Below are 72089 nucleotides of genomic sequence, written 5' to 3' on the forward strand. Positions count from 1 at the left end.
AAGTGGATGATGCACTACAAACATCAATATACAGATTTCAATACGATCAGTTACTAATGTCGATTCAAATAGTTTTATTAAAGTAATAGTTACAAATAGTTACGCAATAATTACGGAAAAGTTAAATTGTCTTTAATTAACGAGGTAATCTAGTATCTACGAAAGACAGAAAGCCTACTGACGACTATCAAACAACCAACAATGTCTCTAATAAAGCTCAAATCAAAAATGCTGCACATACTGATTCTTAGATGACTTACAAGTATGGAACTTGTATGTCACTTTGCCTCATCCCTCGCGCTAAGAAATGATTAATAAATGAAAATATTTCTTGAACAAATTCACTTGAATCAGTTTGCTGCTTATAAAAATAATTTTTTTTTCATTATTGGAACCTTGTAATTATATCTATTTACTTTATTTCGCAAAATATTGATGAATTTTGGATTCTGAGTAGAACGACTGATTAGTTTCTCAAACTTGTTTTATCATCATTTTCGTTTTGAATTTTGGTATCACATCAGCAAGTTTTTATAGAGCGTGGTCATACGTACATACTAATTGAGGAGAAATATTTTTCATACCCAATCAACGATTCAGTATGTCACAAGTGGATTCATGAGAGAAGTAATTTCCAATTACTATTTTTCTCAGAGCTATTAGATATTCTTCTGAAGAGAATAGTTCTGGGGATAAAATTTGCTTTTCATCATATTTTCTTTTATATCCTACCCATTTAAGGATTCTACAATATTAACGTGAAGTGATTCAATCCATTATGATTACAATCATGAATTTTCGGAATTGTGAACACGTCCTTTAGTCTGTAGATTAATAAGGTATTCGTCAAGCAAGTTGACTAAAGTACACTAAATTTCTTTTATCGTCGGTGAGTATATTCTGAAATGTCCCGTTACAAATAATCACTTTCTTAATTACTATGATTTTATTTTATTCGATCAACTCGGAAAATTGATTGCACATTAATAAAAAGCTGTTAAATGAGCAGTTAATTGACACTAAATAATTCAACGATTTAAAGCTTTTAAATTAGTTAAAAATTAATCAACGTTTTGGGAAGAATCTACTTTTTAATTGACATTATGTTGAAAACTATAAGAAAAAATAACATTTCTTAGTATTTCAAATTATTGATGAAATTTGTTCACGCATTTATTCGAAAGTTTCCATTGACTTTGTCTGTTGGTCCAAAACAATTCCAACGTTCGCTACCACCCTAAACTAGGAAGCTTATTAATTCTTAAAAAAATAGTGAAATACCCCATGTAGGAGCCCCCAGAATTAAACGACGGGGCTTAGCTTGGTCCAACGCTGGGAAACCCGGCCTTAGCAAACCAATAATGGCCCAAGCCTGGTTGAAGTCTGGGTAACTTAGACCAGCCCATTCTATAGTCAGCCAAGGCTGGCTGAGCTCTATGCAATCTTACCTCAGCCATCTCATAGCCAGACTAGGCAGAAATTTGAAAAACTATATAAAGTTTTATTTTAATATCTTATCCATAATAGATTTCTTGACATTAAAAATAAAAATTTCTTAAGAATAAAATCTTTTATGCATAAAAGGCAATAAAAAATAGTATCTTTTCTTTATAAGTTTAATTATTTAACTAATATTTCTATGTACATTAATTAGTAGAGTGCATTCATAGAAATTTGTCATTAAACTATAATTTCATTAACAGTATATTAAAAATCTATTTTTACAAGCAACAAGCCTGACCTAGGGATGCAGACCAGGCTTGGTCCAGCCTTGCAAACCAAGCGAGGGACATTGTTATCATCATAGAGTCCCACCAAGTCTGGGCCAATAACGGCTTCCAAGCTAGAGCCAGAGCTGTATATACTTGGCCTAAGTCTGGGCCTATACAGAGCCCATCGTAAAATCCTATATGGGACGTAGATTTTGTTAATGAAGAAGACATGTTTCACTGTAGTACTTACATAGGTAACGTCATTCTTCTATCATATACAGATCTTTAAATTATCTTTCTTATCATTTATAATTTTTTAAATTTATAAGAGAGTTTATGAATATTAATAGTTTTCAATTTCAATAATGGCAAACCGAATTTACAAGTATAGTTTATTTTTTAACACATGATACTCAATGATACACCAACTGATAAGTAACTAATGTAGTAAAAGTTTCACACCAATTTCCTTTCCCTCTTTTTTTCATTTTTCTATCTCAGAATTTAAGGAGAAGAAAATTCTAATTTGATTTTTTTAAAATACTATCAATTATTAAATGCTTCCAGGTCATTTTTTAGCCTATCTGAAATCAATATATTGCATTCTTGAACGATTATTTCACGTAACACTCTAAAGTTTCCTGTTATGCTGCAATTAATTCCGATTTCGAATCAATCGAGAGGAATAAATCTGATTTGAATCGAGTGACTGGGGTGACTACTCCAATACTAGTTCTCTTCCAATCCATCGATCAGGAAAGTGACGGAATGTTACAGCAGAATGTGATGATGTGTCATTTTATCTAGAAAAAATCTTGCTCCAAAAGGTCGCAGTCGTATCTAAGAATTTGGTTAATGATTTGATTGGTGTGATTTTTCAGCAGATAGCTTGCGACCGAATCTATCCACTTCACTATTCAAATGAAAGATGATCGCATTGACTATTACTACAATTATTTTTGGGCGAATGAATTTTCCTTTTTCTTTATTTATCACCTACAAAACTAATTGAACAGTGATTTCCACAAACATATTAATATATTTTATGAAAAAGTTGAGGATGGATCTGATATATCTCTCAGAAGAGATACCACTCACATATTTGCAAGTTAAACTACTGTATTCTGGTTATTTATAGAATTGACTAACAATTTTTTCAACAATACTTATTTACGAACGGTTTGAGGCAAGTAGTATATTGGGCAAACTAAGAGATCTGATAATATCCGGTTTTAAGAGCATCTAGCCCATTTATGGTCATTGATTAAAACCAAATATGTCAAATTGTTTAAAAGTGTGTTCTAAAATTCATTGTTGTTTGCATTTTCATGTATTGAGATTATTAAATATAAAAATAGTTTAAATTTGGACAAAGTGCCTATTCCTCAACCAAGTGAGTGAGTTTCAGTTTAACTTAGGTCTCTGAAGACGTTAACACGTGTTATTGTTGTACTTGTGAATGTAGTGGCAACAGTAAAAAGTATTTTCAGTAAAATATCGCTGACCGCTCTAGAATCAACAACTTAATCATCTCCTCATGGTTCTACTACTATCTAATCGCTGCTAGTATAAAATTCTGAATTTTGTGGTGTTACAAGTTTATAAAATGGTTCCCTATGCCGGACCTGTTCATCGACTATAAAATTTTCAAAATTCGGCGAATTTACGCGGCGCTTTCACATTTTTTATAAATGCCGTTTGATATTTATTTGTATTTAATTTTTTTAGTAGCAGGCGGTTATAAATTAAGTGTATTGTAGTGCTTAAATAAATTACAAACTTAAGAGCCATTGTTTCTTAATGTACCCTACGAATAGAAAGAGTGTAAATCACTTTGAACCCACTATTTCTGTATAATATTTCTATTAACTGAAAACTCTCTTGATTTTTCAGCTTTTGAAATGGAAATTGTACTCAACATTAACAAATTTTCAGAAGTCAGTATCGTAATTAGCCCCACTTATTTGTTAAATAAATTATGAATATTGTGAAAATAAAAAACTAAATTCTGACTACAAGTGATGCTATTTCTATATTCATAAAATATCTCGAAGGCTACTGAAATTTTCTTGTATTCATATTCTGTCATCTTTCCTTAAAAACAACATCTACACTGACAGTAGAAGATTAATGAGTTTTAACATATTCATTGAAGATGACGGTGGGCATTCGAAATCTTAACTCATATCAAAATTCATAGGAGTAGACAGGCTGAAAGAAGAAACTGTTAAACTAGTATTTGTTTGAATCTCAACAATAATCATTCTAAATTCACTCAACAACTACAGATCTAGCTGATATCAACACAGTAGTAATCAGTTATTTTTTGATAGATTGACTAGCAATTTAACGAAATCAAAGATTTTTTATTGATGTTTTTCTTCAAAACAGCTTCCAAGATTCATTCTTAAAATCATTATGAGAAATTTTTTCAGCACAAGTACAAGATTAGAATATTAGCAAATATTGTACCAAATCAGGACCATTATTGATCCAACCTTTTCCAAACTTTATCATTAATTTATTCCGAAAAATTCAATTCTGAATGTAGCTGTTATTAAAAATTTACTCTATTATGAAACAAAAATAATTGTAGGTAGTTGGTAAAATATAATATGTTGAAAACAACGTGGATTGATCTAAATGTTGAGTCTTAGTGTTTCCATGGTAGGTAAGTATACGAGAAGTTAGTTTGAAAAAATTCTCATCGAAATAAAAATTGATACAAATAATCGAAACGCTCAACAATCTAATATCTGCAAACGAATTTATTGGAAGTGAGATTCACGTTTAGCCATAATGTGTGTTTTATCATAATAATAGATCAGAAAAGATTTTTATCTAATGAAGAATCTAATGAAGAACACTCCTTTGAGTCCCAACTTCATGTTGAGAAATAAAAAAGTGTCAAGGTGTAATATCAGATCAAAAACGGGAGTGTGATTTCATTGGAAAGTCTTGTTTTATCAGAAACAATAGCTAAATGAATGAGATATGATACGTTGTGTTTGTCTTGATGTATATTCAGCCTGTTTTGCGAAATTCGGTACACTCAGAGAAAAAACACTTGCATTCAGCTGTTTCAGAACGCCAGAATAGAAATATCTCATCACTGTTTGGCCATAGAGAGCATGTTAACATATAAAAAAATTACCAACATTGCGTATCTCGATCTCAACTACAAAGACTTCGGATGTCACTTTGAATACTACGAAACAAATCTTTCGAGGTGGTTTGTAACATTTATTTTTGTTCACGAAAAATTTCAAAATTTCAAATTAATGAAATATGACCCAGTGAAATATCAAGATGTCTATCAAAAAATTATCAAATTTTAAAATAATAGTAACTAGATTCTCTATGAACTTTTGATATTAAGAGATTATTCAATATACAAAAAGTCCTGACCTGTTTGCTAAGGTTTTTAAACGGAATGCTTGAATGTATTTAGCTGACATCAATCAGAAAACTATAGATCAGACAAATTTTTTGATGGATTACACCCGAAAGTAACAGCGCCACCGTTCTTAAACGGTTTAGCTGCTTTCAGTTGTAATAGAATTGACCACTCGTATCTTTTGTTCTAGGTTTTGGACAAATCAGGGTATTAATTATATGCGTCTTGATTGAAAAGTGGCAGAAGGAGGAGGCAAACTGATCGTATTTCAACTTGAAATGGGAGGTGAATGCTATTCAATCATTCTCGACTGACGGCCTAGGCAAAACAATTCATGTTTCTATGTCTCATTCATATGCATCGGAGGCGTTATGACTGAGAATGAACTCACTTCGTAGGATATTCACTAGCCGTAATTGCTATGAATTCTATCGGTTCACTTTTATTTCTTACGTTTTGGAAAATATTTCATATTTTCAAATATGATTAGATTCGGAAAGTTTTTTATAGTCGCGTAAGTTAGGTTGAGTGAGTGAGAATATAAATCAATATATTCTGATTGAAACCGAAATTGAGTCAAAATGTCAAAGGTAAAATATGTTAAAAAAGACCTAGAAATAAGAGAAAATTGTTTAGTGTGGTTAAAACAGATTTTTATTTTGATATAGAGATCGGAGACGATCTATTGATCAATATAATTATACAAATTGTAAATGTCAAATTATATTTTGATATAACAGTTTTTAATTAGAAGATACCTCAAATCAAAATGATTTATGAACAAAAATATGAATATATGATATCTACTTTTGTCTCTGAAAATAATTCGAGTTTTAATGATACGAAAATATGGTATTCAATTGCAAGGATATGGATACCGAAAAGTTCAATTAACATCACGATCTTCGAAGAAGATGTAATTCAATATTCGTCGCGTCGTTAGCCAGGTAAGTAGTTATTCTCTCCTTCGATCCCTGGAAGACTATATTTTCGAATGATTGAAACTCTACATAATTTCAAAGGTGAAAAGTAGATACAATTTTTATATAATGAAGGCAATCTAATATTTATTTATTTATATTTCATATATTATTATAAAATAGTACAGAAGAGTTCAGGATGGAAAGATTATTCAAAATAATACAAAATAGAGCATGTAACAGAAACGATTCAATAAAGGTTGGATTGCTGATTCTTCCCTCACTTTGTCATTTCTATTTTTGCTATCATCTCATCAATTTGGTCTATCTATTTTTTCCATTTATTCACGTATTCATGGCGATATAGCTGTTCCTTGTTTATTCAATCCATTATCGCTCTTTGTTCTTCTCTAAGGTATTAGTTCTTTATCATTTCTTAAAATTTAACTTTTGTTATATATTCCATTTCCATTGCATTCATTTTGAATCCTATTTTCTCATAATTCTTCAATTGTTTGCTGCTCATGGCATAGTGAATACTGTTAAACATTTCAATTTCCATATGTATGTATGTTTTTGTATCTACGTATTATTTTATTTACAGCATATTGAAATTCTGTGGATTCATTCATCCAATCTATGCTTCTATTTTCTATCTCCTGTGAATAAAATACCAAGTACTTCTGAGATATTATTATGCTGTTGCTTCTCATATGTATGCATGCATAGCTAAGAGTTCACTTCAAAGAGCTGAAGTCGAACGTTCAAGTTCATAATAGTCAGCTTTCAAACATGTAAAAAACGTTGAAGATTGTGATGCTACATTCAGTCATTTCAATCAAAACTACTGAAGCTATCAAGTAATATTCCAAAGCACATTATGACTCAAACAAAACACCTCTTGTCATTGATAGTCATTGAAAAACGGACTCTAAGTAATAAATAGTAAGTATATAATAATTGGATAATTCATTTGTATACTAGTTTCTTATTTTTAATAGAAAGTTGTGAGTTGTGAGTAGGACGGCAATTCCTACGAGTGAGAAAAAAATTACTCTATTCACGAGTTTCATACGAAATTTTTCTTCGTCCTTAGACTTAAAAAAATTCGGCAAAACTTTCATTAATTTTTATTTTGTAATAGTAAAATTAAAAGTACAACTGTGATCGTTATTAATTGGAAGTGAACAAGATGCTACATTACTATTGGTACTCGAATTGGCAAATTTTAACAAGTTCAAAGAAATAACATCGTATATTTATAGTTATATTAGTACTTATTGGATTGTTGGTAGGATCGTGAACATTTAGAATGTTGCTTGATGTCGAACTAGTTGTTCTCGTTAAAATTTTTACTGCGGAATCTATTTAGTTACTTATAGGCTCGTCTACGTAACCCTCCGCAACTGTGTTGGATTTTCACCCACAGGCTTCTTTAGTTGAATGATATCACCACCGGATTTCACTAATAGAGACGCCGAAGAGCGTCTAAATGTATGCCTAGTGTAGTATTTAGAGTAGGTACATTCAAATATGTATGAACTTTTGAAAAGGTATTGATACCTACAACTTGGTTTTGCATTTTCCATTTCTATACTGCAAAAAGAAATGATCTGTTTTGATATTTGGGGGTCGTTGGATTTTATATTTTTTATAAATGTTTACAAAGTTTAATCTATTAACAGATATTTCACCAATAACAGCAAATAGACGTTGAACATGACTTTTTGTTTGAGGTACTATGACAATTAAAACTTTCTGGTATTATTAATATCGTTACATTTCATTTTATATAATTCCTCCCTTCTCAGAGCTCCTGCGATTCCGAATATTAAAGCAACCTGAAAAATTAGAATTTTTTGCTATCATACCTTATGCATGAGATAATAATCGTCTGGAGCTTGCAACAGAAACTTAACTTAATTTTTTCACGGGAAAATTTTTTAGATTTTTTGGGTCTACAGCCAACTGAATCATTTTACAAATTTGCAATGACTTTCGAGTATTTACTGATGTCTACCTAGTTATTTACTATTAGGGTGCCTTTCAGTTTTGAATAAGTCGACCAAAGCGTTGAAGACTTCCACATTTTAGATTTATTTTCAAATTAAGCTAGCAACACTCCTTCTGTGAAGCTGTTTATGTCTTTTTTAGTATGCTACTCTATAAAATAATTATATTCCTTTAAATACTGTTCCCTGGACTTATCAGGAAGAAGATTCATAGTCGCTGCAGTTGCCGAATTAATAACATTTTCTGGTGTGCAGTTTAAACTTTCTTCTCTATTACTGTCCATCACTAATAATAATAATTGGACACAAAACGGATTTTCTTGAACGAATATAAATACATAAAAGTGACGAGAAAACGAATTGACATGAGAAAGGAAGAGTTCACAGACCAGTATTCTGATAAAACAATTTTGACCGATTCAGAAATTACATTCTTCAAGAATGCAAATGAATAAAAAAAAAAGGTAAATATTATAACGGACGTAGAAAAAGACATTTTTCAATATTATACGAACTGGATCAGAAGTATTACAATTTGTGTCACCGTACCACTTCAGTTTGTTTGTGTTCTCTATTTAAGAAATAATTCCGTAGTCACAGACTTCTGGTTTCAAGGACACGGTAATAAAAATTGCACCTGAACAGAGCACACGTCACGTTCTCGATACTTTTCAGTACTCACTGAAAAATCCATTATACTCTTAAAAAATTGCATAAAATGTGGGGATATCAATTTTCACATCCATACGTCTATGTAGGTCGCGTTTGCTATCAGGGCCGTATCTGCACATAGATTTCGCAATTCTGCTATTTGCACTTTCTTATCTCATCATGGATATAATTAGTAAACAATTAATTATTATGTAAGTCTCCTTTAACTTACGATCAAGGAAATCTTGAAATTGGAATGTTGCTATTTGTATAGAGCTATCTGGAAGCTCCTAAAACTGGTGGACTATAACATAATTAGAGTCACGTTGGATTTGATATTATCTTTATCATACAAGTTCCTTCGAAGTTATTCTCCTCACCAGAAACAAAGTTATGATATATGAACTTAATCATTTTTGTGTTAACTTCGTTCTTACTATGTTAAACATGAATTTGTTGTGTGAGAATTATGTGGATGTTTCATTTAGTGACATAAGAATTATGAGGAAAAGAGATTATTAGAATAGCTTCAGTTGAGATTCGACTGCTGTAGTTTCTTTGACTTGTGCCTAAATCGCCGGGCAATGTTTCAAGAGTAGGTTTCACTTATATTACAGGAATTCAGCTGCTCACTTAAGAGATATTATTATCCAATATTTCGTCTCTGTAATTAACTATTAATATTATCAATTTGATGCTGATCGCAGAAAACTACATTTTTCATTCTTCATCCAATATTATCTACTTTACTTTAGTAACTACGGACTTTCAACTAAGTCCGTTTCTGTTTAAAGTTCAATTACAAAAATATACATCTTGTACTTTGACTGTACCTAATCGTGCAACAACTTGATTTTGATGGTTGAACCGATTTACGTTCATTGTTCTGAGCACGAACTAATAAAAAACTAAAATGAATAAAATGAATATTTTGGTGAGTATTTTTTCTAGGTTAGCTTCGTCTACATCTAAGAACCTATTGAAACAAGTCCTGGTCAAGTTGAAGGTTTAAGCGTCGCATAAAATTGTAAGAGAATTACTTGACCACCCGCGAACAATATACAGAAGCCAATTTTAGATATACGTATATAACTGGATCAATGAATAAGTAAATTATAAATATACTGAAGTGTTTATAATCGATATTCATCATAAAGAATTCTTTCGATTCAAGAAATATTTGTTACTTGATTTGTGGTAGAGGAATATATTCTTCCTCACTACTTGTGGTACAATATACCTTTTTTTGAAGTCTTAGTATTCTGTTTGTGAAATTTTCTCATTCATTTATAAATAATCACTTTGTAAATTATGTGTGATACATCACAAATTCTGAGAAAAGCTTATGAATTTTGATTGTAATCGATGATAAGAAATTCAAATGTGACAACGCTGAGTAATATTTTCCAATAAAAAAAATATAAACATATAATTTTCTCGTTCATAAAAAATGCTGCTCTCACGGTAAATGGTATTAATTGCAAATAAATGAAGCTTAACTGGAATTTTAAATAATACTTATCGTAACAAATGAAAACGAACTTTTATTTAAACACATAAAAAATATCCCAACAGCCATCACTCAATGACAGAGAGAAACGGATCAAGACACTGCTAATAAACCTTCATTATAATTTGGCCCACGCCCCTTACGCATTTGATGATCAAAAAAATGGCAAAGTGTACAATTCGGTGAGATTAAAGCGACATTTAATTTTGGATTGTCTAGTCAGTATTGCCAAAACTGATAATTATTGTCTTCGAGAGTGGAATTAAAGAAGATTTTGAATTATACATTTGTGAGTTGTATCGAAGGGTTTGAACCCTGAGGTATTTGAAATGTTTCAAATGATAGGTATTTCTAATAAAAGCTATAAAAAATGGCTCACATCTTTAATAGAGCTTGGGTTAATGACCAAAGACGAGTAGTGTTAGTTTTGCGGAGAGACCTTTGAAAGATAAGTAATTTTTACTTTTTAATGAGTCGTGGGAAAAGTAACTGATATTTAGATAACGTTTTCGAAAAGCAATAGTAATTTCATGATGAACTTATTATTATATTTGTTCCAGTTACTCGATCGCAATTCAATTTTTTTAAAAAAACGGGATTTTCTATTAGTATTTCACCAAAAAAAGCAAGTTTCCATGTTTTATCAATTTCAAACTTCAAAGAATTGAAATGCAATACTTTTTTGATTATCTTTTGATTAGTTATATTTTTTCGCCTGCCAAATGACCTTAACGCGGATCTATGGTTTCTTCCTGCAGAACTTGAGTAACCGCCCGTCGGAATTCATTTATTTTCAAAAATTTGACCTGAATACTTTCCGTAAAAATCGTCAAACTTTTCCTAAGGCAATAATGAAGTTTCCAGAATTAATATACAAGAAGTTTTCTAAGCACATTTCAAGATTATCATCAAGAGAACCAATAGAAAAACTCTTCTTCTTTTTATGGTGCCGAGTCCGTTATTTGCGGTAATGTTATTTATTATAATTTTTTTCACTGCAGTTCTATCTTATGCACCCTATTCGCCAGAATTGGCTTCCTCGGAGACAGAAATATTTCGGTGGTCAAGGACTTCCCAGTAATGAAGAGGTGATGTCGATAGTTACTGGCTATTTTGAGGACTTAGACGAATCTTATCATAAAAAGGATATCGGGCTTATCGAAGATCGTTGGGAAAAGTGTCTGAAGCTAAGAGAAGATTACGTTGAAAAATAAAAATATTATTTTCCAAATGTTCTATTTGTTGTGCTAGGTACTTCTGGGAGTATCCTTGTATAATAGAATAATTTGAACCTTTTGGTTTCGACAGCTAAATTTGTAATTTCATATATTACAAGGCATACAAGTTATTTATATACTTTTGTATATTGGTACGTTTCAATTTGTTCTTTCGAGAAAAAATTTTGGTAATTATCTAGATTACACCTCTCCGATTTCGTTAAAATTTGAGTATATTATAGAGAAAATCATGCTGAAAAGTTTGATACATATATGTAGGACGCGGAAATCATCACTTCACATAGTTTTTCAGCTTTGAAGTTCAAGAAAAAGAAAAATAATTTATACGTCATAGTTTAGCTTCGCATGTATAACCTAACCTAACTTAATCTAACCTAATGATTTCCGCGCCCTACATATATGTATCAAATTTTTCAGCATAATTTTCTCTATAACATACTAAAATTTTAACGAAATCGGAGGGGTGTAACCTAATCTAGATAATTACCAAAATTTTATTTCTGTGATTTATTACGAATAAGCATGTAATTTATAATATCTTATAATCAAAGTATATCAGATCTTCAGATTTTTCCGTATTTTCATCAATATATTTTTCTTGAACTTTGACTATTGACTGTGCCGTTTTTAAATAAATTCACCGACTTATTTGTTATACAGTGCTTTTCAGATAAAAGTATCCACCTTTAATAACTTTTGTAATACTGGTATTTAGAAAAAATCCAAAAACACGTCAATTTATGTTGGAAGGGGCAAGCATTATGGCTTATTTAAACTTACTGGAAAAGCCACCCCCTCACCCCTAGCAGCATCCCCTTTATTTTTTTAAATGACTTTTCATATTTTTTATGTAAAATTTGGATACTCCTCTTTGAGCTGATTTCAAAAATGTATAATACTTGTAGGTTAAAGTGGTTAGTTTATGAGATAAACAATTTTTCTTTTAAGAGCACAAATTTTACTTATTATTTACTTTCACCTTATTTGCCTGTACTAAAATGGGTTGTACAACAGTTCAAACTCTTTAATCTTTTTAACTGTGCTATTTATTATGAAGTTACAATAAGTGTTCAAAATGAGTACCATTCACTTCCATACAATGGTATAATCTATTTTGAAATGCCTCTCTGACATTGCTTAATACGGCTGGATTTAATTGTCGACATTCATTTTCTATCCTCTCTCGTAAATCATCCAGAGATTCTGGTTGGGTAGTATAAACTTTTGTTTTTAAATACCCCCATAAAAAGAAGTCTAGGGGTGTTAAATCCGGTGACTTAGGTGGCCACTCCATCATCTGCCCCCTTCTACCTATCCAACGAGCGGGGAATGTTTCGTTTAAAAATTGTCGGTCAGGCATAGCATAGTGTGGGGGAGCTCCGTCTTGTTGAAATACCAGTAAATCTTCGGTAAGGTTATCATCATTTTCTATTATTGTTGTAATACGTGGGTCAACCCCTTCCCTGAGTAACTCAAGATATGATTCACCATTTAAATTTCCGTTGATGAAGAAAGGTCCGACAATGTGGTCACCTAGGATACCACACCAAACGTTTAACTTTTGGGGATGTTGTGTATGGAATTCACGCATAATATGTGGATCACTTTCAGCCCAATATCTACAATTATGCCTACTTACTAAGCCATTTAATGACCATGAGCATTCATCAGAAAAGCAAATATTGTTTAACAATTGTGGATTGTTATTGATAATTTGCGTCATTGATTCGCAAAACTCTAAACGACGATCAAAATCATCTTCATTCAACTCGTGCACCAACTTAACTTTGTATGGGTGGTACTTGAATTTATGTAGAACTCGGAAAACTGTAGAAGATGAAACACCGATCGCTCTACTTATTGTTGACAACGATTGGGGTTGTTGAGCCTCTAAGCTGACTTGCCCTAAAATTGCCACTTGGATTGCTTCGTTATTTACGAGTCCCTCTCGCTTATGCACTTTATTGCAAACAGTCCCTGTTGTGGTAAATTTCTCCATCAGTTGAATTACATACTTATGAGTTGCATGTCTTCCGTCATGTAATTCGTTAAATATTCTAGCAGCAGCTCTTGCACAATTATTGTTTTGGTAGTATAAACCTACAATTTCAATTCGTTCTTGCAAAGAGTAAACCATTTCAGAGAAACAAAATAAATAATGTATCAAATTACACTATCAATAGTGACTACAAATTCTAGTTGACAATGTCAAACTTTAATAAAAAGTAGAGTTTTTTGTTGTTTGGATTTTTTAAGTAGAATAAATAGCACAGTTAAAAATATTAAAGAGTTTGAACTGTTGTACAACCCATTTTAGTACAGGCAAATAAGGTGAAAGTAAATAATAAGTAAAATTTGTGCTCTTAAAAGAAAAATTGTTTATCTCATAAACTAACCACTTTAACCTACAAGTATTTAAAAATTTAAAAAAATAAAGGGGATGCTGCTAGGGGTGAGGGGTGGCTTTTCCAGTAAGTTTAAATGAGCCATAATGCTTGCCCCTTCCAACATAAATTGATGTGTTTTTGGATTTTTTCTAAATACCAGTATTACAAAAGTTATTAAAGGTGGATACTTTTATCTGAAAAGCACTGTATAAAAAGACATAATAACCATAACTATCATTATTGTATTGGAAAAAATTGATTGTAACTAGTTTTTGACATTTATTTTATAACTTACTACCCTAGACTAATTTATAACCATCTTACCTTTGGACTACCTGGACCGCTGTTTGATAATATATATGAGATAGAAATTTTCAAATTTCAAAAGGCTGAGGAATTATTTTACCTGTATCGTTTGGCACTTCATGTATAGATGGCAATGTTGTTGAAGAAAAATAAAAATCAATCCGATGTGGATTGTGATATACATGAATAACAAGTAAATAATTACAATGTATAATAATTATGTTGTTTTATATTTATTCATTGAATATTGTTCCCAAACAAAAATATAATAGTTACTAGCAATTTGCCATGAAATAATTTTTGAAAATTACATTTTTCGTTTGTTCATTTTTTAACAATAAATACCAATAACCTCTTAGCTTTCAAGACACTAGAAAATTATATTTAAAATTTTTTGCCAAAAGTTTTAGAAAAAGAAATAACAAATATATAATGTGTACATGAAGGAATCTTGTAATATCTGATTTACTAGAAATTCGCAAACAATGTCAATACGAAGATATATTGAAAAATTCTTAGCCTACTATAGAACCTATTGAAATATTTTATTACTCGACATATTCTCCTCTTAATTGGATACATTTATTACAGCGAACCTGCAATGCAAAAAATGTTTCTTCTTGCTTTGCAAACCAGACCTCCACAGCAGTTACCTCCTCGTTGAAAGAAAATTTACGACCATTTAAACTTTTTTTCAATTGAGGAAAGAAATGATAGTCGGACGGAGCCAAATCTTGTGAATAAGGGGGATGTTCTAGTAATTCAAACCCTAAATCACGAATTTTTTGCATGGGAATATGAGATTTTTGTGCAGGGGCGTTGTTCTGCAAAAACAAAACACCTTTCGATAGCTTTCCGCATCTTTCCTCTCTAATTTTTTCCGATAGAGTGGTCAGTAATGTCGAATAGTAATCTCCAGTTATTGTTCTATCCTTTTAAAGAAAATCGATCATGATTTCGCCGTGGTAATCCCAAAAAACTGAAACAAGAACTTTTCCAGCAGATTTTTGGACACAAAATTTCTTAGGTCTTGGAGAATCACATTGTCGCCATTCAATCGATTATTGCTTTGTTTCTGGTTCGTAGAAATGTACCCAAGTCTCATCCATAGTAATAATTCGGTTTAAAAAGTCTACACCGTTTTCAAATCGAACACAGATCGAACTGTGCGTCATTGGTTGGACCAAAAGTTACACAGCGCTAGATAGAAGGGAGCAACAATTCGTCGAGTACGCCCGACCAAACAAGGAGTAATTGAGAGATATTGCATTTATTTAGGTTTAATTATTTTGAAGTACTATTTTTCTTCTTACTTTTATAATTTCATGATATATCAATAATAATTCCTTTGCGAGTTTGAATACATTATCAAAATGTCAATTGGCCTAATAACTACTCTTCAAGAAAATATCAAATTAAAAACAAAAAATGTGAATTTGGCAGTGCAATTTATATTTTCTGATTAGCTTCACCGAATATTATTTTATATCTACACGAAAACATCGACAATTGGGCTTTTTCTCACCTCGTACAAAACTTGATATGACTATTTGACATATGCGCACGCACGCAGTTTGATCACGTGAGGGCCTGAAACTGCTGTCTGCACTGCACGTGTCGTCTCGAGTCGAGTAATTACTGTGTCTAGTACAGTATATCTTTAGTGTGTTTTGCTATGGAAAATGAAATGTTTGATGACGTGAGTGAAAGTGTTGACATAGGAAATGCTCCTTAGGAAGGCTCGTTTCTGGAAGAACTTGAACCTGAGCCTACGGAAAACAAAAGTAGGCCTAAAACCAAACAAAAAGAACTAGAATTGAAGAAGACAAGAAAGAGGAAGAGTTGATACGTATTGAAAAATATGTTGATAACAAATTGGACATAGAAAATTTAATATGTGAATTAAAAATACATCCTTGTATTTGAGATAGTAGGTTAGAAAGCTACGCTAACAAGATTGACAATCTGAATGCATGGAAATTAGTTTAGAAACTCTGTGCATATAGCCTACGCAAATATACAAAGAATCATTGTGGTGTATCTTACCTCAGAGTTATGACTAGTTTCTCTTCAGATTAAATTGGTCTGAGGAATCTTGTATCTTGTTTAGAGATGTCACTTTGGATGTAACCTAGAAGCTCTTTGAAAGAAGGAAGTGACATTCTAAAGTGATTAGAAAATCTTGTTTCACTATTGCACGGTTCATTAAACAATGTAAAATACAGGCTTTTAACACAACGGACAGCTAAAAAGGGGTCCACACTAAACTCCCTTTGTGCACGATGCCTTCTTTTCTTAATTACAACATCTCTTCATTCGTTGGGGCTATATTGACGACTGGCAAAAAATTAAAATAAAATAGCAGTCCGGGATGCAAGCATCTCAACACAAATTCGACTCAAAGTGGGAGCTAGCATCCCGGATGCTACAATCCTAGTATAATGGTAATTTTTACCGAATATTAAATAAAGTCACCTAACCAATAACATGTCTAATATAGTTTCCGTGGAGGCAATTTGCGCAAAGGGGATATATGATGCTTTGCACCACAAGTCTCATTGAAATATACATTTACTTATATAGCAAAATCGCGATAGAACATTCAATTATTTTGTTTGGTTTGTATTGTTTCATACTTTTGTTTTCTAAAAAATCCACTAACCTGTTCTAAATATAATTCTTTATAAATAAACTCACCCTTATCGTTCGACATTCCTTATCTAGAGCATTTTAGAAACTTCTGTTGATGAAAGTATATTAGTCTTTGTAGTTTTGGACATGTATACTGTTCTTCGAAAGAAATGGTGGAAGGAAAGTATTTGAGAAGAATATGACACAAAGTAAAAACAATACATGGTTTCGAAATTATATGAGCTACGAAATTTATTTCTTTTCATTTGATAAATTTGTAAAAACGAATTGATAATATGAATTGCAGAGTGAATGGAATAATTTGACAAAACCGAGTGTCGACTTTGGTTTGTAGAGATGACATTATTTGTCACCCTACTACTACTCATTTTGTTTAACATTAAAGTTGTGTACAAGATGAGTTCGTGAAACGAGCTGTATACTTACTTTTCAATGCGTAGATTATTTGAAAAAGAAACTTCGGTAAGAGTATCATCATGATCATCATCATGAAACTATGAAAATACCGGAAGTGACCATTTTCTCAAAAGGGTTTACAGATATCGAGCCATGGATAACTTCGTTCGATAGATATCTCATCAAGATCTATGTATGTGTGAAAAGTCATGAAAAACTTTTGTAAGGTTAGGTTAGGTTGTGTTAGGGACTGAAATAAAGGTCAACAAAAATAATTTTCTTCAATTCAATTTTTCTGTTCTCCCTATATTGCTAACAACGCAACACTATTTTGAAGGAAGTGAATAACAATTAACAAAAATATATGAATCGCCTTTGACGACGGATTGCAAGTTAATTTGGGTAGGTAATGATTTATCCTATATGAAAAGTTTATCTTATTTACTAAAGAAACACCCTGTATTCATTAAGTTTCAACTATTAACTTATAAAATAATTGTACTGATTTATTTCATCATCAACATTAAACAAAATTTAGTGATACACATCAACTCTAGTATTTGTTAATAAAGTGAACAACGAATTTCTAAGGGAATGAATTTCCGAAATTCAGAATTAAATGAAAGTTTTTCTTTACATCACTTCCCATTTGTTTGATAGTATTAATCATGACTTCATGCATTAATTTACCATTGTCAATTTTCCATTAATAGAGTTCACTAAAAAATTTCGCTACATCCATTCACGATTAAATAGATTTCATTGGAGACTTCGAACAGTAATTTATTCACATCTTCCTTGCCGAACACATAGGATTTTTTGGATTTACATCTTTTCGTCTTTTAATAATGGTTCCAAATTTATGATAATTGGAAATATCTTTGATTTTCCTCTATAAAAAGAGTGGACTTCATCATGGAATATTTACAACATAACCTACATGAAAACTCTAAAAGAGCAGGTTTTGCATTGTTTGTCTTTGTTTATCACAAATTCTTGAAATAATCATAAGAATATTTTCTACAAAATTTGCTGATGCTTCCATATCAATTTAACAGTTATGCAAATCAATAATTTCAATTTCTTAATGATGAACTATCAGTTTGACGTGCTCAACAAAATAAAATTGTTCATGATTGTATAGAAACTGGTCAAAGCTGTCGATCATTTCATGAGTTAAGTATGGAATTTTCTCAATGAAAATCCAAGAACAAATTCTATGGAAAGAATGCAAAATATTATAATCCTCATGAGATGTAAATATATTCACTATTGTCGATTTTTATTGCCACCCCTAGCTGTAGCTCGGGAGCAAAATCGTTCTCTATTAACAATTACTGACGTCTCATTTATGTTTAGTGATTTGGTTACTTTTTCTAACAAATTAATTTAATATTAGAGATAAATATATTGAATGAGTCTCTCCTAAATTTCTAATTATCTTTTGTTCTATAGTGTATGAGATGATAAGAATGAGATGTAAAGGAACGAAGCTACTCAATCAGAAATTACGGAATCGTTCATATATATGTCAATAAAACTCCCCCGTGTTATCAATATAAATACAAAAAAGGAACTATTTTAAACATGCATATATTATATATACAAAATGTTGAAATAAACACAGCTGTGATCACAGATTACACCAAGTGTGTTTATCGGTGTCAAAGGGTTTTATTGTTGTATTCCAAAATTACCGTATCCATAGCGTTATCTGAAATATGATGGAATATATTTAATTTCATCACCTGCGTTTAAATATTATTTATAAAATAACTCAAACGCGCAAAGAAAAGTAATTATGACAAATATGATAAGACATAATTGTAAAGAATTACCAAATTCGTATAACGTAGCAAATATCATATCAAAATTTTGGTATAGTTCTTCCAGTATCAATTGCAGAAGACAGATATGCAAGGAACATTCAATATTTCATAAATACACACTGCACAAACCGTCAGTCCACGTGGACTTATCATCTCTACTGTTTACCAATGAACACATCGAATCCTAAATATAAATGCATTTCTATTGGATGAAGATGTCGGAAGGCATGTGTAGACAATTTCTTCTAATTATTCCTGCCAGAGACAATTTGCGAAATCAGTGGCTTCGTTTTATGAGATTTATTTTGTTCTTTAGACCATAGGCGAATGAAGATAATGACATTGCGCAGTGTAGTGAGAATAAAGACAGATATGGATTTAATTATAAAGATTTAGATATACAAACACAGCAAGTTATTTTTAATATATTCGAATGTTTAAAAAAGGAAAATATTCAGCAATCTGATAATCCAATTCTAATAAGAATTACTGAATTAACTAGAGTAAATAAATTTTTCATTTATCGATTAATCACGTAAAGGGTTGCTCTGGATCATTCATAGAACCGAAAATCATGTAAAAAAAACTTAAATCAGTGAAATGGGGTACAAAAAGGAATCAGTTCACGTCAGGTATCCTGTTTAAACCAAACGCCCTTACAGGCAGGTACATAATGATTTTTTTATAAGTTCCAAGTAGGACTACAATTGAGTGCATCTGTGTAAATAGCGGTGTATAATACATATTTTTAAAAGTATTTATAAAAATAATCAATTTATAAAATGAGATTTCTACGCCAAACAATATTGTCGTCAAAGTTTTTATAATCTGCAATTGATATTGGAAGACCTATACCACTTTTGGTGTTTTTACCTATTCTACCCTCAAACCCTGCAATTGAAATATTTTTCACTGTGATCCATAATTCATGTGTATAGTTGCTAATGGTGGGGCTCGAAGCATCGGTCAACTAATAAAGAACGTCTGGGTGTTCTAGAATTTTTTTGAAAAAAATTCAATAATCGCCTACCTCAAGCAACTAATTCTCAAACATTTTCGTTTTAAGTATTTATCTACAATCTGGGATGAAGTAGGTGTGAAAAAAGCTACACAAACCGCCTTGATCTTTTCCAACTCGAAACATATTCCTCCTAAGTCGACCCCTAATTACATTACATTATCATCTGAAAGAATACCAGTGGCTCATTTTCATAGGAGCCGGGCTCCAGCGGCGTACCATTTAAGGGAATGTAACATTTTATTTTGATACAATCTAAGCACGACGACAACAAAATATGTTAAAAACTCATCGTATCGTATATTTATATGTAACTCCACAAACACGTCCCCGTTTTAGTAAATGAAGAACAAGTTTTTAAACTAAATTTCGATACTTTTGCAATATTCCTGAGTCATTGTTATGGAACGATCTTACTTTGGTTCAAAAATAAGCGATTATTTCAGTAATTACTTCTTTATTTGACTGATAAATATTAAGGTCTGACTAGTCTAGCCAGATATAAAAATATACTAGGTGCGGAAGTAATATGAATATTAATTTGGCCATCGGAATCATCGACTAGTGATATAGTGTCTTCATCATTCGATACCAAAATAACAGTAACTGAATATGCCGTGTATTTGAATGAAATAAATAAAATTTTTAGTAGTTAGGCACACAGTGTTTTCCTTCTTCTATACAAACAACTGTTCGATTTTCATATCCTCCATCATTCGCTACAACAATATGTTAGTCACCATTAATTGTTTCTTCCTTTTCCACAAAACCCATGAACATCCATGTATTTCATAAGATTCAGAAGCTATAATCAGCTGATTGTAGCGATTTTGCTCGCTGGGTGCAGTCCACTCAGATGACAACAATTTTTATTCAGGTTCGTAGTGGCTTCAATCGTGGTTACATGTCGACGCAAAAAATATACAGCTCTACATAATTCTCTTTGTTTCTTCGCGACGAAACACGGCACCCATTTGAAAATAAGCTTGGAACACAACTTCTAATGTAGAATTGCAAAAGCTACCAACTGAATTTAACTCTGGCACTCCATTTAAAATTTTCAGTAAGTAATTAGGAACACAGTGTTTTCCTTCTTTTATACAAAGAACGGTTTCATTTTGATATCCTCCATGATTGGCTACGATAATAGATAGATACAGATAGCTACAACAACATAATTGAACCGATTTTTCTAAATTCGAATGGTTTTATCTGGGTCCAGTTCACTCAGACAGCCATTTATTCTTCCCAAACATCTTCAAAAAACTATATATTAACTTTATGTTTTTGTATTTTGAAGTAAGATAAACTAAGCACCAATTTTGATAGAACCCTTGAGTTAAACTACTCATTTCTGATGTTATAACCTTTATCTAAAGTCCTAATTGGCATCGGTACTTATGCTTACCAGTTCACAATAATTGGTTTTCCTCGTGCTTCACTGTAATACTTTTTAAGTAAAGCGTTGTGGTTTATGACTGTAGTTTGGGCAATTTTAGCAGATCTATCTGAAGAAAATAACTCAAAATTTGACAGAAAGGTGATTTGTGTTGACTTCTACTGAGTATATTATCTATCTGATATTCCTGATATAATTTTATTACCCACGTTTTATACGATATAGATGATTATTAGGTGTTGTTTAGTATCATTGTTCTTGATTCAGATACTCAATTTTTCTTTGATAGTTTCCAAGGAAGTAGATCATTTTGCAAATGTTTCCTATCCTTCCAACTGATGGGATAGCTATGAAGTAGGCAACAGAATTTCAGATAAATTTATTGAAGATCCAGAAGAATTTGCACTAGAACGTCTACCTGTGGGAATCAAGTGTTTTTTCTCGGTAAATTCGAAACATAGACCTTCGGTGGACTTATTCTTAAAATAGATCTAAAAATTTCTTATTACTGTCATGAAAAAATAGGTTTCATTTTATGAAATATCATTATGTGTCGATTGTAGATTTGCTACAATCTTCTTAATTAGATACAGTGTTAATTGTAGATTTGCTACATTCTTCTTAATTAGATACAGTGTGATTGCAGATTTGCTACAATCCTCTTAATTAGATACAGTGTTGATTGTAGATTTGCTACATTTTTCTTAATTAGATACACTTTTGATTGTAGATTTGCTACATTCTTCTTAATTAGATACAGTGTTGATTGTAGATTTGCTACATTTTTCTTAATTAGATACACTTTTGATTGTAGATTTGCTACATTCTTCTTAATTAGATACAGTGTTGATTGTAGATTTGCTACAATCTTCTTAATTAGATACAGTGTTGATTGTAGATTTGCTACATTTTTCTTAATTAGATACACTTTTGATTGTAGATTTGCTACATTCTTCTTAATTAGATACAGTGTGATTGCAGATTTGCTACAATCCTCTTAATTAGATACAGTGTTGATTGTAGATTTGCTACATTTTTCTTAATTAGATACACTTTTGATTGTAGATTTGCTACATTCTTCTTAATTAGATACAGTGTTGATTGTAGATTTGCTACAATCTTCTTAATTAGATACAGTGTTGATTGTAGATTTGCTACATTTTTCTTAATTAGATACACTTTCGATTGTAGATTTGCTACATTCTTCTTAATTAGATACAGTGTGATTGTAGATTTGCTACAATCTTCTTAATTAGATACAGTGTTGATTGTAGATTTGCTACATTTTTCTTAATTAGATACACTTTTGATTGTAGATTTGCTACATTCTTCTTAATTAGATACAGTGTGATTGCAGATTTGCTACAATCCTCTTAATTAGATACAGTGTTGATTGTAGATTTGCTACATTTTTCTTAATTAGATACACTTTTGATTGTAGATTTGCTACATTCTTCTTAATTAGATACAGTGTTGATTGTAGATTTGCTACATTTTTCTTAATTAGATACACTTTTGATTGTAGATTTGCTACATTCTTCTTAATTAGATACAGTGTTGATTGTAGATTTGCTACAATCTTCTTAATTAGATACAGTGTTGATTGTAGATTTGCTACAATCTTCTTAATTAGATACAGTAAATTCGATTTTTAAGATCATTTCTCACTTGGATTTGAAATTTTGCCATTTTCACGGACTATTTCTAAATCTAGTTGTACAATTGGATCGGTAGAGAATTTGGTTTCTAACAGTTCACAAAAACTTCCAATATAATCGCTGCGCAGTAGCCAGTAATAACAATTTGTCAGTAGGACATAGGATATTTTTTACATGATAGAGGAAGTACATAAAACCAGTCCGAAGTAATAATTCTGATAAAAGAACAAAAACAAAGGAGATATAAAAATACGAAAATTGGTTGCTACGCCTATGCGAAGATCAAATCTTGCTAAATTATTATCTGAAGAGGGATTGCCAATTTAAGCAATTTTTTTAATAATTCTTTCAACATGTGCTTTATTAGATCTGCCCTGTCATCAACTCTCCCATTGTCCAATCTAATACACAAAAAAATCATTTCTGCCAATATTTTGATATATAGCGGTGGTCTATGATATCTGATCGAATTAATGGCTCCTAAATTGCTCCCAAAAAATTTGAATTCATCGAGATCATATCGTTTAAATACTTAATTACATCCGATGGCGATATAATAGATGAAGAGTTCGTTGAAACGATATTAGGACCCATACTTACCTATTATTTACAGTTAATATATCATTTAATCTAGAGTGGTTTTGTTATTTACTGCATGGTCATTGGGTTGGTGTAGTTTTTTATCATCTGTATGTAACTTGATTCAAATGATGAGAAAGGTAGCTGTAACGGTAGCAGAGGGTAACGCATATCACGTTGAGAACTTACTAGTAGAAAACAATGAAATGTAACACCTTCTGTTTCACTTTTTTTAAAGTAGTATGATAAAAAATCGATTGTAAATCTAGAGAGAACCATATAGCCATTGGAATATACCAGAGGGCAGGAAGAAAAGAGGTAGCGGGAGAGAAAAAGCAAGGAACAAGGTTATGTATATAAATAGATACAATTGAAAATATTACACCAATTGTGTGATATCTCGATTATTCTGTTCATCATAAAAATTGCTAGTGTAGAAAACAATACCTGGATATTTCAGCATCTTTGATGAAACGATTAGATCACTATTTTTAAGCGTTGTTTTATCTCCTCCATCCAATATTCTTATTGGTACATTTTGTTTTCTCCAGTTCCGGATTTTTCGTAACTAATTTTCTGTTAGGTTCTTTGTTAATTGTATTAGTCGGTCTCTTTTCCTTGTGCCTATTATTTCATAGCTTACTGGTTGTTTGTTGTCCACAACGTATTCGACAAGCAATTCCAATATCGTGGTATTGGAGTTATTGAAATATTTTACTACATTCACAGACTCCATGTATAACGACTGAAGTTTCATTATTTCAATACAAATGTTACTCTCTTTATAATGCGTCTACATCACGTCTTGGTTTTGTTTTTTTAGATACACATAGATTAGTAGATACAACTTTAACATTTGATGTTGCTATTTAAATAGAAAATTTCACTGACAAAACAAAAATAGATATTCAATAATGCCCTTATTCTAGAATCACAGAAAACATCGATTGCTTTTTACTAGCGTTCGCTATCAAAACGTACGCTCGTTTATATTTACATTTCCTGTATACCCTGAGATTGAAGGGATCTTGAATGAAAGGGTAACTGTTGTATTTAACACCTTGCTAAACTGAAATCAACAGGTCCTAAAGAAATAATTCTTCCACCCACGCTTTTAAACAAACAAGGGTCGCGTGGCACCTTCTAGAAGTCGGTAACTCGTGCTTTCACAAACATTTATTTTTCATTGCTTATCATTTACATGAACACGTTGCGTAGTATTCTCGAAATTTGTATAGGAATTATTTTTTGGGTTGCAATCTAATCTGGTGTGTTTGCTTTTTATTGGTTATCTGGGGCAATGTTGAGCCTAACAGGAAACGTAAGTGGATATGACGGTTTGTTTAATGGACGTATTTGACCTTTCAATCAATAATTTTTTCATTATTCATTCTGCACATTTCGCAATTTTTCTTGAATCATATTATTCGCACTTCATTAAAAAATGTAAATCGTGTTATTTTATTCAAGATATAAAATTGAATTCAGAAATTACTTATTTAATAATTTAAAGTTAATGCTTGAAGAAATTGCATCATCAAATAATGTGTAGAAACTTTTATCCTTCGTGAAGATGCACTTTTGTTCTAATATTGTGGTGGAAGAAAGATTTGAGATAATTTATATTGTAATTAGAGCAATTTTATAGTAGTTTTTTCTTTGGAAATTGCATATAAAATAGCAATTCTAGTTTATGAAATAACATAGGTAATGAGGTATGATAAAATTATTAGGTATTGATATTACTATTAGTAGAAATTCTCTGAATGCAAAAAATATTCATTTACTAATTATTTCTCATATTCTCCACACATTAAATCTCAGATAGGATTATAGTATCACAACTGATTGGATTCATATGATCCCCTTAACGAAGTTTAACTCAAATTTTCACAATACTGCGTTACAAGGGTCGAGACAGATAAATTGAAACAAATATTTATAGTTGGATATGGCTTTGTTGTTTTCCAAAATATTCTCTTTTAAAATCTATTGTCGTAACATTCTTTCCATTCCGATTGAGGTACTTCCATTGATTTCGCAATTTATTTTTGATCTGGGGAAATGAAAAGGAATTATTGGCTGCCAAACAATGCTTGTATGATGGATGACCCATCAATTCGATGTTTTGACTGTTCAAAACCGTTTTTGTTTGAAGTGATGTGTCGTGGTGGAGGAAGATTAGTCTTGTGCGATCGGTTTCCTTGAATTCTGGCAAACACATGTATATATACCATTATGGGATACCATTCAGAAATGGCCGTTCTACTTTGCTATAATGGAATGGTGACGACTCGTCCAGTTATCTTGAATAAACAGGCGACCATTTGCTTCGAAGTTCTTCGTGCGCGAACAAATTTTGTTAGATATGACTCGTCCTGAAACACCCGTATAGTCGATTGTTGTTTAATTTCGTGTTGCGATGTATCTTTTCATGATTCATGACCTGTCATGATCTTATAGATCTCCGATCTCAGATCTCACAGCGATTGAAATTTTCAGCAATTCCTTGCACCAATCGAATCTAACTTTTTATGAACGCTTGTAAAATTACGCGGTATCCAGCGCGAACAATTATTTTTCACGCCACACACACATAGTGAGGTGGGTCACCATCTTGTTACTGCCAAATATTGTTGTTTGGGATATAGATATTGCCACAAAATTTCTAATAATGAAGTTTTTTTAAATATAATTGAAAATACTCACTCGGATTTGAAAATATCTGAGCCAACTCAGGTATTATACTATTTTCCAATAATTCTAAATACGCCGGACCATTTAAGTCACCCTCAATGAAAAAAGGACCAATTATTTTGTCGCCTATTATTCCAACCCATATATTCATTTTTCCGGTATATCGGGTGTGGGATTCACGCATCCAATAAGGATTGTTACGTGACCAGTATCTACATTTTTTCCGATTTACGTTTAGATTAGTACAAAAAGTGACTTCATCGCAAAACATAACATTATTTGAAAAATTTTGATCGTTTTGATTGCAACATTTTCCATCATTAGGTCTGCAAACACATCTATCAAAATCGTGAACTGACAACTCTTGAACCAACGTTACTTTGTGTGGATGGAATTTATTACCGCGTAAAATTTCCATTAAAGATGTTTCGAAACATCAAGTTCCTTGGATCATCATCAACCACATCTAAAGATTTGTTTTCAGTTTATGCAGATTTTTTGCGCCCTGATTTGGACAAATCTTCTACTGAACCAGTTTCGTTTTAACTTTATCACAAATTTACTAACAGTAGATCTTGTTATGGTATTTCGGTTAGGATATAAATTATTAAAGATATCGTTTCTTTTCAGATAAACTATCTATTGTGACTTTCAATAAACTTCAACATTAATAATTTATTGAATCTTCAAATTTGTTATTGTAGCAATCATAGCCACCTAAATGTATTATTTTATCTTCGGCGGAGATAATGCTGTAACTCCGAATTAATCTATCTCAAGACTCTTGTTCACAAAAAATTATAAAAATCGAACAAATCCGAGATAATTGAGGGGTTCCATATGTAAAAATCACTCTGTTCGTCTCCTCCACTGCAAATAGTGTGAATAGTTTTTTGAAACCATTTTATTTTAGACTTTTTTATATAAAAAATCAGCTTATTATGTATATATCAAAATTTATGAGTTGTTAAACTATAGATCTATAGTTGTAATTCTAAGGTTTTCGCTATACAATTCCAAACAAAGATGCCGTATTACATTGTCGAATATCTAACAGGAAACAAGATAAGAGAAAAGTCGGCACAAGCCAAAATCTTAAAATACGAAAAGTAACAACTAGTAACAACAAATAAAGCCCCTAAACACAATTAAATTTGTGTTAGAACAGTTTTGGTGACACGAGTTAAGGTGTGAAATATGGTCCATTGTTATCGGTATACCTTAACTTATCTGTAATTATATGGACTTTTGTGTATTCTAGGAATACATAAAATGGGAGTTTCGTTTATTCTCAATTGAAATGGCAGAAGCCTTTTTTTCTTTCAATGAACAATGATGAACACTTGCTGTTCGACATACAATGAATGAATACTGAATTGTTGGGCGTGTGGGTTTACAAATTATACAATACTTGGCAATTTGGGTTATTCCGTCTTTGTAACTATTCCTTTGATAGAAAAAACAGTTGATGCATCTATCGTCGGTACAGATAATTCAAACATTGAAATTCCTCCCAATAACAAACATCTGATATTTTGATAAATGTAAGCAGAGGTTTGTACCCAAATAAGTTAATTCGTTTGTGAAGCTTTCTATGATTCCATTATTTTCTTTAGAATTATAATTTCTCTTTGTTTTGTGGACAATAAGCTTAATATTACCAACAGCGGCTTTATTTCACTAGCATTTAGTTAGATTCTGGAAACAATAAACTTTGATAAACAGCTTAGTTTCAGTCACCTACTACACTGGAGGAATGGCAGAAGGTGAGCAGAAACTTTAGGGCTATGGACGGCAAACATACCTATTGTAATCCAAGTGCCTCAAAACAGTAAATAGTTATTATTTTAATTATGAGTAATGCTTGAATGGCTGTTGTCAAAACTGACTATGAATTTCTAATTACTATAGTTGTATGTAATGGAAGAATTCCTGATGAAGAAGTTTCTGAAGTGAACAAAATTTCAGACTTCATAAGCACGGAAGCTGGAAAATTATAAAAAATCGCCACTTTTAGGAAGATATTTCGTGTACTGTTTTCTTTGCAATCTCATAAAGGGTAATCAGAATATTCAGAAAACCATTTCTTCTTGCTCCAGAACGGGTAGACTAAATAGTTTTGGCTGTCTGTTGTTTGCACAATTATTTATTGACACCAAAAAAGTTCATATTTTCCTAAGAGTACATTTGAAATAGAAAATACAGACATGGGTAAAGTAATACCAGGAACCTGGAGAAATGAAGATCAGCTTCAAAACATGTTACCGTTGATGCAAAAACGCCACTTTGAAATATAAAGTTCATCGTACTCTGCCCTGGTTTTTTGTCACTAGTTTTTTTAAGTCCACTGTTAAACTGATTTCGTAAATTACGGATTTTTCTTCTTGTTTCTTCTACTGTGGTTCCAAAATTTTTCCGCAATCACATTTATTGCACACTTGCTTTTAATATCCTACAGTTCAGGTTTATTGTGGTACATATTAATTAATTCATTCATTTCATTTCTTAACCATTCCTTTTTTCCCACCCATTTTCATAGTTTCTCAAAGTAAATTGCTCGACACTTCTTCAAAAGTAGACTAACGGAATTTATTTCAGGCGAGTCGGAACTACAGAAGCTGTAGTGTTCATATAATAATAAATCATAGATATTTAGAGACATATTACCCGACACAGACACATATACCTCAGAGATACATTTTTTTACTGTTCACATTAACAAAAATCACTCTCTTACACAAATATCATGCAATAGAGATGTAAACGTAACTCAAGTAACAATTTCAATATCTGGCGCTTTGCAAGATGATAATTTTTAACTAATTACTTTTAGAAGATAAGCTTCGGTTGTCCAGATATTATTAAGAGTAATGGAAATGAATATTTGACCAATTTTTTGACATAATTTTCAATTATCACATACGATCACATTAAATTGAGTTCTGGGAAGCTGGAACACTATCATCAACTTCTCTATCATCAATGGACAATGTGAATATGTATTATAAAGAGATAGACCTTGAGAATCACAAATATCGAGCTAGAAATATTCAATACGGTCATTAGAAGCCAAGAAAACGAAATACTATGAGGAATTTCCAGTTCGTGATTGATTTGTTAATTTATTAAATCAAATCTATGGATTAATAAATTTTTCCATTGTCATTTCATTGTGAGCTTAACAAATCATATTATATGCAGCTCCATACTTAAGAAAATTCAACAAAGACCAGTAATTAGAATATGCAGCGCATTTTGAACAATATCAACGGAATTAGTAATGTTACTAGCTTACCTGACACCGATAGAGACAGAGATAGACATAGTAAGTTAAGGAGAAAGAGATATACGTTGAAAACTACCAAAGATGATATGTTTGTAATTAGCTAGCTGGACAAAAAGATTAATTTCTAATATTCCTGTCCTAGCCCAGTGGAATACACTGCATAGCATAGCTTCTATACATTTGAAATATGGCAGAAGAAAAGTAGAATAACCATATAATAAGTCGGAAACATACTCACCAAAAAATATTGTTCATAAAATGAATATTAGCGGGAAAGTCTGATATGGCGACAAAGATAATAATCACAGACAAAAAAATTCCCATAGTGGTCAAGATGGATCACAACGGTTTCATGGGAGACTCGATGGGGGTCTATGTTGGGCGTGACCAAAAATGGGGGTCCATAATCGTAAGCAAGAGTCCATGAAAACTTATTTGGTTTTGATAGTGAAGAACTAAAATGTTGGCTTGACTCCACCAATCAATATAAGCAGATTATATTTTAAGAAGCTCAGTGACTGTTACTTGTAGAAATAATTGCATATTCTTGTGGTGCATATTCTCGCAATGTTGCATGAACTTTTGGATACTTACAAATACGAATGTCGAGGATAACCGTTACTCATTTGATTCCAGAGTATCGATATTAGTGTTGGCCATTGACTGAATTTGTTTCCAGACTTTTAAAAAGGAAAAATGAATCGATTTTTATGATTGTCAATGCCGTTACAAACTCAATAACAAAATTGATCACATTTAATATCACATAACGGGGAGATTTGCGATTATTCCTCACAAAACTCAAGCTAAATATTAATAATTTGCTGTCAATCCATCAAGTATACCCCCGTCTTCAAAATTATATTTTTTTGTAATTACTATGAAGTTATAACGATAAAAATTGATAATGTAATAATTTATATGTTTATATATAATACTTCTAAATGTTCTTGATTTTAGGTATCTTCTTTTTTTTAATAATTCAAGATAAAAAATTGACGTTTCGACTTAACTTCAGTCTTTAGCAAAATGTATAATATTAATTCGTAGTTTCCATAGATAAATCTAATATTCACTTTTCATCTAGATTTGGAAATTGGTAGTGATGTAGTTGCAAAATTTTGAAAGTAGACTATGAAAAAAAAAAAGTTTGGGAACCAATGATCTGGTAGATAAACCTAGATAAGTCCATGCAGTATGATGATGTTATACTTTATGTTCGTTCTATCATACACTCTACATAGTGAAGGGGAAGTGTCTATATGTGGATAAAAATAGTGATTCCAGCTAAATAACTTTCAAAGATTTTTCCCTCCGCTAAAGAAAATATATAAATTTGATGCAAAGATTCCAATGAGGACTAAAATATAGAGGATATGTGTAAATCTAAGAAATAACTAGCAGTTTCCATGTAATATTTTCATGTTATCAAGAAAATCGCATCTTCAACAATTTATTTTCTTAATTAGTGAATGATGATAATTGGTTATTGCTTAATATCCAAGTAAATAGTGAAAAACAGAATGTAGGTAAAGTACTCTTCGGTTTATTTTCTAAACTAGTTATATTAATGACCTGTCCCTACTTTTTTTAAAAACCTGATTCAATAATATATTTTTTGTTAATTTAAATCAATATTCATGACTCAGGATAATACAAAATTATTTAATCTAACTAATCACTCTAAATACCCTATAATGATCCAAACAACTTGTAAATGAATAATTACTTTAAAAAAGTTAGTTAATTATCTAAACGGCATTCTGAAGCAGAGAGACGATTATCGGCGTTCCAACCCTTTGAAAGGTCAAAATTTAATAAAAGATTTTTCAGCTTCCTCTTAATGAATACCTTTGAAAATTTAGGAACTCGATTAAGATTTTTTGGAACAATGGAAGGGTTGCTTTATAGAAAAAGGATGATCTGTACATCCTTTTAATTTTATTAGGGCCAGACAATGCTCCCATTACACGGCTATTTATAGGAGCTAATCATGAGGTAGGTTTTAATAAAAGCTCAAAAATAAGGGTTCCTTTTTCAAACAATATTTATACACAGGTGAATGGAATTTGTTTTAATCAACAATATTAAATTAAGAGTATTTCTCTCTATTAATGAAATTGAAATATATTTGGTCCATTCTCTATTAAACATATTGTATATTCACATAAATTAAGATTATGACATTTCTTGACAGTAACTCAATAAAGATACTTCAAAATATAAGAAGTAGGTTTCCAGAACAAAATGTTTTCAATCAATTATCTGAGTTTTAGGTTGAACTCCCTTGGATTCTATAATCCTTCACCAATTTGGATAAACCTGAAAATTTTATTTTTATTTCCAATGCCCAATTACTTCAGATATTTTTCTCAGTATGCTTCTTTCTTTTTCCGTTTCACACTTATACACCATAACAAGTCAGGATAATTGCTTATAATTTATTTATACTATTCACAGCTTTCATTATTTTCTGCGGGTTTTGTCAAAAACACTCAGAGATATTCGAAATGTTATTAATATTCAGTCACGCTTATGATTTTTTACCTCATATTCACGGCAGATGTACCAAATAACAGTGATGTATCAGCAGCTACATTTGCAGACGATATCGTTATACTAGCAAAAAATTACAATTTATAGTCATAAAACTAAAAAACAAACATAAAAACAACTTAATAAAGATACCAATAAAATAAAATGCGGAATGCGGGAAAATATGATATCGATTTGATTTCAATTGGCAAGTGATTGCGCATTTTTTTATATTGTAAAATATTGAACCCTTAACTAATTCTGATAGCTGTGCAATGATTTTTCTTAAATTGGAGAAGCAAGTATAAGAATTCAAAGATGAATAAGGAAGGAAGAGTCAGAATTTTTAATCTTTTAAAGAAGTCCCAGCAGTGATTTCTGCTATTTAGTCCAAGTAAATATCCAACAGTTCTCTTTTGAAGTTTGAAGATTCGCTCAAATTGAGTCACACTACACATACCCCAAAAGGGAAGGGCATATCGGAGATGCGACTCAATAATGGCATAATAGACTGTTAAGAAGGTGGATGACTCCTTATAACGTGTTTCCAGTTTTTCCTTATGTCTTCAATAAGGATAGTGGCCGTAAAAAGGCAATAGATATAAAATAACAATGAATTTATTCCTGAAAGTGAAGGTGTCGATTTAGTTTGGATGGATAAACACCAATGGTTCTATGAAGACTATTGTATCAAAAAGTATCATACGAAAAATACCCGTGAAGTGGTTCTGAAGATGTTTCTTTTGCTTTTTGCTGAGGGGGTTCCAAGTTAAATAGCTAATAATTTACTATTGAATAGTGAGATCAGGCTACAGTAACTTTGAATGCAAGCAAGCTCTGTAAAAATGTTGAGGAAGTGAATTAACAGTTAAAAAAGAGATCTACAAGGTCACTTAGTGGATTTCCAATGGAATCATTTGACGTCGTACTGAAGAGGCCTAAATACAATGGGATCAAGATGGAAACGGATGAGTTCAACAAATTGTGGAAGTTCCAATTGTGATGTACATTTATTCCGGGGAAATGATCCAAACAAGTGAAAAGTGTAACGAGGCTAATTAGATTATTCTTCTTTCCCCTGTAACTTAATGTTCATCTATATTATTACACAACGATAGAATATTCTGAAATGTACTTCACTGTTATAGAATATTTCGTGACTATTTTGAACAACTGGTGTTGCAACAGATTGGATCGAATAATCCACGACAAGGGAGTATAAGCGAGTACACGCGACTGCTGCCTGTTCACTGTTATGAAGAAAAAAAAGACAGTATTAGAAAATGGATAAGGAAGTTACCAAATGTTAGAAAGAAATGTAAAAATTTTTGTGATATTTTTAATTTTAACCACTTTTCATTTCGAAAATGATTAAAACCGTGTTCAATGGTGAAATCAGATACGAATTTGTTATCCATAGTGGCATCACCGAACGCGTAATAAGACAGCCTACCTGGTAAATATCGCACATCAATCTATAAAAACAAAGAAACAAAATTCTGTGGAGGATATAGTATTTTCAATTATAAGCTATCTCTCTGATATAAAAGGCCGCTATTTCAAAAATTAGATCAAAATTTCCGATTTTGCAGGTAGGCTTCGATCGTAATTTAGATTCAATATGTAATATATGTTATTTTGAAAAGTTAATTTACTTATTTTTATTTATGACTTCATACATAAGATTTGTAACAGATCGGCGATAAGTAATTTTTGATAATTTACGCAATGGGGTCAGTGATGATTAGTTAATTTATCCTTTTTTCGCGTTATCTTAACTTAATCTTTTCACACCTGTATATTCACAAAATTAAAACGCCCTAAAAATGATAAGTTATTACTAGTGCGTAATTTTAATACGCAATTTATTATTATAATATTTTTTACACACCTGCTGGTGATATTTTATTTTTTGTTAATCAATCAGTAATGCACCGATTTGGTCAACTTAATATCGAGTATCAAGCTGATCTTCATACATCCATGTAACCCACAAAGAGTAATGGCTATCCTGACAGAAAATGTGATTGAAAAGTAATAGCGCATTTCTATATGTTGATATACAAAGAAATAGTAAGATTATTCCATTCAAACATAGTAATAGACTGAAATACGTATCAAGATATAAGATGCATTTGAAAAATTTAATTGGGATCGTCTTTTAAAAGTACTTGTACGAAACAGCAATTGTTTCGAAATTCTTAGCGTCAATAATATTCTCTTCTTGAATTCCAATCAAAAATTCAAAGAAGGTGATGTAACAGAAGCTCAATTTGAGTCAAGCATGAATTACTGATGAAAATTGGTTCAAATGCAAGCAATATCGTTAAATACGTGTTTCTATAGACCCGTGGAGTTCAAATAGAGACATCTTATAAGTCCATTTCTAGTAATATGAACAGGTCTGGGACAAAGTAAACAAAAGTACTAGCTTCAAACTATTTGTAAACTAAGTTTGTTTTGATGTGAAATTATAATAAAATGTTTCTAAAATTTTCTTAGAATGTCATATTCGGTGACAGTAAATAGATTGGTGAATCCACCTACTTTTTCCATCCTCATCCCTAATAGGCAGTTAGTATTTTAAAAATAAAGATTATTCAAAATCCACTTTAAAAAATCCATAAACAGAATTTGGATTTTATTTTTCATCTTTTAACGTTTCGCTCGTCACTAGGAGCAGTGTCAAAAGTATTGCATGTAAAATTGTTTGAAAATAAGGTTTGAATCCGTTATTCACAAAATTGAAAAGCGAATATAGTTTCTTATAAAATTTTTAGCTTCGACCCAATATTATTCCTATCGTGTTATCCCATGTTGCTCGTGGCAATTAAATATTCAAGGTATTATCAATTATAATGGTATTTGGACATGTTAGTAAGCTCAACCTAGTACTCTACTATCAAGTCACTAGCATTCAAATAATATGTGTGAACTTTCTATAACTTTACATGAATGAGGAATGTTTTTGGAATGTAAACTGTGATGATTATACAAACCAGTTTTGTCCCAACAAAAATTGCATTTTTCGTGTGATTATCTTGTCGCGAATGTCGTTTGAAACTTTGAGAAGTAACTCATCGAATTTAACTGCTAACATTCGAAGATGATTCCTATAAGAGGAATTTTTTATATTCTCTTAGTTCCTGAAGAGAGGTGCTAGACGCTCCCAAAAATGAAGGCCGTGCGATCCAATTTTTGATCCATATTTCATTTCTTCTACCGTTTGGCTTCTGTTCACGTAGTATATCCTCCAATTAAAACCGTTAGTAAATTGTCTATATAACAATTAATAACCTTATTACCTATATCATTATTTTGTATTAGAATCAATCTATAGAACTCTATGCTACATTTGAAGAACCTCAACTGCTACTAGTTATGAAAAAGTAAATACTAAAAACTGAAGACTGAATTTTTCATTCTTTTACCTCAATCTTACATCACGAAACTCTTCGGATACCTAAATATAACGCTACAAATCGTCCTTATAAAATTTGAGTGTAAAGGCAGATGTTGTTTTTATCCATTACAATAAAAAATTCATATTTACTAACTTACTGCAAACGTACAACTTAATAGGCATCCTTCGAAGTACCTACCAGTCTGAGACGGTACTTCAATCGCTACTAGAGCAATACAATCGACAGGTGCCGGTTAGCGCGCGACACCCACCGCTAATAGGTGGGTCGTACATGATTGACCATTCTCATTGTGTAGAATAAAACTGTTTACCGACTGTAAAAAGGTTATTTAGAAGCACCTGAAGAAAAAGTTACTTTTTTCAATTTTTTGTTTATATATATAAGCGATTTCTTATTGGGAACGTGGCAATGAAACATCAAAATGGACTAACTATAATATATTTCCCAAGCTTTCGAATACTTACGTATTCTTGTAGAAATTTGCAAGTTCATTATTTCTATGATAGAAATATTTCATCAAAGTCAATTTGAATCCTATCAATTTGAAAATTTTTACAAGAATTAATACAATTCAAAACCACCTTAATCTTAATTAATTATTTCTCAGACGATGAATACATAAGTATTCGAAAAATCGGAAAATATATTAAAGTTAGTCCACTTTAGTGTTTCATTGTCAGGTTCCCAATAAGAAACCGCTCATAATATAGCTGGCAAAGACTTCGTTACAATTTACAATGAAATCGTCTAGATCTTAGGTCTCTTTTGTCTTGAAATTAGTTTTTTTATAATTTTTGAAAGACAAATTTGATTTATATTTTGATTGATTGAGCCAAAAGGGCTACAGATAATAGTAAATAGTGCAGTTTTTTGGATAAAACTGACCTCTTCTCCAAATTCATTATTTCAATCACCAGAAGACAAATATTATGAGTAGGAAAGTTTCATATGGTGCTTTTTGTTTTTCATCAAATTAATTGAGAGCACATACATTTAATCGACCAAACTAGATAGTATATCAATAAATTTCCAACTTTTATTCATATAAAAAAATTCACTAGTTTTGTTCTAAAGATGTAATTTCATATCAGTGTTTTATAGGTAACGAATGTTTTTAATCCAGTCTTCAAATATTGTGTTGTTTGTCTCATGTGAACAGCATGTTATAGATTTTAGACAATTCAATAATATCTTGAAATAAGTTATTAAATTTGTTGGATTATTCTTTTTTTTTCTGTGACATTTTGATATTTTTTGGTTCTTCAAATTTTATGGTTTTTACGAGGAGAATACATAACTTTCAACCTTGATTTCTTCAGTAAACTAAGCTATAAGCTTCCCCATGTTACATAAATAATTTAAAAAAATTATTTTATATACACAATTATTGTCTTCGGGTGTCCCTAATTTTATCAACAAAATTCGCAACTGAAAGTGTGATTGTAGTTGTAGTATTAGGAGTAGTAGTAGTGAATAGTGAATCCAAAAAACGGTTTCAAAACATTATAACATAAGGTAGATATATTTGATGATTGCTCATAGAGTTTATTTAATCCTTGTCCAAATTCTTTTACACGGCTCTCTATCAACCAAACAAACAATTAGTGATTGCTTGTTTTTGAGAGAATAATTATCATGGGAAATTGAAATGCCCGAATACAAGACGACGAAAATCGAGATGTCGTATGCATGGGAGGACAACGAAAAGAAATAACAAACAGAAATGGAAGAAAAATGCTTGAATTCCTTATTACCAATGAATTGATAAAAGGCAACTGAAATAGAGAGCAAAAACTACAGGATAAATACACATTTACACCAGAAGAAAGAGAAGCAAAAAGTATAATAGATTGCGTAACATACACAGGGAAGATAAAGGAAAGGATAAGTGAGGATATATGAATGAAAGCAATCGCAGAAAACGAATTTTCTACCACGATAATAAGAGTTCTCACACATCAGTTCAAACAATAACAATTTTGGACAGCCAAAACACCGAATTGAAGGGAGTCCTCGTTTGGCAGCCATTGATTTCTTCTTATTAGCGCAGATCAAAAATTAATTGTGAGTTTTCTACCCCTGAGGAAGCGGCTGATATGTTCAAATCACATGTTTAGGAGGTACCTCAATCGGAATGGAAACAATGCTTCGATAATTGGTCCATACATATGCAAAAGTGTATAATTCGTGAAGGAGAATATTTTTAAAAATGGAAAAGCCATATCGAATTATAAATATTCGTTTTATTTCTCTTAAGTAGCAACCTTGGTGGTAACAATACCAGAAGCAGGAATAAGCACGAAGTGAAAACAGTACTGAATATAAAGAGAGAAGAGAGGATGGAAGGGAACATACATAGGTTGAGAATAAAAGAAAATAGAAGGAAATACCAAGAAGCAACGGATAGAAAATTCGGTGAATTGGAACAAGAGGTGGCGCTAGAAGAAGCATGGAAGTTATTCAGAGAAATAACAATAAAAAGTAAAGACACACAACCAGATAATAGACGGAAAAAATAAGAAAAACGATTAAACAGAAAAAGTCAACATGGAAGAATTATATAAATACTAGAAACTACTAGAAACTAGATACTAGAATACTAAACCACAAGAAGCAAAGTAAAGAAAGAAATTAATGAAGCAAAAAAGAAAATATGGGAACAGCTCGCAGATTATCGAATAATTATAAAAATAATAACAGAAGGATTTGGAACAAAATAAGGGCAATGGGAGGAAAAAGAATAGAAGAAATAAGGAGAATAAGAGGTTAGACCAAAAATATAAACGTAAACACGGAAGACATATTAGAAACAATGAGGGAATTTTAAAAAAATTTCAGAAGTAGAAACTTGACAAGAGAAGAACTCGTGGATGGATGAAGGGGAATTATACAATTATATAAGGACAGGAGACGAAATCGCCAAAGAGAAAGTGGATAATCAAAATAGAAAAAGTGTGTGGAAAAGAAAACACCAAAGCGGAAATGATAAAATATTTAGGACATACAGGAAAAGGAAATATAGCATGGGACTCAAAGAAATACCTACAAACTGGTAAGAAAATTAACTGATACCACTTCATAAAAAAGGAGATGACGTAATGTGCGAATACTACAGAGAAATTTGCTTATCATTAATTTGCTTGAGAACATATATGAGATTATACTTTTCGATTGTTTGTATGGAAAAGAAAAAAATTTTGTTTATAATATCGATCAACTTTCGGACGCCTCAATTCCGAAATTTCATTTCATAATTTTGTCTATATGTCTGAGTTCGATGAAGTAGTTTAATATTAGTTTAGAAATACTGGAAAAATATATTAAATCACGTTTATAAATTGTATACGAATACTCATTGTATTCGAAAATCACTTACATTTTTTATCAAATGAAATACGAATTAATGAATATATTATTCCTTTTTAAACTTACACGTAGCTTTAGAGAGCCTAATTAATTGGAAGATCCCTTTGTTTCATTTATTTTTCCACAAAAGTGTGGGTCTCATACTTTTAGTTCTCTAGTTCCGGAATCAAACAGTGTATAATATTTTTACACAATTAGTTAATACAAGAGCCACAAAAATTAGTGAACCATTTAACTATAAAGGCCAAAAAACTGAAACAATCACTAAATCAGATTTTATTTATACAAGAAAAAAACAGACCTCAGGCGATATATATTTTTTTAAATTCGTTGAAGTAAAAAACCGCAACGGCACGAAAGACAGCTGAACTCAAAGATGACCGTCGTAAACTGAGTCTACTGGACCATGGACCATAGGATCAGTTGTTATAATACACAAAATAGTTTTGTGGATAATAATGTTGGGCAAGGAAGCGTATAGCTAACACTTAAATCTTCAAATCAATGTGAGGCGTTAGAGCGGAAATTTTCGCATGATACTTTAGTAAAATTACTTAAGATTATTTAATATCGATTTTCAGAAAAAAGTGACACAGGGTGTTTCAAAAAAAAAATTATGCCGTTTCTAGGATAGATAGAAAACTGAAAAATATTTGGGGTTTGTTCAGTAAAAATATTTCGTAACGTCAACAGTATTTGAGATAAAAGGCGTTGAAGATGAAAAGATTATACACATTTTTTTTTCTATAAGATTTTGACTGGCAATATTGTATTAAAATTTTATACAAATATGTTTTGAAAGCTGATACATCCAATGAATTTGTTTCTACGTCTGACTCTCATAGAATGCGCTAGTTAAACGGTTCGAACCACGTAGTATTGAACATAATTTTTCCAATTTTAGATTTATCAAGCAAAATTTCCAACGAGAAAGAAGAGGACATAAGAGCGCTTAATATAGAGGGCAAAATGCCAGAACCGAAATAAATGGAAAATAATAACAAAAGCAGCCAAGACAAACGATAAACTATAAAGAAAACAAAAACAGAAGAATGAATTTACCCCAAAAAAAGGATTTTATAGCGCTAATAGCTATAGTCATCATCCAAAGGATTGAAAGGCTTGATGATGATGATGATGATGATGATGATGATGATGATGATGATGCAAAGTTTCAAGTGCATTCAAACATCATTTAATCCTATTTCTGTTTTCAGAATTTTTTGATTCTAAAATCATCAAAAAATAACCAATGCTGCTATGAAGTAATGATAAATATAATAATTAAACAAAAAATCACCAGATTAAATTTTTAAAAAAGGTTAATAACTATTAAAGTGGACTAAAGGGCTGCGTGTGTCCAAAAATTTGGAATAATTAAAAAAGTTATATTAAAATTTCACGTAATGTTAGGACAGAAATTCAACGAACAATAAAAAATCGTATTAACTTGATACATCTGTTTCAAAGGTCGCAATTTACTCAGTATCGAATATACTAGTTTAGTATTTTTTTGGTAAGAGTGGTTGACACGGCAACCAACTTATCAATACTAGTAATTGTCAATGTCGATCTTTATTTGTATTTTCACTGTCAAATCCCAAATATTTGAGGTCTGAAATGCTCTTATTTGCATAGTGTCACAGTATACAGAAGAAAATACAACAGAACAACTTGGAATTCTGTAAGAATTTTTAGATTACTTATAACACCTGAATATAAAAAAATGTATCATTAGAGAGTACATCACAATTAACTACCAATTATGGGTGAAATCATCTACAATATCCCAATTAAAGTAACTATTAAGTAGTAAAATGTTCTTTTCACCTAAATGAGGCACAACATCGTTCAATAAAAAGGTCTCATTTAATTTGCCCATAAAATGAGAAAGTAACCACAGTCAGAAACGTAGGTGTGACAGGAGATAAACATCTTTGAAAATCTGAAAAAAGCTTCTTTTCTCCTTCGGAATTTTCGCAATTATCCATTATGGTTGTACTGTTATTATATCATAGATCTTTGACGTATCCGATATAACGCCAGCATCTAAAACAAGTCTTTCTTCTATGGCATTTACTGGAACTCGTTTTCATACTTTTTATAGCCAACAGTAACCCATTTTAGTATTCACTTGTCTAACAGTAGTCAACGTCCTTGTTGTGACACATATCATCAGTTCTTATTCTATCGTTTATTGTGAATTCCAAATATTGCTCCGTTCCCGTAAAATTCTCATTTTTATATCCTTTGAACAAGTACCATTCCGTTGAACAATTGAGCTTTAGAATCGACAGTTTCAGAAGTTGTATTTCCGTGATAGAAATAGTAAACTTGTAGACCTATCTTGAGAATCGAAACTCGCGCAACCAACTACGGTTTGTCACAAATTTTCACATTAAAAATATTTTATAATTGATAATGGATGTATCCCTTTCATTGGAAAAACTAAGCACGCTCCTTTATAGACTTTACAACGCCGAATGGTACCCAACCTTTTAAATTTTGTAATCAATTGGTGCCGCGCCTCTTTTGATTTAATGAAGACATCAAATTCGATCTTTGACAGACTTTAGGTACCAAAACTATTGTATAGTAGGCTTTTTATGAATAAACATGAATGTTAATAGGGAATTTAGGGGTTCTAAGTGGCGTAATAACCTTCTGCTAACGAGAAACTGACATGATTTACCCCCAATTCAGAAAATCATTCTATAATTCGGTTGTCCCTAATATATTCTCGAGCCAATTTCGATCGTATAAATTAACTATTTAGGAAGGTAGAAAATTAAGTTTTATGATGAAATAAAATTTTGGCAAATCAAATAAAACGGAATTGATATGTTTCTCAATTTTGTGAATTTGGGATACACTAAACACGTAAATGCTATTAATAATAATCTTGTATATAATTTATTGTTAAACCATAATTTCATGTGTAGGAGGGCGGAAGACTCAATCGCATGGTTATTTCTAATAGAAAATATTTCTGAGAATTTTGAAGTTCAATTGAGTCATTTGATACGCTAATCAACATTATTTATCGTAAAGTGACAGAGGTATAATACAAAAAAAAAACGAATTTCAAGTATATATCATTTTTATCAAAAAAACCTAGACTAACCTAACCTAACCCAACCGAACCTAACCTAACCGAACCTAACCTAAGCTAAGCTAAGCTAACCTAACCTTCCAAAAATTACTAAATTTTTATTTTATCTACTGATTTTTCGTTAAAATAATGCATTTACATACGTTTCCACAGAAACTCTTCTGCGCAAAATCCAAAATCCAAAATCCATGGATATCTGTTAGCATTCCTGAGATAATGGTCACTTCCGGTATCTCCGGAAATAAATGTTTCCGTATAAAATAGATGTGATAAATCGATTTCTCGTAATATCAGTAGTCTATGTATAGAGTTTCATGATGATCGTTTTGGGGTGGCTTATCATACTTGTGCCAAGACTTCTTTTTCCAATAATCTTGTTGATTTCCATTTCCTTCGATCAAGAGCATATCACAGGCCAATATTTCTACTAGGGCCAATAATCTTGTTCATAAATCCAGTTCTAGGAGACAACACAAAAATTTTAGTTATTCAGTTATTAATTTTCTCCAGACTCAACTTAAAGGTTAACCAAAAATCAACAATTCTTGGGAAACTCTACACTTTCTCAATTTTTCTTGGAATGTTGTCTATTGTCTAGTATTTACAATATAAATATCTGTATAATATAGTTTTGTAATGAACTTCTTTTATATCATATTAGTATTTGAAATTATATGTACACTACAGACCATCTAAAACCATTAATGAATTGCAACCCTCTTCAATAATGGCAACTTGACAAAATGATCAATTTATCGTTCTTATTGACTTTTCTTTCAACATTTATATTATCTAATTTCGTTTCCATTTTTCTCGTTAGCCAACGTAAAGTTTTTCACTTGACATCAGTAATGCTGATAGTTTTTAAATGTAAATTAGTTATTGAGCGACTCAGACGGAATAGTTACGATAGAAATGTTTACATAGATACATTTTTGAATGTGGTGCTCCAATTTTTTGACATAGATCGTTTTTTAATGATTATCTGTATCTGATTCAGTCCGACTTTTGAGCTTCCACAAAACGAATGCATAGTACATTATCGTAACTATATTTAAAACCAAGTTAACCAAATTATAGATATTGAAACTTAGTATCCATCTGTGAATAATTCATTGACACACATCATTTAAATAATGTGCTAGTTCAAACTAGAATAACGGAAATTCGGGCTATCAAGGTCATCAAGAACGTCAAAAAACGTGGAGGGTGAAACTAATTTCCTGCTAAAGATTCAAATTATTCAATTCGGAAACATGATAATGCTGCAAATATGAATTGACCATCATGTTGTATGAATATCTTCACTACGATACAAAATTAAATTGGTGCAAGAATTACAACCCCAAGTAATGGCGGTGGTGGCGTGAACGAAATAATTCAACATTTCTCGACGTTCAACAACATCTTGCTTTGTTCATTTTTAACCAATAGGTTCGAAATAAGCAAAATGCGCTGCATTCATTCAAAGTGACTCTTTAGGCTAAGATATCCATATGAGGGATTGTTGGTTCTTAGTTTCAGAATTAACCGTTCGGTTATAGTTTATGTTAGGATATCATTAACAATATCTTGATGCCAGATCTATGAAACTTCTTCGACTATTTAGTTATAGCAGAATGGAGCAACTTCCAATATGACTAATAAAACTTAAACATGAGTAGAGAAATTTTCCTTGTAAAATTAATCTTCAGGAAGAGTGACCAAAACTGATTTCCGCGCAGTCCTTATTTGTTTCCTATTGACTTTTTCGTGCGGGTATCTTATTTGTGCTTTTAATAACTTATAGAAGATAGGCTTTCTTTCGAGACAAACTGTATAATAAATCTCAACATTTCTAAGAAAGATGCACAGAATATTGACTTAAATACATTCATAAACAATTTTTATTAGTATAAAATGTTATTTATTGATTTCTATATCTGATTTATTTAGTTAATTACTCAGATAAGAGATAAAGCAAATCAAATTTGAATAATTTATCGTTCATAAATAGTTATTAAGTACAAAGGGTTTACGCGATAAAAAGATGGAATAAATTTTGATTCAATGGAAAGGAACTGCATGATTTTTTTCGATTTGACTTAAAAAAGATACATTTATAGGTCAGTATATGGTTTATGGTTTTGAAACTGCTGGGCGAATTTGTGGCGGCGTAATATCTTTAAAGATTGTGCTTTTCTACAAATTGGAAACATTATATCTGCTATTTATGAACGATTTACGAGTTTTGGGATCCCATTAAAAATGCATTAGTTTCATCACTAATTCTCTTCATTCACGTTCAGTTCAGAGAGATGAAATTGCCTCTTCGATATTTTGGAGGCACAATATGGAAAAATGTTATTTAAGATATTTAGTTATATGGAATTTATACCACAATAACAACTTCTATAGAAAACATATTTGTACAAATAAATAATCCATAATTGAGAGAAAAATGGTCAACTTAAATTGCTTTAGTTAAGTTGGAAGAGAAGCAATTAACGCATCAAAATAGAAGTTGTGTTGACGTTGGGTTCCAAATTTCTAACAAAAGTACATAACTACTCCACTATGAAGATCGAAATGATTTTTAAAACAGAGGATAAGATATAGATGGTCTACTTTATATAGAAATAAAACCAACGGTCCATGAAGAAGTGAAATTCAAAAACTGGCAATTCGAAAAATTGAAAAAACAAGAGGGTATAACTGATTTTTTTCTATAGTACCTGATCTTTTTCCCTACATTCCCAATCTAGCATACGAAACCTACCACATGTTTCTTCATTTGAAGAAACACCTGGTCAGTTAAAGTGGTTATCAAGTCAGGTGAAATCTCGGGTATATTTTCTTGTAGATCTTCTTATTTTTCAAATATCACTTTAGGATAATGAGGAAAGAGACGAAAATATTTCCTGTTATATTGGAGCAACAGGGAGTATTCAAAGCTGTATCTAAGTTCAAGTATCAAAAATCAACTAAACAGTGTATTTATGAATTGTTTTGTAAGTAATAGTCACCTATATAGGAATCTGTGTGAGTAGAGACATCTGCTAATTACGAAAACCTCCATAGTCACGTAAAAACTAAGCTATTCTATTCACTAAAGAAAAATACTAATGAAAACATAGCCCATTGAATTTGTTTCATCGCTGCAAGGCGATTCATTGATTGAATTGGACTATGAACCATATAGAAGCATTGGAAATGTGTTGTTACCGACTAATTTTCCGAATCCCTGATAATTATAGACACTTATTGAGAAAGAAAACAACATAACTAACCACATATTTTAATTCGATAAAAAAAGTGTATGGAGGTTAAATTCTCACGAGGAAATATATATATCGTAGATCAATAGACAAGTTGGGATTTTAGCTAATATCCCAGGACAATAGGAAGTTGGCTAATGCAGTGCCACGCATGCCTATTCTCCCGGAATATAAGCTAAATAGATTCATAGTCAAAAAATGACCAAGCGTTTGTCTATTCCCCTGGGACTTTAGCTAGAATTCGGATAATAGAATATCTATTGAAAAAGGCCAAATTGTTCAATAGTTAGAAAGGTAATCGCGGTATATAAGATAATGAACAGTTAGACAAAGTAAAGCAAATTTTACTCGCTGGTCCTCCAGACAGAGAAGCTGGACCCAAAGCTTACAATACTTACTATCATTATGTGAATAGCTATGAACTATTGCAAATCAAAAATAAATGAAAAGAAAAAAACAAACAGATGCTGTTATTTACTGTGTACCTGTAGAAGAATATTATGTGAATTATTAGGTGAACAATGTGGAACAAACCAGTATTCTTGCTTTAAATATGTAAATCACAATGTCACCAAGCCTCCGCGTGTTGCAATAAATGATTGATTGACATAAAGAAATAAATGAATAAGACTTCTTGTATCCTATTTTTTTATCTTATTCTGTAATCCCAATAGTCTGTTATCCGAATTTTAGCTAAAGTCCTAGGAGAATAGACAAACGCTTGATCATTTTTCGACGAATAATCTATTGTCTGACATTTAGCTAAGACTCCGGGAGAATGTGCTTGTCTGGCGCGCCATCAGCCTATTATCCTGGAATATTAGCTAAAATCCCATCTTGTCTATTGACCTACGACATATACAGAACAATAAGCAGACTTTATGCATAAATTCGGTGAGTAGATGACGTGAAAATAATGCTGTGACAAAGAAAAATCTTCTCTCAAGGAAGCAGAATCTATTGAATTAGTTTATTCGGCGCAAGGCTCGAGCCCAATGGTTAACAATATGGTTAACGTTTACAAGGACAACCTCTACAATCTAAAAACAGCGAAACTGAATTTTTCAATTGATTTTTCAGCAAAAGAAACTCATTATTCAACTCGTTAAAATTTATTGTCTAGAAGATATGTAGATTTAGAAATCGTTGTACAAGCCAAGGAAACGGTTCGCCATAAAGAGACAGGATGAAAATAATTACAAATTGTAATTATTTATTAAAAAAACTTAAAATAGGTATTAAAATACAGTCAAATATTTCTTGTATGTATGATGCGATATTTCTCATTCTCAGAGAAATTAATCTAGCGATGTACCAGAAAATGTATATTGCCATTTTAATTTTGTTACAATTGAAAAATCAAACCTTATGTAGCTGTGCTTTCCTAAATAGATCAAATTGTAATCTATTGCTTTTTCTAATTATTGAGGTATTTAGAAATAATTGTTTTTAATTTCATAGATAAATTTTATAGGTGGATATTTTGATTCCTGTTGAGTTGAAATCTGCTACATTCACTTTTTTTGTATATTTAGCGAATATATTGCACATAAATCTGTACCATATTCATTAGTTCGGGAATGAATGTGAAGTTTTCCGCTGGAATTATGTTTCAGAAGAATAGGTTCATTGGTAAAAACATTTTCATTTTAGCTTCTGTGTCTGAAGACGATTACTTGGTTTTTGTTTTACGTCACACATTGTAATTTTAAGTACTTGTGTAGAAATAAACAATGTCTCAGTATTTTAAAAGCTTGTAGATATTACAGATCCATTAAGCGCCAGAATAATCTCTATCATCTATACATCTGGTAACGTTTTATAGTATCAATTCATCAATCCTTTTTCCGATATTTGGTAAGGTAAGCTTATATTTTTACCACAATAACAAAAGAGATATTCTGGTCTTAGTAAATACCAAAACCGGTCTTCTCATATTACAATAATGCTTAAAGCTTATTTTCAACAACTTCTTTACATCATATTTTGGAATACTTAATTCTCAATTCTATAAATCAAGCCGTTCACTACCTTGACGAAGTGAGAAATTTCAACAAGTTCATTTAAAAGACATTAAGCCAACACTTTATAAAATCATAAACTCACGTTGAAAATAAATCCTCCATTAAGAAGATTACCATAAAGTTATACTTCCAGAACATTTGTCTTGTGAACTGGTATGACCATTGACAATTTTACTTGAATAAACTGAAAGAATTTAAAAATGTAGAACTTGTCGAAAAGAATGCGAGAATAATAGGAGAGGAGCGAAAGAATAAAACTAATTGTATTGTCTATCGTAAGGGCGTGAGGTTCTATTATTTGAGAAGGTAGAAAGAATACCAAGTGACACCTTGGTTCCATTCACAAGTACAAAAGCATCGAATGAAGCGAATGCGAATTTTGTATATTTATAACAGTTACCTTTATTCAGGACTGGACTAACATTTGGCCACCAAAATCACATTTGGTTTGATATTTTAAAAATTAAAAAAAAGTATTCATATGAATTGTCAACCAAATGTTTCTGACTTTGAATTGGAGAAAGTTCAAGTTTAATTCACTGAACGAGTCCATAAATAAGTAACGGTGGTTATATCGCTTCATAAAAAAATGTTGAATTTAAAGTATTTTATCAACGTATAAAATAAATATACCCTACAATTTTGATTTAATCTTAATAGCGGAGAATATAGAAGATATTCAAAGAATTACAGAAAAGTTAAGAAGAGTCAGCGAGCAGTATGGGCTACACATGAATGCAAATAAAACTAAATACATGCACCCGAAAATGCAAGATCAGAACGCACAATTACAAACTGAAAATAACCACATTGAAAAAGTACAGAAATAAAAATATCTGCGGTCAAGGATTAATTCGAGAAATGAGAGCATGGAAGAGATGGAAATGTTCGAAGTAAATTTCATAAAATGAAAACTTGAATAACGAATTGAAAATTTCACCTTCTGTACGGAATGGAGGCAGCTAATTTAAACAAAGCAACAATGAGAAAACTGGAAGCATTTGGACAGATAGAATCGCAAACGAAGAAGTTTTACGCACAACACAAAGAGAATTATTAACTACCATGAAAGCCCGCAAATTAGAGTACTTTGATCATGTAATGAGAGGACAACGATACGAATTCCAGAGATTGATTATGTAGGGAAAGATAGAGGTGAAGAGAGGTATAGAACCACGAAGAATAATATGGCTGCGAAACTTAAGGGGATGGTTTGACTGTACATCAAACCAATTGCTTAGAGCAGCTGTGAATAAAGTACAAATAGTCATGATGGTCACCAACTTTCATCTGAATAAAAATTTGAGCTTGTAGAGCAAATGGTTGTTGCGTAAATAAATTAATTTGTCTTATTTTATAAATTATATTTTGTAAAATTTTCTTATCTGTCATTTTTGGGCTAGATTCACAAAATATGTGCAGCTCTGAATGGTTTATGAAGATAAAATAACTGAACTCAAATGAAGTCCATCTTTATTCGACAAAAGAAAATTATCAAGGCATCTAGAAATTATACAAAATTCCTATGTATCAGATATTAGATAGATCTTTTTGGAAACTTTTGAATAGAATGCTTAATTAATAGAAATACAGAATAAAATAATACGCATTACATATTTTTCTCGAATGAGAAAACCTTAATCGGTATTAAGGTTAAATGGAGTATCAGATATTTTAATCTAAATAGGGGTTATCTGATTTTCAAAGTTTTCCTATTTGGTACTTAGTAGCTAATTGTTTAGAGAGAAAAATTTCCTAGTGCCAGTATGAATTAGCACTTCAAATTATCAATTTTTCTATATAAATGGAGAAAAAAAAATAGTCGGTGGAAAGCTACAAGACTGCAAAATTTCAAGTGTTTATTCAATATAATTTTGAATACAGTATATTTTGAGAGAAATACTTCTACGTATCAGTCGATATACAAAAATTGTAACAATAAATCTATTTGTCTAAACTGAACAGATTATGAACAAAATTTTCTAGAGTATGAATACTATAAATTGCATTGCTTGATATAATTATTTGAAATATATTCTTTGAATTATTTGACTTTTATATTTAAATGGGATTATCATTAGACATTAAGGACACATCATGTTACATTTCCTTTTTTTTTTCTATTACAATATTTCTAAAAGTGAATATATGAACATTCTCATTATAATGTTGTGTCTATCTATAGTTACAATTGCAATATGCTTTTAAATGAGTAAATTGAAAAAAAAAGTATAATATCGAAATGAGGTAAAATAGCTGGAAACTTTTCCTTTGTTATGTTTCCAAAATTACAATTTTTCTTTTATATTTCTTAAAGTGAAAACATTTTCAATTATGAATAAGTGTATATTTCTACCTTCTAATACGACTAATGACTTATTATTTCCTTCAAAGTAGAAAAAAACATGAATCTGCCTCTGACATAAAATAAATGTTGTTATAGTGTCTTGAAGTTCTGAAATTTTCAGTTAAATAAAAGCAACCAACCAGGTTTTCGGCTGAAAAAGTAAAATAGTAAAATCTCCAAATACTACAGCTGTGATTTACAAACTCAAAAATGATTTTTAGCAAAAACCCAGGTGAGTTTTTGATGGTGGACCCAACCAGAAAAACAAATTTTTGGGGCTGTGTCCAATTTGCCAGCCCTGCTACGAGGCCATTGCAACTACCCTCAAAAATAACAATATTGGTAACAAAAGAGAAAGAAATTTTTAAGATACTCACATACACGCATTGAATTTATGTCAAATTACAACTAAAACTCTGTTTTCATGAAGTTTGTAATCCATTTTGTTTTATTTTTCTTCATATGCAGTTTGTATTTCGATATGGATCTGTTTTTTTCCTCCCATATAGTCTAAGAATTAATTGCCGTCTTATTTCAGTAACAAATATTTAAATATTTATACAAACATATATTTCACATTTTTTCACCTTTTCATCCTTTTCCATATCATTACTTTCAATTTTTTTAGGTGTATATACGTTGTAATCATTCATATCGTTTTTGTCATTTCTTGTTAATAGTGCTCAAGACGCTCCTGTATAAATGTCCATTTGAATTGATGTGCTACCGATATTTTGGTGACCGCAAATGTTATACCTTCTTGGTCAAAAAGTTTAGGATATTTCATGTGGGTGATCGATACGCTTGAACACGGCTGTTATCGCCTGAAACGATCTGAGTGCCGCGATTTTTTGCTTGTCACTTCTAATGCTTTTGCCTCTTTCATTAACCGAAAGCGACGATGGATATTTATATGTATATATATATATATATATATATATATATATATATATATATATATATATATATAGCACTGTTCCAAGTGTTGTAATTTAATATGGGTTTAATTCATTTTCGAGCGAAATAAGTGAAATTTGTGTTAAAGCCGCTAGATTGAATGCAATTTCTTGCAAGGTCAAAATATTGCATAGATGAATATTGCACGTCGCGTGTCTCTTGTCATTGCATCATGGCTGCCACTAATAAAAACTCAGTAAGTGAGTTAAACAAATACCTCATCTAAAATTTGATTCATAATTTTGTAACTGATTTAACAATGATAATAACAAAACTAAGTAAGTAAGTAACGAAATGAAAAAGTGGTCAGTGGATCAAGAATTATATCTATTGCTGTATTAGTTTTGAACCCGATGGATGAGTTGATTGTTAAGCCAAAAGTAATTAGATTTCTCCCTAGAATTGCAGCTTGCACGCAAAAAAATAGCACTGAACCGATTATGTTGTAAGTGCGAGATCTTGCATGAAACAATCTGCTAAACTTCATGTACGCAAGCTTTTAATAAAAAAATATTGTGCATTGTATTGGACGTTGTATTGCATTATGTCAATCGGCCTTTAACATCTCGAATAATACATAAATAAAGGGTGTTTCAAAAAAAGGTGATCCCGTCTCTAGAATAGATATGAAACTGAAAAATATTTGGGGTTTCCTCAGTAAAAAACTTATACTGGCAACATAGTATTGAAATTTTATACAAATATGCTTTCGAAACTGATACATCCAATGAATTTGTTTTATGTCTGACTCTCATAGTGTGCGCTAGATATACGGTTCGTACCATGTAGTATTGAACATAACTTTTAAAATATTAGATTTATTAAGTAAAATTTTAAATGAACTTAAGACGGGATTGTTGATCTAAATTTTGCTTTTTTACATGTTCACATGAAAGTATATTACAAAAATGCAGTGTATCTCGTATTTTTTACTTTAATTTCTGATGATTTATGAAACATTCATAGTAAATAGATATTCGAAGCTGTTAGTATGCACTGTTGGTCACTAAAAGCGATAAAATAGTTTCTGCAAAGAGTATTGAAGCTATCCTTCAAATATTGAAGGTTTTATAACACACCAACAACATATTTTTGTCGGCTGGATTCTGGAAATTTGTTTCTCCTAAAACGAACATCTGACCTACACATAAACACCCGTTGAGAATTTTTAATCTCGTTTTTTATTACAACTAGGAATCAGTATCTAGTTTTCATTCAAATAATTTCAACATCGATTGAATGAATTTTCTACAGCGACAAATAATATTGTCTGTTTCTTACTATCCACCTTAGCATAATGTAAATTGAAGCTTCTTAGAAGTCATTTAATCATTTTTTCGCTATGCTTAGCATATTTTAGTCTAATTAGATCACATTTTAATTTTCAAAAAGTAGGTTATTCATATGAAATGAAATTTACAGCATTTTCTATAACTAAAATTTTAAATGAAATCATCTGCTAAAATTTGTATCGTTTTACATATTTTTCTCAGGTCTTTCAATTTTGCTCCATGACTCCAGATTCCTCCAAATCAAATGATATTTAAGCTTTGTCGAGTGAATAGCAGAATAAGGCTTTGAAAATTTCCTAAAATTTTTTTTTCGCTTTTTGCTAGCAATTATGAACCTGGAACAACCTGATACATCTATTTTCTTATTAATAAGAGTCATACACTAGTAGACAGACTATTTCATAGATACATTATATGAATTGAAATATTTTCAATCCCTTATGTATACAGTACGTAAATGAAACTATGAGATTGTCAATGTGCTTCGCATCAATATTAAAAGTAGTGTGAGGAAGAAATGATCATTGAAGAAACACAGCTCGAGCTATCTCTTAAAAAAATAAAACTTAATTAAAATGATCAATTGAGAAAAGGACTTTTCATATATTATTGATTTGTGATGGAAAATATTCCATATCAGAAGAATGTTACTTCCTTTGTGAATCCAAATTATCAGAATATTGCAGAATTAATCCTTGAATGACTTTAAATATGAGAAGTTATTATAATATGATGATGAACATCCTTTGTCTAAAAAACTATTCTTCATTTATCATTGGAAACTACACATTTAAATAATATGAGAAAGAAATCAAAAGTGTATACAATTAACGGGACAAAATATTTCCAAATGTGGTGATTCATACAAAGACTTGCCTTAATATGAATATTTACTTGATCGGTAACATTTCACAATTCGAAACTGATAAAAAATGATACGATTTTTATCAAAATTTGTTGTTCATAATAATCATTTATATTAAACTTTATTAGATTCCTTGCTTAATTCTCGCTAAAACAAATTATCTCTATCAGTAGGAGCTCTTTGAAAACTATACGGTTTTCTATTTATTTCGATCTTTTGTACATCAGCCAGGTAAAATCGAAAGAGTTTGATGTTATCGGGTTTTCAATAATTAAACCAATTCCAAACGCATAAAATTTAACAATTCGACACCTACGAAAAATAGTGTGCGTCATAAACAAAATAAATACTCAAATTTCACTATCACAATAAGAAATCTTTAAATTTCTCTGGTAAATATTTTAATTGGAGTCTAATTTGATGTTATCTGTGATCTTGATGACACCTCCTCTCATGTTTCCACAAAATATGACCGTTTATACTAGTTCCTTGCGTTAAACTCATAATTATTTATAGTTACTTTATAACATTTTTGTAATAGTCAGTTTAATGTTATTTATTCTATTTACATAGATGTAAAAGAAATATATATATATATATGCCTTAAATCGTTTGAGAAATGAGCTCTGTAAACGTTGTAAACCTCTAAACATTAAAACTAACTAATCAGATATTCTGTCGTATTAGAGATCGACTGTAATGTAATGTAATGTAAAGTAATGTAAAGGATTATGGTGACGAATGAATAGAAACCATAGAAACATATATTTGAATATTTTTCAGGTGTCTTCGAATTTCGTATATTAAATGATGAAGTCATTAGATCCAGAGTTAAACATTGAAATATTAGATGATGTAGCCAGCAAGCAGCATGACCATCAGAAGCTAGTGGTTCAACACGTCATAATAGAACGCGATTCATGTCTATGTATTTAAGAGCTCCTTGAAGTAAAAATCCTATATTCATAGTATTCATTAACATACCTAATTTTTATCATCATTCAACGTTTATTTTCTCTATATTTCTCACTTGTTTGCAAGTTTTTTAACGTGTCGTTTGTTTATCATCTTATTTGACGTTATTTATAGGAAAAAAAATAAATTTCAACATTAGTAACGAACACGTGTACCACGAGTAACTTAATAGATACTCTATCTAGGTAAAAATTAATATGAAATAATCCGACAGCGACAGTAATTCTTTTGATTCGTATATAGAGTATTGAATGATAAAAGTTAACACAATTGAACTTGATTCAAGTGTATTGTAGCAGACGAAACATTTTTCAGTTTCTTATTCAGAGGTGGTACTAAAGTAACTGAATTTATTTTCTCAAGATAACAATGGAACAGTTTAACGTGCAAAAAGGGGTTAATCTCTTGCATTATTCTTAGTAACAATGTTTGTCAGTCAAACGTTTCAAACGACAACATTTCTCATCAGACTAATACTTCCTTCAAGTCTCAGGGCTATGTCTTTCGCGAAATTCAGTTAGAGTTTTATATTACAATATATTTTTCATAGAAAATATTATCCACCCCATTTCACTCTTTAGCAAAATACAACAATTCTAATGATTATATGAATTAATAATCTATCATATGGATATTTTCTAGTTGATTTGAATTATAATCTATGAAAAGGTAACAACTATGAATTGGAATTATTCATATTTACATTTCAGTATATGGAATAAAATCGAAAATTTAGCTGAAATTATATTATAAATAATATTTCAAATTATATGGATTAGAACAGCGGTTTCTGCTATGTTTCAAATTGTTAGGTCCAATTTAGTGGCACTTTATATACAATAATCTAACTATTCGACAAATTCTGTGCATTTTCCAATCTTAAAGTTTCAGTATATCTCCTCAAATAAAAGGTGGGGGAGAGCGGGAACCTTGTTATGAAAAAATTTCTGTTTTTGTTTTGAAACACAAAAATAGCTTATCAAAGATCTCGGATGTAGACAATAACATTGGCAAAGAATAAAAAGGATTGAAATATAATCCTATATAAACAGTGAAGATGAGTCGACTACTTATTTCTTCTCTTTTAAAAAGTCATTTACATGCTTATTACTTTCAGAATCCACATGAATTGGTTTTTTTAAAGGATCTTCTTTGTCATATATCTTATGAATTTTACCAGCTTCGTTATTAGGTATTTACGATTATAAAAATAGACCAGATCATCTGAATTTGGTTATGATTAACTATATAACGAAAATATGTATAAAGATTGTAAAGTTCTTCTTATTTTAAAGTAGGTAAATAGTGTAGATTCTGGATGTATCTTGTTAACTTTCCTAAACTGTTCATTAGTATTAGTGGTATACATTTTGTTTATAAATAGTGTTTTTCAAGCTTGAAATTTGTAACCTGAAAAACGACCTCTATTAATTGTAATTTCGTAAAATAAAACCGCGTTGTTCCGAATATGATATGATATAGACATTTAGCTAATCAATTTAGTTAATGACGATTAACCTTACTTTAAAAATTCTGATTTTTATGTAGTTATTGATCTAATAAGGAATCACTATACATGGAAATTATAAGAAATGTACTGCTGGTTTCGATAGATTATTCAAAAATCAACTTCACCTTCCGGTTCTGCTTAGACGATTTTTATAAACTTTATGTTGTTCGAAAGAGTTTCCATCCAGCAATGAAAAAATATAAATTCCAAGCGATTTAAATAGCAACTTTAATGCTAGAGGGCGTTGTTACATATATTTTACGTATTGTAATTTCAATATCTTAAGAAATGTGTAAACGGATAGAATTTTTCTTCAAGCTGCTTGGCCCAAACGGAAACTAGGAATTTATTCTGGATGGAATGTTCATATATTAACCTACCAGTAGTAATATCAACAGTTCTCACAATTTTATTCATCATTTTCTACACAGGAAATCATACAAATAGGACAAAATTTTCAATTTCTGCCATTGGAATACTTCGTATTGTCTCTCGTATTCTTTCAATTATATATCAACCATATATGTCGTGGGTCTATTAGTGTAAACGATATTTTATTCCGCCCTACAGATAAAAATCTAAGCAAGTTTGGTCTGTTAGGTCTGGAGATTTTGGTGGCCAAATAAATAAACTTCCACGTTCTATCCACCAGTCATGTTTATAAAAAGTGCCGAACATATATGGAATTAAGTGCCGGGCAACCATCATGTTGTAAGAGCATGTCACGACGATTGTCTAAGGGTATATCTCCATAAAGAAGTGACAGTTTTTTTCTTAAAAATTCGAATTATCTTCCTCTATCTCATTAAGAAGAATTGTTTATCCGCGTAGAACTTCCCACTATGCATTTATGAACCAACAACTTTGATGTTGGATCTCCTGTATCTAACGTGGATTAGTTTGGGACAAGTAGTGCATGTAATGGCGATTTAGTCTACCATTACTTGGAAACGTAGCCTCTTCTGTTCATAAAATTCGTGAAAGTATTCCATGATCGTCGTGTCTCATATTTAATAGCCAGTTGCAAAAATCCAGCCTACAATGGGGGTTTACGTTTTTCCCACTGTGGGACGACCGTTCTTAGTTGCCCACCCGTTACAAACTCCAAGCAAATATTCAGAAAAATTCGAATTAATGTTTAGATTTCCTAAGATCAAATTCTACACAGAACATTTCCTCAACAACAATTTATAGTTTTCCAATATTACTTACAATTTCTTTTTTGTATACCTATATGATGAATTTGTTAATCAAACAGTGAAATTGTGAAAAATATCATTCCAAAAAGTTAATTGTCATCAAAATGGTTAATCTAATATTTCTCATATATTTCAACGCTAATGAAGATATTCCAAATTCTTCATCAATATTGATTTATCTGACGCTGTTCTACAAGATTAAAAAACTAGGTATCATTAATTTGAAGTTTTTCGATGACTTGTCAAAATTTCATTAGTTACAAGGTTATGTATAATAATGATCCTTGTTTAAAATGTGAACTGAATACAAATTATTGGTATTAAGCAGGAAATGACTTTATTTTAAAAATTGGAATACAGATTAACATTAATAAAATTACAGAGGTTGGATGTAGCAGGGAAAATTTTACAACCAAATAACTGTTTTTGGGCTATTTTAACTTTTATATCCACTTGAAACAGGAATTTAAATGATTTTTAAAATCGAACAACATATCTTTTATTACTTCTCCTACATAAAAAACATTTCGTCTGCCTGTATATAAAGCTATAAAAATGACTATTTAAAATAATCAAACGATTAATAATACACGCTTGCTCTACAAATTACACTAATATGTGATAATGGACATTCGACGTTTTCTCTTATGAAAATAGAAAAATATCAAAATGTACATACTTAATGCTTCTAAATGTTTTCGATTAAAATTTTCTTCTAATAAATCTTGAAAGATTGATAAAAAATTGTCATACTTTTCGGTATATTAATTCTCAATTTCGTAATGGTTTCTTCTATTAGATCAAACAAAGCTTTTACATCTATTTTAGCAATTTTATCAATTCCAGAAGCACAATTTGTTTTTTATTTATGTTAGAGCTGTTTTTATTACTTTTATGCTAATCTTTCTAATTATTATTGTCTCGTATTTTTCTTCTTCTTTAAAGTTTAATGCAGGATTCCCTTCACATTTTCAGACAGTGCCTTCCCAACATTGGGAAAATGTTCATTCGTGTGTTTTGCCATTTTTTCATTCTCAGTCTGATTTTTTGTTCTTTTTTGACCCTTTGTTTTCCTACTACAGTGCAACCTCGATATAACAAATCGGAGGTTACCAAGAAAATATTCCTTATATCAAGTAATTCGTTGAAATGAGGTTTGTTATGTTGAGGTTAGGTTGGTCTAAAATTCGTTATAAAGAGGTAGCAGCAGTAGCAGTGTTTAGATTACCTTCCATCAAACTATAATGATTGTTTTACGAACAAAAGCGTGTCGAAACCTGTCGCGACACGAATCTGAGTTATACATTGGTGGGAACTTTATTTAAATGTTTTTGGTCCACAAAATTCGTTAATTAGAGGTATTTATACTTTTTCTTGATAGTCGAAAATTCGTTATAAAGAAGTTGTATTTGTTGCAAAAAATGTTCGTAATGTGAAGGTATATTTTACATTGACTCTTATCGACAATTCCAGAGGATTACGAAGAATTTGTTAAATCGAGAAAGTCGTTATATTGAGGTACGTTATATTAAGGTTGCACTGTATCACCTTGTGCTTGCCTGAATTGGCTTTCTGTATGCTTTTTTTGTTCTTTCTCTTCTTTAAGATATTCCTACTCTTCTCAAATCCGACCTCACCTCTCCTATCCGTTTCTTTTTCTGCCTCTTCTTCTTCTAAATCCTTCTCCTTTCATTTGAGCTCTTTTGGCAATTCTGTTTGCATTCATTCTGCACACATGTCCCAACCCCTTGACCCTTTGGGCTCACTGGAATTACTAATTAATCAATTAATTTGTGTCATATATGACGAATTCTACCCAACTTGTACAAATAGAAACTCAATATATGCAATATTAAAATAGTTAAACGAATAACAAAAAATTACGAGAGTTGTTCAAATCGAGAACCATTCTGTAAGACAGAGTTTAACAATTCGTTCAAATGATAGTATACATTCAATATACATACAATCGAGGATTGAGATGCTTTTGAAATAGCTGTGCATATTTCCTTGAAACCAGAAAAATGATTTAACTACGAATATGGGAAAGATAGAAAGTTTACATGATTTCAATTGAAATATCCGATGTTATTCCAATTTGTGAACTCATCGCTTCTTCTCGTGACTCATAGTTACCAATTCAGGGGAAAAATTAAAATTTTTCACATAATTTTAATGAAATAATATCTGCGAAATAATACTTCTCTGATTTTTCATTATTATATTATACAAAAGATAACTGTTCGTGTTGTCCAAGACATTGGTTAAAAATGAAAAAAGAAACTTGTAGCCCCTTTTCATCTATGTTTGAGAAAACTATGAAATTTCAAATGAATACACAACAAGTATTTTTACCTTTAAAGTAAAATTGTCGGAAAAACGATCAGAAATTTCATTGACTAAATAAATTCCAAATTCTGTTAGTTTCAAACAATATATTCGTTGACCGAATTTAGTTGAGTTGTGTGAAGTAGCTGAAAATAAAACCCTACTAAGATATTTATCGTTAGCATCAACATCACTTTGTAAGTATTCGGTAATCTAATTATTCTAATTGTACTGAGCAGTTGAGAAAATATGGGATTAAACGGTTGAATTAGTCAAGCCGGTCCTGAGTATATTAATAAGAAAACTGTTTTTACCAAAGTGAATTTTAAGTTGGAAGTGTTTATAAAAGCGAGTAAACCGAAGTCCAGACATTGTCCAAACACAATTTGACATGAAGACGCGTGTAGAGATTCAACAGATTATTTACACAAGCTCAAGTTAGCAACCCTTTTCTGAATAACGAAACCTATAAAATGAAACAAAAACAAATCTGAAGTGAGTATGTTTCTACTGCATGTACCATTGGAGTGAATGTGCAAACGTACATTAATGTCAATACGCGAAATAAGACTATTCTCTGATAATAATATCAATATGTTACATTAGTGTATTTTTTTCTTCTTAAAATCATTTGAAAAATTCAAGAATATACGTTTAATGTGATATAATCAAGACTTCTGTCGAAGTTCGCTTTTGACCATGAAAAACCTGATATTCTGTATGAATATTTACAATTATTTGATTAAACGGACACCTTGATGTTGGACAAACATTAAATAAAAAAATTATTGATTTTTGTAATTGAAAATGTACCTGAGGGCATTCTTGAGCTAAAAGATATCATACTAACAATATTATTCCAACGAAGGGTACCTTTTTATAGAAATATTTCTTGACATTTTGGCTCAACATACAATCTGCGTCTATTGTATGAAGAATTTCCGAATGTTATTCATCAAATTTTGTTCCAATTGGACGGAATAAAACAGATTATAATTATAAGATATTCCCCAATAATTTATATTCATGTACGTGTTTCCAAACATTCCCGAAATTTCATATCACTCACTCTTTTATAAATACTGGAGAGAGGACAGGATTAATATAATAGAAAAAATAGAAGATTTAGTCTGGCTCAATCTATGGGGTAACAGTCAGTAATGAATTCACCAGAAGGTTAAGTAGGCTGTAGCGGCAATTTTTGCTTAAATGTTTTCTTTTCGAATCACGGAATTAAAAACAAATTATTGTTCACACGTGGAAGATAAAATTTCTATAGAAATAAAAGTCAAGAGAAGCTAAACGCTTTAACTCTTTCATGCATAGAGTCAGATCTAGTGAACAAGATTTTATAAAATTTTCGCGGATTCAAAGTTAGGCTAAAATGTAAGCTAATGTATTCATAATTCCACTGAGCCGTGATCTCACATGAAATTTTATTGATTAAAAAATGTAATTCGAATAAATATAAACCAAGGCATCGAATTTCAGAAGTCGGCAGAGACCGCTAAAGATGAATAGCCTATAGGCGGGTAATCTATAAATCCGCCTCTAGAAATTCTAGAAGGTTTTATCATATGCTGGAACATCACTCTCAATGGATGAGTTTTTGGATATTGAAGATAATTGACAAGCGACAGAAGAAAATACGGGAGATTTAAAGTGATATATAGGGAGAAATGATAGTTACTAAATTGTAAATGGTGTTGTAATTGACATAATAATTACGGCTTAATGAAGTTTCAAGTATTATAGCAGCTTGTACAATTGTGTCCATAATATTGTTCTATCATACAATTTACTGAGTAAGTCATAAATGACAGTATGTTGAGTCGTTTAAAGTTTATAATAAACCAAATTATGAAAATATTTCCGTAATAACAGTTTATTTATTTAAATAGACCGCAAGTAAAGAATTCATCTAAAAAAATTACAAGAATTAAACTAAAATCCATTTAGTATCGTGTATCTCTCAAGGCCATCTTCAGCAGTTTCTTACTGCGCCTCTATTACGTTCTACATCTCTGCAATGATATTTGTATGGTTAAGCCTCTTAATTCTTCGTCGTATTAGTTGAAATCCAACGATAGCTTGTTGAGGCTTGTGATTAATGAACAAATTTTCATACAGTGACTTGCATATGTTCCCAAAGCACTTCCATATGTTATCAAAACTTTCTTGTTAGTAAATATTTATGGTGACTATGTTAAAAAATTAATTATTTTGCAATACAATTTGCATTATAATTAAATTTTCTTCACTACAAAACATCTAAAGATTGTTAGATAATTGTTATTAATATGAAAATAAACATATGAATAGACCTCATATTCATAGTTAAATACCAAAATTGTAGATCTGTACGAGTCTTAGAAGAAAGCAAATGGATAGATCCCGAAATCCCGTGAATGCGTGAAACTTAAGACAAGTTTTATTCTTAAAATTCAACTGTAGTATTTTCTGCTGTTCATAATTTCTAATAATCTAACCTAACCTAACCTAACCTGACCTAACTTAACCACGTTATGATATTTTTGAAATAGTACTCAATACATTCCATTATTGGACCGTAATTGTTTAATTAATTAAGCACAAATTTAGTAAAAATGCTACAAACTCTTTGGTGTTCAACATTATTGAATTTGAAGAAAATTTATTCCTTTTTCTCAACAAGCGAATTTGCTTTTTTTATTTTTGTCAAGTGAAAAAATGATCACTCCTTTAGATAATTTGAGTTTTTTTATACTCTTCGTGACATATTTTTGTATAAGATTCTAGAAGAAATATTCTGATTCATTGACACGAAGTTTCCTTCGTGCTCTGTGCCGATTGCATGGATCAATGTGGAACGTTCAAACTAGTAAGTAACTAGTTTGGAATTCTAAAGTTCTAAAAACTACGTAATATACTATTCAGCTTTGATTTTCTTGCTGGCGTCATTGAGAAAGGGAAAGAGAAAGATAGTAGTTGGTTCATTTTGGTATTGCCCTTATTTAGGGAAAATTCGCAAGTGTGAGATTGTGTTAGTTTATAGGGGGATAATGAGGTATTAACTAAAACTGTGGAAGCAAAAAAACATGACTCGACAAACCATACAGTTGTTTGAAGAGTGTGATAGAATCTTCTTTATTCAATTAACTGCCATTTGGCTGATGAACGAGTTCACTAATTTGCAGTAAGACCGCAGAAAACCCGCAGTTTCGTAGATTGACAAGGTGGGATTTAGGAGATGATTCCACCTAATGACAATAAGAGAAATGTCAAGAAGTTACAGGGTAATTCTCTGGGAGAGTAATATCAAAGGAATTTCACTATTGGAATATTCAAATTTCGACATGAAGCGAAATATAACGTCGTCAGTAAGTTGTAACTGTGTGTAATTCATAGATTTATCAAAGCATCAGTTATGCAATCGGTATAAACCGTTTATTTGAGATTATTTATCACTGCCTCCCGAGTACGCTCATAAATAATAAATATTGATATTAACTTCGAGGTTTAGACTTATAGAAAGTTAGGAAAACGTTGCTCCATTAGCTGATTTTTCATTAGACTAATGTGAAATATAAATGTATTATTGAAGAAAAATCTCAGTTAGTCAAAACTAGTTTTATGTTGAGTTCAATAATAAATATATTACTGTAATATCAATTACTGTAATCTGCTTTCTGTTTAATTTTCACAACTTTTTGTATTCACTTAGTTTCCTCCTCCTTGTTTTTCGAATCCATTTATTACTTGGATTTTTCAAACATATTTTCCTCTTGTAATTAGTTCTGTTGCTTCGTGTCTTGTATTCATAAACATGAGATAAATGAATACGAACTGAAAAATTCTTGTTAGAAGCGTTTCTTTTCTGTCGATTGGATATAACCGACGAAATATTTCAAGTTGTTAATCAAAACGAAATACGTATCCAGCGGGAGACTTCATGTAAATTAATTACCAGTAAGTTCGTTTATGATAAATTATTTACTTCATTTTATGAACATCAATAAATTAAATGATACTATTTAATGAAAGTTATGTGGAACGTAATAACTGTGCAAAATGCGAATCATTTATAATAGGTACACAGGGTGGTTCGAGAAATTTGAATTCAACAGAAAAACAACTATATAAATTTTTATTTTGCTGTTGCTTTTTGGGAATTTTTTCTTTACATATTTAGTATCGGTGATAAGCAGGGTGCAATGTATTGAGGGTCAAATTATTCTTAAATAAAAAATTTGTGAACAATGAGGTATGTAGCAACCGTGGCTTCAAGATCAACCATCAATCAGTCAATTCGCAAATTAGGTAAACTTCCTACTAGAGCCTAGTACAGTTGAAAAGTAGTTGTTTGATAAAGCGAAGAAACGAATATATAACAAAAATTTGGAAGTATATTAATGAAGGAAGACGAATCAATTATTTGGATGAAACATGATTTGTCAGCCACGATACTGATCTTTAAATAACCACCAGTATATTGAGAAGACCCTTTTCGAGTCTTCAAAGAGAAATAGGTTCCAGCACCACATGCAAACAGTGTAATTGTGTTAGAAAGATTTTTTAGCTTTTTAAGTAGCTTTATTTGAAGCAACAAATTCATTATCATATTTAGTTTCACTGAAATTATCTTCGCTTGTTATATTGAGTACAACTCTGTTCAATTATTTATAATGGGTTTCTTATCAACGTTTGTAACCCTATTATGGTTTTACAAAGTTAGAAAATCTGTGATAACATTTTCTCTATTCGTTTACGGTCATTATACAACATTTTCAAATCTGAAATTTACTCGTAGAAATCCTCTGAATACCTGCAGAATGTTTTTTTAACAATAAGGAGGCGAATACGTGATGCTACTTTTAAATAAAGGCGATTTCTAAGGAGAGTATCGTTGACATCTCAAAAAGATAACAAAGATTAGAACCATCATCGATGGAGTGATGAATGGAAGAACGCACAGATATGTCTCGTAGGAATTGGTTGGACTAAATAAATCCATTGACACCTTTGCATGTACAACAAATTCACCCTTTTCGAGGAGATAAAATTATGGCAAGAATTTGTTCTAAGGGTTGTACTGAGTTAATTGTATTGGATGGAAATATGGCAAGGCAGGAATTTAGGAATCAAATACTTGCTAAGATACTGCTACATTATATTTTTATTGATGATAATGATAATCTAACTACGGTGGCTTAAGAAAACGTGGAATGGGCTTCAACGATTACAATTCTTGACCAGAAACTATACAGAAGCTGAAAAATCGTCTTTCACAACTTTGAATAGAAATCGAAACAAATTTATTGGACAATTTGGTTGATATTCACACATTTGTATTGAATTTTTTGATAATATTTTCTGAAGAACCGAATTTTATCAATAACCTGCTCATTTGAACAGATGTTTGATAATTCATTCTACTTTTTACAATGATCTAATGTGAATGTACATGGGAATGCTACATATAATTCCATATCTTGCAAGACAAGAAACTTCGATAATTTATGAATGTCTTATTACCAAAATCAAATCGAATTGTAATGTTGTTGCAACCATTTCAAGAAATGCTATCTCTTTTAGGCCGTTTGACAGAATGTAATACAATGTACAAGAAATTAGATGAAAGTCTCTTTAAATAGTAAAAGTAAACAAGTTCCTAATTTCAAATTTTATCAAATATTTAGTTTAACAATCAAAATACCAAAGCTAAGTTTTATGAAAGTTAGCTGATCTGTTAAGCCAGAAGCACTCAATTAAAATGGCACAAAACCGTCAAGATCTTCTTGTATGAAACAATCAGATGAACTTCATCTGCGTATGCTTTTGATCAAGAAATATTGCGTCTTGCATTGCATTGCACGTTGTATTGCATCATGTGAAGCAGCCGTAACTCTATCGAAATGTCTCAATTTTTGTTATTTAGTTTTCTCCGGGGACCGGTGAAGTAATTTAAATAAATGTAACGTATTTCTTGTGTAGATTACTCAATGAGTTCTCATCCAAATGAATTGATTTTCACTAGTTTGAGCCTCTTTCGGACAACAGAAAATGTGCTAAGACACAAGAAAATGGTTAAGATAGCCTATTGTAAGCTTTGTGAACTTGCTGGAAACAGGCTATCAGACATTGGGTAGTGAATGTTTCGTGAATGATTCTAGTAGCTATTCATGTTATTTGGAAGTTTCCAGTTGTGCTATTATTTATAAACGAACGGATATAGTTTAAAAAAAAACATAAACCACGCTTTCAAAGAATATCGAACTAAAACGTTGAAAATAATTTTTAATATAAGCTTAAAACAATAATAAATAGAAAATAATAGTATTGCTGTGAAAAAAATGTCGACACAAAGCTTCCCAATTATACTAGTATTTTTCATTATTGTTTCAAACTTATTACCAAAAAGTGTCTCCAGCTTTTCAGTTCGATATGTTTTAAAACCGTGTTTTTTGTTTTTTCAAATTTTATTTATTTCCACTTTTCAGTTCGATTTTCTGTCAAAAATGAAATTATTTTCAATATAATAAAATTTGAGGTGTTAAATTCTAGAGTAATACTGAAGAAGATCATCATCATCAGGCCTATCAATCCTTTGGATTATAGCTATCGCTCTTAACGCTTTAAAGTCCGTTTTTGAGGTGGATTATTTCTCGTTTCCTAATCTTGTTTATCGTTTGTCTTGACTGCTTTTGTTTCCATTCCTTTCGTTTCTCCTGTTCTCTATATTGAATGCTCTATTTTGTTTCTCCAAGTCTTTCTCGTTCTGCTTCTTTTCCTTGGCCACAATGGGGTCCATTGCGTTATTTTTTGATCATTTCATTTTGTTTTCTTCTCATTATATGCTCAATCCAGTTGAGTCTTTTTCCTGTTATGTATCTCTTTTCTCTATTTCTATTTTCCTTCTCCAACTCTCTCTCTATTTCTTCGTTTTTCTTACTGGAGTAAGTAGTATAGTAAATCTCCAATAGAGAGCAGACAGTTGTGAAATTTGTTTCGATGTAAAGAGAAAATTTGCTGTTATGATTTGAAAAAGAAATTTGACGAAAAATATTTTTATCAGCTTAAACGGGATTTGAACCCACGACCTGCGAATCCGGAGTTTGACGCTAAAGAACGCGATTAAGGTGGTGGGATATACTAACAATAATGAGCCATTCGCTCCAAATCCAAAGGAGAGTTACAAACAAGCTTACAAATCCACATACAGGTTAAGCTAAAAAAATACACTACGGAATTAGAAAAAAATTTATCGATAATAATTTCCTAACGAACATTTTGTAGACTCTCTAGATTTTCAAGATATTTTTGACAAGAATTTCCATATCTAAGGTTGGAAAAATATTTTTAGTATATGTTTTTCAAATTATTCAAAATAGTGTGACGCAAAACCCAGGATTTTTCTTGCGTAATATTTCAGGGAATAAATTTTTTTGAAAAGAAAATTTGAATATTTCACAAAATAAATAAACCTCAGTGGAATAATTGAAGTTTTCTGTTTTCTAAATTGTTATTCTATGGATTATTCCAGAAAACATGAACCGCTGGCATTCGAATCAGAAACGAAAATAAATGATCATGATCATTATTTATAAATCACCAAAAGAATTTTTGTATTTCGCATAATATTTGCTAATTCATTTATAATATTCCATAGCTTGGCGTCACAGAATGTTAGTTTCTAAAAACATGAGTAGCAGAAAAGATAGGACTAATCTGATCAAATGTGAGAAACAGAGGAAATATACCTTCGGAATGACTCTTTGTAATGAATTTAATGCTGTTCTACGTTTACTGCTCGACATTTTGAATTTTATAGGCTATAAATTATCAACGATTTACTTTCAGTAGCTGCGATAAAAATTAATTTACTATCTTAGAAATGTTGTTATTTCCATGGGAAAAACTATTGCTTTTGTTTCATTTTTATTGTTTCATATTGTAAATTCGTCAAACGAGACGGGTAGTTATTAAAAGTTTCAGTGAAAATTTTTTCAATAGAGCAATAAAATAGAATTGATGCTGACTTAATTAATACTAAAATTTAGAAAGGAATTATTCAAAATTCATGTTCCATTATCACCATACTTACATTTTGGATTTATTTTTTCATTCATATTGGTCATATTGGAAGTTAGGTTTAATGGAAATGAGCAGAACGTCCAAATTACGTGAGGTTGAGAGGGTATAAAATTATTAGAGAGGGGTATGACGGAAGTCAGACTTTCTGTTCAAAAAATAGTTTCGAATGTTAATTAAACATCATTTTTCCGGAAAAATTGAATAAACCAGAGATAAATTGAGTGAATACGGTGTTATGCCTGAAGGAATGCTTTATCAATGGTTTTTTACTTAGATAAGTGGTGATATGAACATGAATTAAAAGTATTCGAGGTAGATATTGGAGTTAATATTTCAACTGAAAGGGTATAATATTTTTTATAAAAGGTCATAAGTTAAAAAGCTATCTGCGAGGTGGTTTCCGCGATTGCTTGGTACTGCCTACAAGCTAGCTCGCATTGGTAATTGGAAAGTAATTTTCCCATCAATATATCACAATGAATGGAATTCATACTTCATACCCAGTAAATAAAAATATTTTAGAAACAATTGACATCATCCAAGGAAAGTGCTTACTGCTTTTTAGGATTTCAAAGTCTCCCGCTAATACTACAATCTAGTACAATTCTCCATATCCTCCATAATCGTCTGATTTGCCTCCCTCGGATTACATTATGTTGCTGGGACACGATTTCATGGCAAAGGTTTTAGATAGTTTGGAAAAACTGGAAACTCGCTGGACTAAGTGTGTAGAGGAGATTAATAATAATTTTTTTTTCCAATGGAGTAACTTTTTTCAAGTTTTCAATTGAGTCTTTCGAAGAACCGTTCTAGTATATTACTACTATGAACCATATAGGAGTACATCATTTGTAGGCCTTGATTGATCCTTTTGGAGGGATAGATGTTACCCTCAGGATTTATCATAAATGGGGAGAAAGTGAATTGTACCAGACTCACTGTTCGATGAATATTTTTTTAAAAAAAAGGCTTTCTGAACTTACGTAATTAATTAGTACCTACCTGCATTTCATTTTATCAATAGAATGAACTAAAAGAAGGTATTTTATGCGTTTTCTCTGTTAGCCTTATTTTTCCCTCCTAGGAAACACTAAACTACAACGGTAACCCTGAGTTAAGGTAGATCTATCTCAGCTGATTACGCTGATTACAAATCGTAGTCTAGAACGGAATTTTTGATCACAGTTTCGAACGTCGGCGTCCCCTCCAATATTTCAAATTTAGATCAAGATCTATGAGAAATCACTTCATTTAGCGTCAATTCTTCAATAATATCTATTTAGTTGTAGTTGTCCAATAATTTTCATTGTGCAGTTATTAATATTTTATCTCGTCACAAGTGTTTCGCACTAAAGTTTAATATAAATAAGTTTTCATTCTGAAAGTATCAAAACCGTGGTCCTTGGTAACCCATCGATAATGCTGCTCATTTAAATTGATATTAGACAATTAATGAAGAAAAATGAATAATATCTGTAATTCAGAAAACCATAAACAAATAGAACAGCCTGTCATCCAATCAATTTATCCACTGGTCTACTGGATAGAAAGATCTTATCATATTACTACCATGCGATTAACTCGATCAGTTTCCGAACAAAAATGATCGTGATCCGGATTGGTATCTGAACATTTAGATCGTGATTATGTTCAACGCCTATTTTCAAAAAAGTAAAACAATATCAAGATACTTTTACTCATCATTGCTTGATAAGGAAAAATTGCAAGAAATGACTGTATTTGGAAAAAAATGCTTTTCCATCAGCTCAACGCACATTCTCACAGTTCGATGATTACCATTTAGCCAATATATTCAACGATATTTGCCAAATTCGTTAAACGATTATTTAATTATAATAAACTGCAAATAATATGCAGCCATAACATTTGACATTTGACAACCAACTAATATGTCGATCCATATACGATGCCGTGGAGAAGACGACCTCACATGCTAACTAAGGAAATAGTCGTATTGCTATGTCAGAATTACGAACAATCATAAAGGAAAAATACAAAGGAAAGGATGTTTTGATCCCGGTGTATCGATGATTACAACGGATTTATAATTCGATTTTGAAAGTTTACATTTCGTCTGGAATTTGTGATGACCATAAATAAATCGCAAGGCCAGTCGCTAGAAGTTTTCGGAATCAACTTTGAGTTTTCTTATTTCGCTAGTGGACAATGGACGCAAAATCGTTATCTTTGTTTAATCACGCTCCACAAAAGAAGAACAGAAGATATAGCTCATCAAATAGCTTCAAATTGATTAAAAAACTGTATTATAATTGTGTGTGACTGTGAATATCAAATTGAAACTTTATAAATAGCCAGTATTTCAGGAAAACTTTTTAAGTAATCAACTGTAATTAATCGGAAATAATAATAAAACTTCAATCAGACCGAGCATTTTTTTTATTTGTTTTAATAAAAAAAGAATTCCTTTTGGTTGTTGTAAATTTATTTATACAAAAGTTTAGGTCTTTTATTTATCGATTGAGGCAGTACTCATAATTTGGCAACAATGATTATCCACTCACAGAAATTTCATCCATATAACAGCAGAGAGAGTTTCGTGTACCACAGATGAATTATAAAACTTTCTTAAATTTAGAAACTCTCAAGTGTTTATTAAATAATGTCTTACTTCCTTATAATGAAACTAATTTTACACTAGAAGGCATCAAAATTGAGATATTGTGAGACATTTTATTTACGAATTTCAAAATTGACAGTTCTATGAATGCAACACTATCCCGTTATTTTGCCAACATACTAACATTTTCATCTAAGATTAAGTGGTTTTGTATTAGAATTCTAGGCCACATGTCACAAATAACAACAATGCGTTTCCTAATCGTTCTATTCAGAAATTTCTATGAAAAATTTTTTCACAATTCAGTTATGTTCAACCCTTTATTCGTGATGACTTTGTGGTTTGATGTTCTATCAGAGACGGACTGGACTGTAAAAAATTTAATATTAATCAAAAAATTCCAGAAAAATAATTTAATGTATAAGTCCGAAGATTCCGTTGAAATGCAAAATATATTTAATCGATAGTTATTTTGAGTACCATAACCTAAGAGTTTGCCCCCTACATAATTTCCACGTATATTGTCATATTAGTGTAATAATGGTAAGTATGTTAAAGTAAAATATAATTGTTCAGCACTCCCGTAATTTATTACGGTGAATTGTAAAGTGTCTCAAAGAAATATTGCTTCATATTAAATTATTTATTGGTATAAAAATATCATATGCTGCTATTATTTGCTATCAAATTTGAGCCAACTATTTTTTTCGTAGTACTGACTTATCATTGTGTTCAATATATGTTCAATATATGGGGGTAAGGCCAAAGAAAAGTATACCACAACAGATTCAGCGATCAGAAAACAAAATTCTTTAAAAAATGTGTATGTCTATAACAAAACATTCATTTTGAATAGAAGTACTTAACCCATCTCTCTTTTTTTAAATCAATAAGTTGATTAAAAGTCTGCATGAAGCAGCAGTACTGCAAAGTAACCTATATCCAAACGTAACAAAATAAAATAATGGTTTATTTACACATGTTGTGCATTCAAGCGATCCGTCGTCTTTACGTCTTTCAAAAGAAATAAGTCATTTCTGGAAACCGTGCGTCTTTACCTCTTTACAGAATATAATAAATCATCAGTACTCACGCCTTCTGAGCAACTAACTAACGTTTAAATCTTTAAACAAAATAATACTTCTTCTCTGGAAACCGTACGTCTTTCGGATGCTCACGTCTTCTGTGTAAATACTCTCGCTCGCTTTTTCGTTTAATTCTTATGTGACCCCTGGAATCGTCAAGATGTTGCCGGCTGGCATAAACGATGCCCTGAGCACTGAAAAGAATTGAGATGGCACAAAACAAAAAACGATAACTAAGTAAAAAATATAAAATAATCTGAAACTATTAAATTGAGAAATATATTTTCCTACATATCTATTGCTGACTTGTTGTTGATCAGGCTGTTATCAGTATTCTATTCCTAGTTTATTCCGTTTATCACGTTTGATCTTATATATTACGGTCTTAGATATCTTCAGAAATAATAGTCTGATCACGTTGTATTTGGTGATATGGCTCTCCAGTCTATCGTGACACTTATTGCAATCCATATTGCTTGGAAAACTTCTTGTAATGCGGAGTGATTTTGGATAGTAACAATAAAGTTTTGCCAAACACCATTCTTATGAAAACAAATGTCATTATTACCAACTGCAATCATTACTGCGCAAACCATTTTATATCTCAACAAATCTAAATAACTGGGTCTGCGGAAATAACCTCCTATAAAAAATCCTTCAACACTAGTGCTTGAACATTAACCTTTCTTCAATTCTGGTGATTAACGATACTAATTAACATAAATGTGGCTGTGTTGCAAAATACTATCTCACTTGTAAAATGAGTGTCTATGTTTTCACAAAATTTAATTCTGCGAGCACGATCATTTTTAGATCGTTCTTCTACAACCGTTAATGTATAAGGATGAAAGTCCTCTAAATCATATTACAGATAAATATACACTATACTATCATGTTCCAATGGGAGGATTTTTTATAACGTCAAATAATATTTCATTATTAGTTACGGTCATAGGTAGGTCAATTTTAAGAAGATTTTGAGTTAAATCTACTTCTTTCATCATAATCCTCCAAATTTCGGTATTGGTAACTGCCCCGTGAAATTAATAAGTTTCTAATTTAATGTTATGGTAGATTCTGAACATTTCAACTTTGCCGCCCTGTAGGTTATTCATTATTTAAATTATTTGCAATTTGCGCCAGACTAGTGATGATCGAAACTGGTCTTGATCCTGCGATCCTGGTATTGGTATTGCAGAAAAAGCAAGACTAAGGCCATATTGCTCTCAATTTTGGTCTTGAAACTCCTAATTCTAATTATAGGAGAAATTTTTTGTTCTAACCTTCAATGGACACGAATAAATAGGTTTTTGAAACTAAAAATCAGAAGTGTATAGTTGATTATATTGATTAAAACTATGAAACAGCACACAGTTTGGTTGGAATCTCAGTGAATAGGACTGCTAAAATTGTTCTCATCGGACTTAAAATATTTGATTTCGATTTTCTCAAACTCGTGATCTCACGAAATAACAGAAAAATACTTAGATGAT

The sequence above is a fragment of the Diorhabda sublineata genome, chromosome 9, assembly GCF_026230105.1.
Source record: "Diorhabda sublineata isolate icDioSubl1.1 chromosome 9, icDioSubl1.1, whole genome shotgun sequence".
Classification (NCBI taxonomy): Eukaryota; Metazoa; Arthropoda; class Insecta; order Coleoptera; family Chrysomelidae; genus Diorhabda; species Diorhabda sublineata.